At 47.1% G+C, this 51854-nt stretch overlaps 2 protein-coding genes across 3 annotated transcripts in view; both read left to right on the top strand.

Moving 5' to 3' along the window:
• Positions 1-11620, top strand: part of LOC119163188 (dermonecrotic toxin SPH) — a 25515-nt gene extending 13895 nt beyond the window's left edge. For both annotated transcript variants that reach the window (XM_037415134.2, XM_075873917.1), the window contains 4 exons: positions 940-1068; positions 5753-5884; positions 8792-9032; positions 11417-11620. In XM_037415134.2, the coding sequence (XP_037271031.2) occupies positions 940-1068; positions 5753-5884; positions 8792-9032; positions 11417-11543 (629 nt within the window). In that variant the 3' untranslated portion in view covers positions 11544-11620. The remainder of the gene's footprint in view (positions 1-939; positions 1069-5752; positions 5885-8791; positions 9033-11416) is intronic.
• An 11370-nt stretch (positions 11621-22990) lies between these two features.
• LOC119165567 (dermonecrotic toxin SPH) lies at positions 22991-51590 on the top strand. Its single transcript, XM_037417703.2, has 7 exons — positions 22991-23101; positions 29439-29538; positions 33599-33839; positions 35130-35258; positions 40789-40920; positions 47485-47725; positions 51397-51590. The coding sequence occupies exons 2-7, from the start codon at positions 29479-29481 to the stop codon at positions 51521-51523; spliced, it is 930 nt and encodes a 309-aa protein (XP_037273600.2). The 5' UTR covers positions 22991-23101; positions 29439-29478; the 3' UTR covers positions 51524-51590.
• Positions 51591-51854: the final 264 nt, after the last annotated feature.

The raw sequence follows: 51854 nt of genomic DNA, 5'->3' as shown, positions 1-51854 counted from the left end.
GACGACTTGCTTCACTGAGGGAGAAACGGGATTAGAAATGGAAAGTCATATATATATGCGTGTGTGTGTGTGTTCATTAAGAGGCCTTTGTGAAGGGCTACAAAAATACCACTGAAAAAAAAACAGTTGTTTTTTCTTTTCGTCTACAGAAGATAAAGGTCCTAATCTCTTTAACCATTCTAAAAACGCAGCTAACTTCTTTTGCGCTCATTTCGCGATATGAATGTTTTGATAAGAGTTGAATATCCTGCCAATAACTTTGATCAGCAACAATATTTTTAAAGTATGGTTTGTTTGTTTTGTTATATTGATTTCTCTTCATGTATTTGCTTGCCGGCATTTTAAGTTGCAGTATTTTGTGTTTTTATTATATTATACTGTTTACAATGTTTAACATGCAGTAAGTACTCTGCAAGACAGATCTCTTACCTTTTTTTTTTCCTTTTCCCACAAGATAAATTCACTGTTCGTTACTTTTCTCTTTTATCGCTTTGTAAAACCAACTCCTGCTTATGGCTTCCAAAGCAAGCTAGCAGTAAAAAGTGAATAAATAAATATACCAGCTTGTCAGCTTATTGTTTCTATGTGGTGATTCAGGGCCACAAATACGCGATGAAAGACGTAGAATGCTGAGTTATTTATTACTGAAACACAATTGATCTTCTTTCAGTATGCGTGAACTATAAGGCTCCGACACACCTGCAATATTAACTTTTTTACAAACTACACAGTAAACAGTGCCTTGTGAATAGATGTATCTGCAAAGGCATACAAGAAATAAAAGTATTGAAGGCTATAAATATTTTTTCCTTATCTACGAGGAATCTCAATCATGCGATTTAGTGCGAATGCTCGGGAAAATATGCTAAACTAATTATTAAGGTTGCAGAAGAATCTTTTTTTTTACGTCTTATCTTGGGATGGCCCTGTTTTCGTTAGGTGGCAAGTTCACTGGCAAGCTCCAGCTTCTCTACGTTGACAGCAAGACAGGAAGCCTTTCCACTGACACGAAGTACCAGGCTGGCATCAACCTCGCCAACAGCTTGATAAACCACCTTTGGAACAATGGTTCGTAGTTATATTTTTTATCTGTTTTGAACAACTCACTAGAACTCATCCCAATGCTTTGTAAAAACGTTCGCCCTTGCATTTGTACCAGAATGACTGGAAATGAACATGATTAGGGGTGTTTTTGTGACCCATGTGTAGATATTTTCGGTAAATAATGTTTATTGCTAATTTGCTTTTTAGCACCGAAAAAACATAACGCAGCAAATACTGCCTAATTCAGGTATCAGACCGGAAACACTCTAGAATCAAGCGAATAACCGAAAATTTTATGAAAAATTTAGGGAAAGGTCTATTACGTCAACGCACGTTTATTTACTGAAAGTGTACGTAAATTCTGTTCGTACTTCGCATGGTTTTCATTCTTCGCTACTTTACTCACTATGTCAACGTGGCTAAAGACCTCTCTCTATTAAGAAATCCAAAACCCGCTCGCCCCAAGCTGTAGCTAGGAGAAACATTCTTAAAGATAGAGGGCGTGCAAACACGGACCCAAGAACCTAGTCAGGATACCACAAACACCTAGTAACAACTGAAGAAGCCCAAAACGACCGAAAAGGTAGGAGAGCCAAGTGAGTTTTCAAAGATGGAGGACGTGTGTTTTTGCACTCTCGTCCTATCGTCAGTGGTCGCTCCACGCTCTTTTGCGCACAGCCCTTTCAAGGACTTGAGATGCCACCGAGAGGCAGGCGCAAGAAGGGGACCCAGCACGAAGCCGTCACGGCAGCCTCTACATCGTCATCGGTGTCCACGCTGCAGCAGCAGGCACAGCTGAAGACTGGGAGATGACGTCTGTAAACATTCGACATCTGTAGCATGCATAAATTCAAGCTGAAGACTGCACGCACCGATCGAAAACCCCGGCCTCAGGAGAACGGCAGCCATGGCGCAGCCACCTTCTCCTAGACTCCGAGTGAAAGGAAGGTGACCATAAGTTCTTCCTCCTCCCCTGCTATGACCATGGCTTCCTGCGAGGTACAAATTTCTCGCGACAACACAGAGACGATAATATCTTCCTCCTTCAGTTGCTCAAGGAAACATTAAACACCAGCCTTGTCGACTTTCAACAACATGGTATACGACGTGGGAAGAAGTCGGTGGCCCAGTTTTGGCTTCCACGCCTAAGCTACACTCTCTCCCACTGGGCGCTGCCACACCAGTGGTGCCCGTACCACATCCCCCATCCCCTTCTGCAGCAGTAGAAGGTAGCGGCGACACCACGCCTCAGCCGGGCGTGGTGCCACCAGTGGTGCCCGTGCCACAGCCCCCTGCCCTTTCTGCAGCCGTGGCAGAGGGCGGTGGCAACATCTTGCTTGGCCCTGTTAGAAAGAGGGCCAACTTTCTGACAGCAACCCGCGATGCCATCACGGACTTTCTGTCCGGCCTCCCACCCGCTCGGCCTGTGCGCGTCCATTTTCGACGCAACGTCGTGTGAGTGGACATTCATCATTTCATGCACCCTACACCCCTTCTTCAGGTGGGTCAGCTCTGCGAGATCCACGTGTGGGGCAAACTTCTCATGAGTAACACCAGCGTGGGCACCATCTACGGCATCAACACAAACCTTGACATGGACGACATCGCGACCATCTTGGTTTCTGCCGTCCCTGTCATCTCTGTTGTCTGCCGAGGCAGGTCCCTGACAGTAACCTCTGAGGGCACCAGAGTTCTACCGGAGGTGTCCCTATTCAAACTCCAGAGGCCCGTTCGTCCTTGTCAGCAGCGGCCTCTTCAGTGCAACCAGTTCCGTTGATTCGGCCGTACCATGGCGACCTGCTCGTGGGATGAACGCTGCTTCAGTTGCAGTGGCAGGCACACCAAGGGTTCGTGCTGCACGAGATCCCCATGCTGACTCAACTGCAGAAGAAAGCACCTTAGGGACGGGCCACGCTGTCCTTCTTGGCAGATTCAACGCAAGGCTGCCGTTATAAATGCCTCTTCGGACGGCCCCGTGACGCGCCGCCAAGCATGGGAGAAATCCAGAACCACAGTCAACAACAACAAAAAGTGGGGAGCGCGGTGGTCGTGACAGGTCACTGCTTTCGTGACACTGTCGCCATTGATGATCTATCAACGTCGGCAACCGCCCCTCGCCCTTCTACGAGTGCACCTCCTGCCTCGTCGAGCATGACCCCATCATGCCCTTTTCTAGATATGTAGGCCCCAAGGTCAACCGCGGAAGGACGCAGTGATTGCCGCGGCAATTTGTGCAGTGATTGTGCTTCTGCCGGCTGACTCTCCTGTGCGTGGATTTTGTGCCGGGGCTCTAACTGCGCATGAAGCTATCATCCTGGTGAGTTAGATGGCTGGATTACCACATCAAGACCCCCTGGGCTCCAACCCGTGTGCTGATTGGAACTCTTCATTTTTTTCGTGCCGATGCCCCACGCCCAGGCGAGCGCTAATAAACATGGAGTCATCTACGTGGATTTGGCTGGTCCTGACAGTGCGGGGTGGTAGACGGCAGCGGTAATTCACGAGGAAAAGGAAGTAGATGTATTCCCTTTCAGAGCTCCTGGCAGAACGCAAGCGGAAGATGTAGCTATTGCCCTAGCTGCCTCCGACCATCGATCTCAATGTATAATATAAGGTTTGCGTGGGGCATGTCGAAATTATGAATCTGGTTGGATCACACCACTAGCGGAAAGAATTTTGCAGAACTACAGGAACCGGGAAGTCGAGCCGACCTCTCGTTGTCTAGTCTGGACTCCAGGCTACCAGGGCCTAATGGGGAATGAATCCGTGAACATGGCAGCCCGAGCACTCGTTCACCGGGCATCCCGCTTAGATCCTGAGGGCCTGCAACCCGAAAGCGGTTATCTGCTGACATTTAAAGATATTACGACCTATTACAGAGATCAGCATAGTCAATACCCACCTCCTGCAAAGGGGCTGGGGAAAGCTAATGAGCGCATCTTGCTGAGACTTTTCACAAATACTTTATTGTGCCCGGCAATCGTGCGAGATTTCGATTCCTCCTTCACTGGCAAGTGCCAATACGCTGTGGCAGGTGGCTGACAGCTACCACATCGTTTGGGCTTGCGAGCTCAGCTCAGCTCTTCCCCCCAACCCTAACCCGACCAGAGAGAAGTGGGAGGCGACCTTGCCAGGTTGCTCGGACCTTCAAGGCCAAAGGGCCCTGGTCGAAAGGGCTAGGTTAGCAAGTGTCACCAATGGGGTCCCGAAACGAGGATTCCACTTACTACGAAGCCTCCAAAAGGCTGAACCTCTCCTCCTTTTTTTTTCAATAAATGTTTTCACTCACTCACTCGTGCACTCCCATCTTTTAAAGCGCCTCTTCGGCTCAACGACCTCTTTTTCGGCGATTGTTTCTCCCCGGCCTTTTCGGCAACTTTTTAAGATGGTTGCGGGTTTTCGCGGTGGTTAAGGTACGAGCTGTGAGAGGCAGAGCGAACGTGTACTACTTTTCTTTCTCTTCCTTTTCTCCTCTACCCTTTTCATTACCGATACCTTTCATTCCCAGTACTCCATCTTGGTTTCGACCTGTTGATGTGTCGTCGTAAAAAATACACTCTCAAACGGCCTTTTTCTCTTCTTCTTTTCATAACCTCTTAAATAGAGAAACCGTAGGAGGCACGAAAGCTTATCTGCACGTACCCTCGCAATATTTGAACCATGCAACCTGACCTGCGTATACGTCTATATAATATATAACAGTTAAGGCCCTTGGGTATTTTTGTAAAAAAAAAGCACTGATCCCGCTCTCTTTGCCTGTCAGTGTGTTAATTCGCGCTATAACTTTTTCCTGAGTAAACTACCACAAGAAAACATTTCGTTGAGAACTTTGGGATTTCGTCGTACAGTAAACACACCTTCATCAGTTACCGCCGTTAGTTCGGGCTCGCGAACGCCCAGGCGTAAAGATACTGTGCTGCGGGGGGTAAATGTGACAGGTCGCGTCTTCGGGATGCTTAACGCGGTGTTCGTCGAAGTCATCCCTATGATGCAGCGTGATAGCTGGCAAAATCCTGTGGCCGTTCGCCTCACTGAGAACGTTGTGCGTTGATAGTAAAGCCACCCAGGCTCATTTCGCTGGAGAGGGTTGCGCAAGCCGCCAGTCTTCCGTGTAGCGTACACTATTAGAAAAAGGTAGTAGTACTCGCTAACTTTGGGTAGTAATGATTTGTCACACATGTTACAACCCTGGTAGTAAGCGCAGTTAGTAACGGTGAGAATGATAATAGTACAAATCAGCCATCATATACGCGACTTTACGCGTTAACACAATGCCATCCAGGAAACAGACTCAACCACATCCTAATGCACACGTTCATCGATACCGCCAATTTTACGTCGACCAATCTTCCGGTAGAGTTGCGTGCGGGACCTATGAGATTACAGTAAATCAATTGGAAATTGTGTGCGTATGTGAGCAATCACGTGTTATCTACTGATGGTAGAGTTCACAAATAATTTTTTACAGGTTGCTATAGTACTAAAGAAAATATGAATTCGTTGACACTCGAAACGTTGAAATAAAATGGCCACATCATTTCTATTTGGCAACTTGCACAAACAAAATTTGTCCTTACTCGAACGTCACGTTTTTATACGCTTGCCTGCAAACTCAGAATTTTAGCTGCCTTTTGTTACTGTATATTGTTCATTGTTTCCGAATCTTTTTTTGTACTAAATCTTCATTATGTCCATTTCGTTTTACTAGGTACAATACCCTCCGAGTACATGCTGAACGTCATCGTGTCCGCATTCTCAACGGACGATAAAGACATACTCGCGGGAGCACTCGACACATTCAAGAAGGCTGGAAGTTCATCGCTCTTTTTGGACCACGTGGGTAAGGCTGGCACATTGATTATTCAAGAAGCATAGCTAAGCTGGGGAATGTAAACGGCTTTTGATGTGACTGAGGGCCAAATGATGTGCTGAAGAGCATCATGTGGCGCGTCTTCAGAGCATCAAATGATACGCTGAAGAGCTGCGCATACGTGTTAGACTGTGATTGTTCGTTTTCATGCACCGGAAACGCACATCATTTACCTTTCAGCTCCAACCAAAATCATATTTATTGCCGTCGAAGGACGTGGGCTTCTCCCAATGATCAGGCCAACTTGTCGTATTAGATAAATATGTGGAGTTCAACGTCCCAAAACCACCATATGATTATGAGAGATGCCGTAGTGGAGGGCACCAGAAGCTTTGACCACCTGGGGTTCTTTAACGTGCACCCAAATCCTAGAACACAGGCCTACATCATTTCCACCTTCATCTAAAATGCAGCCGCCGAAGCCGGTATTCGATCTTGTGACCTGCGGATCAGCAGCCGAGTACCTTAGCCACAAGGCCACCGTGCATGGTGGGGCACAACAAGCTACGCTATAATAATTGACAGAAGGCGAAAAAATCAGGAGACCGTAGAAGCTTCAAGAGATGAAGCTCCTATCGCATGTCAACAGCGCATGTCATGATTTTATGACCACTTCACTTCTCTTCTCCCAGTGCATTCGTTGTCTTGAAGAAGCCAAGTCTGGTTGTCATACTTTCGGCTCCAGTGACACCCCATGCCCACGCATTAGGTATGAAGCCTACTTACTTCACGCATTGGTACGGCTAGCGGCAATGACGCCAGGTACCAAAACGTTGAAATGGCCGCTCGTGCATAACTGATGGAGAGGTGGAGGGGAGCGGCCGAGAAACCGTCACGATATTTTGCGTGAGTACGTCACGAGGAAGCCATAACTCGCTGTGAAATCTAGCTCTTGTACGATCAGGAATTAGATTTTAAAAAAGGTAATATTTTCAGGCAGCAATAAGGCGTCCGAGTGCATTTTATGATTACACGATGAATTATTATTCTATTTTGTGCAAGACAAAAACAGCTGGCAATTATGCAGTCAGTCACCCGTTCACTTCTGCACTTACTTAATTTCCAAGCTTGACTATGACTTGTTCAGTGAATTGACCAAGTATCACAACTTCAGCTCCAAGGACGGTACTAAAGAGCCAGCATTTCTAGTGCCCTAATGTTTCGTCTTGCATCCGCGTTTTCTCTGCTTTTTTACGAATATACAATGCTCCATGGTGGTCTTGTGGCAATGACAATCGACATTAACTTGTTACGGGACCAAAACCTGGCGGCGGCGGCCGCATTTTGATGGAAGTGAAAATGTTTGAGGCCCGTGTATTGAGATTTAGGGGCACGGTAAAGAACCCCGGGTCGTCGAAAGTTCCGGAGCCCTACACTACGGCGTCACTCATAATCATATGGTGGTTTTGGGACGTTAAATCCCAAATATTACTAATATTACTTTTTACAATGAAGAGCAAGCTACTTCTAAAATCTTATTACTGTTTCTATCGATTAAACTAATATTGGTTCATTAGTGTAATTATTAGGGATCATAATCACCACTGATATTGACAATAATTTGTTATTCTTGTTGAGAACTGTGGGAGTGTTATTGATGAAATACACAGGTGCATATGAGTGGATGGTTGCAGAAGCACGCATGATTTGACGGTTTTAACCTTCAAGCTGATTAACGACGAGGGGCACCATGCTAAATATAGCAAGGTAATCTTGAAGCCTGGTTACTGATACTGATGTACCATGAAATACAGAATAGAAGCACATAAACCATGTTTTCCCATCTGTAGTTAGATATATGACAATGTTTTTATAATGGTTACTTTAACCAGCCAAAGCAAATTCAAGCTGTCCTATGTAGCGAGTGTGTGGATATCCATATTTCACTCAATTCACACGCTTTAGGTGAACTGCGATAATGTTGTTTTTATTTAAAGTGCCGCCTAATGCAAATGTCTTGGGACGTTATTACACAAATCGCTACAAACAGGTATCGCTTCTTTAGTTAACTTATTGGTTTAAGCGATGAACGTATCTCTCCCTCACGAAGTCGGCTTACTGCTCCAATGCACTAAGTTATCCTTGTCGGTAGGTCTTACCGTTTGTGGACAAACAGCACGACAGCTCAAGGACACGCATTAAAATAGAGGTGGTACATTTGTAAAACTCTCACTTACTACCTACCTCTGTCTATGGCGGTGTCCTTTAGGTGCGGCACTCTAAAAAAAAAACACTTTGTAGTCCATCTACGCATCTTATTTGGCGTTAACACACTCAAAGTAAAGCGATCAATACAGGTCATAACAAGGTCTACTACGCTTAAAACGCAGTTAAAACGGAAGAACAAAGTTTCATGTAATATAACCACAAGAAATAACTAAGAGGTAACAGTAATGCTACTTAGAATCGCCAAAAATGTTTCGAACACCTGCAACTGACATCGGGGTCGCTCAAAAAAGAACGTGACCGCCTTGCAAGTCCCTCCTATGCGCTTCGCTGGCGCTGCATGGGTCGCTACATCTGATGAATAAACAACCTGACAGAACTCGCTGTAGATGGCGCGTATTTCAACTTCTGTAACAAATGTAAAGCCGATGAATGGCAGCAAAACGTGGCGCACATGTCGTACACCGAGATTTTTTTTATTTCGCTAACAAGATTCTACTCATGCAGTGGAAGTCCTCCATGCTGATTTTGCACGTTAATGTTATCGGTGCTCTGGTAGACGGTATATCTCGTTGAACTCTACGAACGGGAGTCGTCATGCACGCTCATGATGCGCACTGTTTTAGGTTTCGCAGTAGCGGAGGTGCCCCACGCTCAGAAAGGGCGTGAGCGTGGCTGCAACCTGCAGTCTCAAAGAAATTTAGTTCGCAGGTTTCGACATCAGTGGATACGAGTTGCTCAATGTAATCGCCGATACATACGAAGAGCTCGGTATCAGGGAACATCGCTGGCAGGGAGATGGGACTACTAACTGCCTGATCGGCATTTACTGGGACGTGCGTACCAATGCGGCGACTTCACGGCGAACAGCTGCGAATACGACCCATGACTATGTGGACAAGGTGTACGTCTGGACTGTGGATATGCCAGTCACCATACGTCGATTCCTGAGGTATGCGCTACAAGTGGTGTCCAGGGGCAGTTACACTGTCGTTTGCAAAAGCACTTTCTTTTGTGAAACAAGCTGGTGCATCACAGCTGTTCAGAACATAGCTGGTATAAGCAGGCGTGAACTAGCTCAGATTCAAGGCATTGTGGAAATGAATCTTATGTGACGCAGTTGCGAAGCGAGAAACTTGGCAGCCTATGCCGAGTTTTCCGGCTTTGCGCGAGTCGTTAGAATTTAGATCGATATCACTGTATTAAAGTCCATAGTTGTGTGCATCTTCTGGGCTTTCCATACATGTCAACTACACTGGCATGTAAACGGTAACCAGTTGTCAAACGTAAAGTTGATATCATTAGGAAGATATGCATGTTTTTGTGGAATGAAGTTCACGGAACAGTCACATTTTTTTCATACGATAGATATCGTTTGTCGGCGTATTCAAGCGACGCTTGACTATGACTTGTTTAGTGTATACTTGTAGCACTTTTAAAATAGCAGGATACCAACGCTGCTTTGAGCAGCGTTGCAAAGCATGGGACAAATAGAAGGCAAAAATGAGGCTGTACGAATCGCTGATTTGTAGTTACCGCTTGGCAGTGATGAGACAAGAGTACAACAATTAAAGCGTATACCGCATGAGTATTCCACATCTAGTTCCCCATGTTTTCCTTTTTTTTGCACCTGCAGAGTGACGCTGAACCCGTTTCGTACAGATAGTGTTTTGCTGTTTATCCTCCATTGTCTATGTTTTTCATGTTACCTTTTAGCGAGAATAGCCACCATCACCCCCTGAGTGTACTGGGAAAACGATAGCTTCAATCATCTACCCAAATTTGCCCTACAGAATAGTTTAGATAAGTAAAAAATTGCTCTAATCTCTTCTTAGTTGAATTTGAAATTCAACCATTTGCTTCAAAGATGAGAACATTACATTTTTTGCGTGCCAGCTAGAAAAAGCAAGACTCCTTCATGGGCATAAAAAAACGACCAATATTCGACCCCCTTCCTATGTAAGACACGCTATTTGGTGCATAATAAAAGGTAGAAGGCCTGCCACGCAGGGACCCCGATGCTGCATGCCAGGTTTTTGAGAACTTGTTAAGCTGAGGTTGAACACCAAAACGTTCTTTTTATTCTGTGATGGCGTAATGCGCTAGCCTAGATAAAAGGGATCCTAGCTTTTAGAAAATGACAATCGAGCATAATTGAAGACCGTTTCGATGCTATGAATGCATTCATCCTGATACGATGGACAAATATGTTTCGTTCCTTTTCTAGTTAGGTTGCAAGATAATAAGTCCTAGCTTTGCCGCAAAGGCAAAGCAATGAACGCAATAGCAACAAATTAGAAGGTCACGCGCAGAATGGCAAGCAAATCGAAACGTGCTCAGCGTTTCTCACGCACAAACGGCGCACGAAACGTACTCGCAGGTACAAATGAACGCTAAAAAGCGTGTCAGTTGCTAGTAAAGCGTCCTCTTTTCGCAAACGAAAACTATGTAACGATTTCAGTGACGTTTGTGCGCTTCTTAACTTCAACACAATCGTTCCAGTGGAAGCCCAACGCCAGCCAAATTGTATGATCCTCCCCACCGGGAGTAAGGGCACGCTAGAGATAAGAGCCACCACGCGCACATTGCGTGATCTTACTGATAATGCTGAAAACACAATAGTTTCCCCCCGAGATGCTCGCCAAAAGGGGCAAGTGTTAGATATAAATAGCATGCCATTTGAACGTTCAAGGAGGTACCCCTCTTTGGCTCAGTGGTTAACGCCTCGCATTCACGACGCGGAGGACCCACGTTTGATTCCGTGCGCTAGATACGGTGCATGACGTCGCCGACGGTGGCAGCGATATCCAGCCGAGAGGGTCCATATAGTGCTATCGCAATAATAACATCAAGGCTCACGCGCATGAGTATTGTAATGCCTCATGCAGATTTGTTGCGGCAAATATAAATTAGGAACTCAAATATACTGTGATGTGAATATCATTTCTTGTTAAGCAATATACAAATCTGGCCAGTCTGATTTTCAGGTGTCTTAATTGGACTTGTTACGTTAACTTTACAAGGTGGAAGCCACAATATGTCAGTAGTTTCGAAGTGTTGTTTCAAATTATACTGTAGACCTGACGAGATGCTATGGCGTGTTGTCGACATATCCAACAGAAAGATAAATTACTGTTCTTAGTTTTACCCGCACATCGTAGCAACCACTACCTCCATTATTCTGGTGTCAGTTATACAGGACACGCTCTAGTTACCAAGCTGAAAAAATTAATAAAACATCAAAATAAATGTCACAGTCATAATTTCAGTTAGGCTATGTTGCGTGCTTGTGAATGTTGAAATCTGCATCAGCTTTACTTGTTTTGACTCTTTCAGGCTGAATATAGATGGCATGCTCACAAACAAGCCGACAACTCTTCTAAATGTCCTCCAAGAATCTCAGTTCTCGAAGATGTACCGTCTTGCAACTGCCCAGGATAGCCCATGGACGCGTATTGTTTGAATTGACAGTTTTGATTGACGCTAAAAGAAAGTGCATGGAAGCCATAGCCCAATCGTAATAAAAACTTTGCCCGTTTAGATTTTGTTCGTAAGTATTACTCAACTACGTTGCGATATAGTTGGTAATGGTAACATCAAGATGAAATAGATTTAAAAATATAAAAAATGAACAAATATCTTGTATTGATATTGAAGTGAGAGATAATGGAGCTAGTCGGTAAGTATTCATTTTGCAAAAAACAGCATGCCAAGCACAGACCCAAGAAATATGACATCACAAATGCCGACAAGCAGCTGAAGGAACACACAGTGGCAATAAATATTGAAGGCACAAAACCTATATGCAAATGGCCACGCAATGTGTGAACCTATCAATCTGGCTCGTATGGCGGCCACGTGAAAAACAACTGGTGAGGCGTGTGGTTTCATCCTCCTGCAAGCCGATCGATGCTTCCCTCACGCAAGCGATGCCATAGTTATCTAAATGCCATGCCCCAATCGCCAGACGCCTTTCTTCAAATCTGTGCCGGTACAAAACTTGGTACTCAGCGAATTTCGGCGTGGCCTTACACTATCGCCAATATAAAGGCAGATCAAAGGGTGAGCCTCCGGTCATTGATCTGTTATTCTTCAATAACAAGCATTTGACATTGTGCACGTTCGAGCGGCCCGAGCTCAAAAGAATTTTGTTCACCTCACCTGTACGGAAATCTGCTGATTTGGTGTTGTGCAATGCGAGGCTAATATAGGTGCACTCATAGTCGCCAATCACTCGCTCGTTATTTCTCTGCGTAGAACAACAAATCTTACCCAGATTATTGACAGCCATTAAATAACAATAATGCCTTATTTACTTTCTACTTTGTTTAACCTATGATACACCCAAATAAAGCACTGTATACCTACGGCACATCTGCTCATACCACTTTCCGCAACCATGTGCGGACTTACCGGACTCCTTTAAAGATCAAGCGAAAGTGGCCTTTGCAACACGGGGATCATCAACGTCGGAGTCTCGTCTCGACCGCCGAAGAGAGCAGACGTGTTTTTCGGTCGGTCCCCGACCGGTTTTCCTGGAGGAGCACGCGAGCGTCTAGTGAGGCGCCGTACCTTACGGGCGCTTCCATGCTTCCATTTTTTTTTCTCCCCCAGTTTTTTATTTTGATAGCTTTTGCGCACACCCGTGCGCCGTTTTAAAATTTTTTCTTCCCTCCCTTGTCCTATTGAGCCATTTTTTGTCTCAAGCCCTGTTCAGGGCTATCAAGATATTGAGGAAATGTAGAGCCCTCTCATCTCCCCTTAGTTCTTTTTTTTTTTTAATCTGTAATGACCTCGCCTAGTACGGCCCATCGCCTCTACCAGTAATGACGGACACCCCTTCTAAGGACGCTCCTGACGAGATCACCCTCTGCGCGAGCCTGCATGCTACCGCAACGAGCCGCCCCAGCTCACCCAAACAATCGCCTGCGGCCCCGATGATTACCCGGGCTCGTAAACTGAAGGCTGCTGCCAATCGTCTTCAAAAGCACTCATCTACCAGCACCCCAACTTCTCGGCCCCATGTACGAAGGATCGGGAAACTGTTGCCACCACGCCGGCGTCAGGCACCAACAATCAAGGCCGCCACCACGAAAAGCGCGAAGCTAACGGCCGCAGCCGAGGAGGCCGCCGCCGCCATTTCCTTAGTACCACAGCCTTTCCAACTCCATCTTGTACCCACACTACAAGAGGGAAGCAAGGCTGAGCTGCAGGACTACCAAGAATCGGTCGCATCAACACCGCCAGACAGCGAGGAACAGGCCAGTACCGATTCCTCCTCGCCCACATCATCCTCCTCTTGGGAGCACAACACGCCTCCGTCCTCCTCTCCGTCCCTGTCGCCCTCCCCAAAGGGTCTGGCCCTTTTCAGAACCGGAATCTGCGCTGACGGACCAGGCCGCCAACGAGCAACACAACAGGCGTCGTTTGCAGCTCCCCCCAAGCGAGCGCGCGCTCACTCTGCGCCGCCGGCAACCACTTTCTGCCCTTGCCTGCTGGCTGGGCAAGCCTGCCGCGCCGGGCGTCAAGAAGACCTGTTCGGAGAGGGGTGTGCACGTAGTGCTGTCTCTCCCCTTTTTCCAGGCGAAGGAACGCGCATGACCTCTACTGGAAGGGCAACCGAGGCAACATTGGAGTCTCTTGCGCAAGCGGGAGCCTCCCAGACCGCCACAGGAAATCCCACCCTCCTCGAGCCTTCCCCACCTTCTTCCGGTCACGCAACCGGTCCGACCCGTCCTCCAGAGAGAGCGGCCTCTCCGGTGTCTGATGGGGTGGTTTGTTTACCTCCCACCTCCTCGCCACAACAACAGCACTCTCCTCCACTCTCCCGCTCAAAGGAGAGCACGGGCGCGTCGTCTGCTACGGCCGCAGCTCCTCCGAACTCTGCCGCTAGCACCGCGCCACACCCTCCTTCTGCTTTCGGCCCCATGCGCCCACTGACGGTGGACGCCTCTACCGAAGCAGATTATGAAGAGGCCCGACGCAAGCATCAGCAGAAAAACGGATTTCCGTGCCAGGCATCAACAGCTACAAATGCCCCTTCCAGTAGGCAGCCAGCCAGTGCAGCTCCCCCAAGCAAGGGAAAGGGGCCCCGCCAGAAACCAGGTCGCCGCCAGCACCAACTCGATATTATCGAACACCTGGTCGCGAATGAGCCCCGCCGCACCTCTGCCACCATCCTCTACCGCCCCAAGGGCAGGAAGAACAACTTCCTCTCCCTCAGCCGCGACGCAATTGCAGCACAGCTCTCGAAGGTGCCCGGCACGAAGCGTGTGCGCATTAACTTCAGCGGCAACGTTGTTGCGGTTGACACCACACCCGGAGCTGACACCTCCGCTCTCCTGGCAGTGGAAAGCATCGGGAATGTGGCTGTCAACGCCAAGACCGCCAACAAAGGAACCTGTACCGGCGTACTTCACGGCGTTGACGCGGCTTTTGACGAGGAGGTCCTCAAAAACAACATAGAGAGCTCTGCTCCCATCCTCTCTTGTGCCCGTACCGGACGCAATGTCCTTCTCCGATTTGTGGGTAACACACCGCCACCTGAGGTGGCGTTATTTAAGCAGACCCGCCCTGTACGTTGTCGTCGTCGCCGCCCTCTCCAGTGCGCTGGCTGTGGCGCTTTCGGACACACTCATGCGACGTGCACCAGCTCCCCACGCTGTTCGCGCTGTGGCGGCGACCACACCCGCGCCGACTGCGTTGCACCCGGCCCCAAGTGCCTACACTGCGGCGGCCCACATCCCGCCACCGAGCCCCGATGCCCTCGCTGGCAACACGAGAGGAAGGTGCTAGAAATCATGGCCTCTGCGGACCCGCCCCTCTCTCGTCGTGAGGCCGAGAGGAACCTTAAGAGCGAGGGAAAAGCCGTGCCTGCTCGAGCACCGTGCACTGGTATTTCCTCGGTAGTGCAACCGGGCCGGACGTACAGCGCGGTTGTTTCGCCCCCGGCCGCCGAACCCTCGGCCCCCGACTGCGAGGTGCAAAAGGACATGGTGATTAGTGCCCTGGCCGCTGCCGTGCAGGCCCTCATCGGGACAATACCGCAATCCGGCCCTGTGTTCGAGCTGTGCAACGCGGCCCTGGCCGCCCACGCTGCCCTCAATCAACATGGCTAGCGGCAAGGTGTTTCGGCCGCGGATTCTTCAATGGAACGTTCATTCCCTCCGCTGCCGTCACGCCGAGCTGTCTACCCAACTCCTCCGACGCGAGTACGACGTCTTGCTGCTGCAGGAAACCTACGCTCGCGTCGGAACACTCAACCTACCTGGCTTTGTCGGCTATCACAGCACCACGCAGTGCGAACTTGAAGAGTGTAGCGCAGTCCGGTGCAGCACTCCCTCGCATCCTCCCGGCACGTCGCGGGCTTCGGTTTATGTGCGCGCCGACCTCCCTCACGCTGCAGTGGACATCGAGGACATTCTCTGTGACACCCTCGAGGCCGTCGCCCTGACTGTGCGCATCGGGAGCACGGACACCAGTGTCGCTAGCGTGTACGTGCGCACATCGAACTACTCGGCACGCTGGGACACCCAATTCGTGTGCCGCCTCGCAGACCGCCTAAATCGCGACGCGGTCATCGGTGGCGACTTTAACTCTCACCACACCTCGTGGGGCAGTGGCGTGACGAACCACCGTGGGCGCGACCTTCTCGATGCCGTGCAAAAGGCCGGACTGCTCGTTATAAACACGGGTAGCTGTACTCTCGCGCGCCGTGGTGTGTCCGACAGTGCCATCGACCTGACTCTCGTGGGTGGTACGTGTAAATATGAGTGGCAACGTGCACCGGACTCTCAGGGCTCCGACCACTACCCCATCGTGGTCACACCCCCCTCAGCTTACATCAGGTACACTCGGACCTACAGTGTTGTGAAGTGGACTCGCTTCAGAGAACTGTGTGCTAGAGTGCCAGTCTCTGCAGACTTCTTCACCGCGCTGGCCGAGTGTCACGACGCAGCTACCACCCACTGCACCGTGCCTGCGGGCACCCCCGCACCAGACATCAGCCTCCTCAACCTTCGCGCCGCGCGTCGCAGGGCGCAGATTGTTGCGGTGCGCTCGCAGAAGGCGGAACATTGGCGTGCCTATAACTGTATTGACGCGGTGTGCCGCAGGCACGCCAGACGCCGTCGCAACCAGAGCTGGGGGAGCCTCTGCTCGTCACTAGATGACCCTCAGAACCACGCCCAAGCCTGGCGCATTTTCGCTGCCGTTCTTCGCACCAGAGAGCCTCGCTGCCCGGTTCTCTGTGTTGCTGTTGCAATGAAGATCGCCACGCAGGAATTGGCTGAGCTGCTGGCAGACAAGTTTGCCCCTCCTGCTTGCCCACAGCCTCCACAGGGACTACCACCTGTGCCTGCACTCAACAGGCCTGAGCTCTTCGCTCCCGAGCGGTACTTTCCCACCGAGGGCATTCTGCTGGAGATCCGCGCATTGTGCACGGAGGAGTTTACTCTCAGCGAGCTGACCGCAGTGCTCAACAACCGCACGAAGCGGTCTGCCCCGGGAGTGGACGGCCTCACCTACCAGGTGCTGCGCAACATTGACCCCTCCACGCGGCCCCGGTTGCTGGAGGCCTACAACGAAGTGTGGCGCACAAGTCAGGTGCCTCCTGGCTGGAAAGAGGCGCTCGTGGTGCCCATCCTGAAGCCACGGAAGCCGGCCACGGAGCTTTCATCCTACCGGCCAGTGTCACTTACCTCGGCCGCAGGGAAAGTCATGGAAGCCATGGCATTGCGACGCCTTCGCTGGATTGCCACCGCAACCAACGCATTCCCTCCCGAACAGAGCGGATTTCGCCCAAGGCGCTGTACGTTCGACTCACTGGCCGACGTGATCGCCACCCTCGAGGAGGCCAAGTACCGCGGCGATTACGGCATCCTCGTGCTGCTCGACGTGAGAAGTGCGTTTGACTGTTTGCCCCACGCATCGATTTTGGACGCACTTCGTGACCTCGGTGTGTGCGGGCGGATGTTTGACTACCTGGAGAGCTTCTTGGGCGACCGCACTCTTCGCGTTCGTGTTGGCTCCACAATCAGCGGTCCCCACTCCGTCACCGCAGGCGTACCCCAGGGCAGCATACTGAGCCCTTTTCTGTTCAATCTGGCTCTTGCCAGGCTGCCCGACTACATCCCGTGCAACACGGCGTGTGAAGTGCATGTGGCGATTTACGCCGATGACATTGCGCTGTTTGCCTGCGGCCCCGGTCGCCACCGGGCAGCCCTTCTCGAGTCCCTCCAGGTGGCCATCGACGCGGTTGACGCATTCCTGAACGGGGTCGGACTGGCGCTCGCCGCCTCCAAGACGGAGGCACTGCTCGTCCACCCGCGAGCGTCGACACGCCGCTCCACGCCTCGGCTCTCACTCCGGGGCCTCCCCATCGAGTGGAGCACGAAGGTGCGCTACTTGGGGGTGACCATAGACCACCGGCTCAGCTGGCGACCGGCCGTCACCGATCTGCGGACGAGCAACCGCAAGGTACTCGGCGCCGCACGCAGTCTCCTCGCGCGAGGGCACGGCTGCACCCCTGCCCTTGCCCTGCGAGTCTACAACGCAGTCGCATCGGCACGCGTGATCTACACTGCAGCAGTGGCTTCGTTGAGTGCTTGCCAGCTAGCTGCCTTGGACGCGGACCATCGCAACGCCGTGCGGGAGTACTACGGACTTCCCCAAACCTCCCAGGTGGGCCCCACGCTCGCCGAAGCGGGGGAAACTCCCATCTCCCTGCGGGTGACCCAGCGGACACTAAATCATGTACTGCGGCTGAAAACCACAAGGCAGGGGCAGCTCCTTGTGAACAGGCTATATGCTCTACCTCACTCATCCATGGGGCAGCGGGCGAGTGAGCTCTTGACGGTTGTGCCAGACATGCAGTACCCCAGCTGGCTGGCTATCCCACCCTACCGCCACACCCCTCTGGTGATCACCAAGACCATTGGCGGCATCAAAGCGAAGGCGCGCACCCCGCTGGCAGCGATGCAGCAGGAGTGGTCCGCCCTCCTTCACGAACAGCTGAACGGCCGGCTGCTTGTTTACGTCGACGGGTCAGTGCTTCGCGACGGCTCCGCGGCCGCCGCCTGCGTTGTGCCATCAGTCGGCGCGGTTCTCAAGTGCCGCCTCCCCTCCCTCGCCTCCTTCACTGTGGCGGAACTCGCCGCTATAAATTTGGCAGCCGATTTCCTCAGTGAGCGGGCACCCATGAGCGCTGCAGCCATCATCTGCGACTCCCGGGCGGCCTTGGCCGCGATCTCGCGCGAGGAAGACGGCAGCCTCCTTGCGCAGAGAGTTGCCCGGAAGCTGCACGCCGTGCAGCAAACGGGGTGCGACCTTTCGCTGCACTGGGTGCCTTCGCACATCGGAATACCCGGCAACGAGGCGGCCGACTGTGCCGCGAGGGATGCGCACGACCCCGACACCGGCGTCACCAACTTCGTGTGCTCCGCGGATGCCGGCCGTCTCCTCACCGCCCGCTACGTGCGCGAGCGTCATCCCGACCCTCGCGTAGCAGCTGGAAAGCCGCCGCGGCGGCTCCCTCTCAAGGGACTCCCAAGACGAGACCGCGGTCTCCTTCTCCGTCTCCGCACCGGAGACAACTACACCGCCGAGCGAAAACATCGGCACTCCGGGCGTGGCAGTCCATACTGCATGGACTGCGGCGACCTGGAGACTCTGGACCACCTTTTGCTTCATTGCCCGGCTGGCGACGCGAGCAGACAGGTGATGCTCGCAACGTACGGAGCTCTCGGCCTGCCTCGGACAACAACTGAGCACCTCTTGTTCCCGAACAGTGGCCGCGCGCATATCAAGCGTGCCCTTTCAGCGCTGCTCGACTTTGTAGACGGAAGCGGACTGCGTGAGCGAATTTAGAGAATTCGCGCCCCGTGATTTTGGTTGACGATCTGTGCGTCCCCCCCTTCCTTTGCTCTCTCTCTCCTTTCTCTTTCCCCTCTTCGCTCAAGTCTATTATCCCCCATTCCCCTTCCCATGTGAACCACTGCTGAGGTGTCGCACTTAGCTGCAGACAGTTGCGGGGTTCACTTTTCTTTTCTTTTCCAATTTTAAGAACCACTTCCCCCCCCCATCAACGTCTGAAAGGCGTGTAGCCTATGCATTAAAGCTATAATTTGGTGATTACATGCCTTTGTGAGGACAGACTTGGGGAAAGACACAGAGCAAGAACATTCTTCCTGGCTCCGTGGGGTGGGGGGGGGGCGGGGGAAGACATGGCTATAAATTTTGCACAACCTTTGCGCACTTCAACAAAAAAGGCTGAGCGGTTTTGAAAATTCATAAGAATACTGCCAGAATACGTGGCTCCTCCGAAGCCTTTAAGAAATGTCCAGAGAAGTCTAGCCCCGCTCCTTTTATTTCAAATTGTTCGCTAATGGTGGTTCGCACAGTTTAACGGTACGCAACACTACAAAAATATCAGGTAATAATTCACTTAACGAAGAGCCTTAAAAATGGCATTCGGCTACCTAAGACGTCACTTAAACGTTTGTCAATCTTGCTTAGTCTTGGTGCCACCGTTTTCCAACGGCTGCGCCTAATATGCCAGGCCTGCGCGCAAAGCGCAGCACAGTCTCAGTGACAGCTGGAAGAAAGGCATTTGTAGAACCCATTATGAGCTCGCTTAGGCCTGCTAATACAAGCACGTTACAAGGGTACCCACTACCGCATAAAATATAATACTTCCCAAGTTAGGAACTACCACTAACACCATTATTCATAATTCTGCAGAAAAGCGCGGTTACCGCTACATATATTCAAGATAATAATGCGCACTTTAATAATGCGCTGGCTGACGACGACGATGAAGACTTTTGGCTGAGACGTTTCGAAATGAAGGAGATGCATTCAACGAAGCTCTAGTTACACGATTCCTGTTGCGTGACAGCTGGTTAGAAGGTTCGCATTGTCTGACGACTGGTTGTTATTTACCTGGTACCATGCCATATTACAAAAGTTAACGTGGTTCCTACGCAACATAACGCCTGTGTAGAGTCTTTTCGCAACGAAGTTTCGAGCACAGGCGTAGCCCTGTGGTAAATTACTGAACTACCACGGAGAGTAGCGACCTTCGAAGCTCGCTCTATCCTGGATAACTTTTATTTAGTTTTTTTTCTTACTTCGCACATAGCGATTACCGAACCGGTGGTGGAACCCTACGGTGCCCAAAAGCCGCCAGACCTGCGCAAAACGCACAGCACAGTCACAGCGAAAACTTAGAGAGTGGCCACTTCAAAGCTCTTTTTAAACACTCTTGGGAAAACACTACAAACACACTTGCATGGTGCCCCCTACACCATAAATCATCGCAATAGCGTAATGATGAAGTACCCGCTATACCATTATTCGTCATTTTCGGGAAACCGTGATACTCGCTACATACTTCTGAGGCATTTGAGCCCTTTTTTGGATGAAGAATTACGCCTGAAGCTTTTGTAATGGCTTGGAGCATTCACCAACTCACTCGTTACGCAATTCACGATGTCTGACGCCTGGTTTGTACTTTACTGTTCTAAAACGCTTTATTACGCATAGCAACATAATTACTTGCTGACATGAAGTCTACATAGGATTCGTTTGTCAATGAGCTTTAGACGAACAAGACACTATTTTAAAATAAGTATATCCAGGTTCGCCGAGCTAGAGAGAAGAAATGATTGTGTTCCTTCACGGTTACAAAAAGGTCTACCCTGCTTACTATGAGGTAATTTTAAGGAGTGATGCCTTTGAGCAGTGCTTGAGAGCCGTAGTATTGCCTTTGTTCTGTATGTTTATTGTGCATCGTAATTTATTCATCTTGTATCCTTGTATGCAACGTCCAACCGAAAATAAATGGGAAAAAAAGCTTTGAGCACCATCGTTGAGTACGTAGCTGCCACGCAGATGGCTTGTGTTGGATTTCCATCCTGTCTTTGGTATTTCTTTATTTCGTTAGTCTCTTTTTTATTGCGATAGTAAATATGTAGACACTCTCGGCTGCATTTTGCCGCCGGCGTCGCTGTCACTCCCCGTAAATGTATACGTATCTATATATATGAAAAAGCAAGAAAAACAACTAGACGCTAGAAAGAAAACTAATGCAGAAAAAAATCACAGCATATCCACGAAGTGAATGATCAGTGGGGTGAAGCGTCCATCCGTCTATGCATGTGTCCATGCGTCCCATCGCGTTCGAGAATGCAGACGGCGTGGGGATAACACCGAAGAGACGCGAGCCAAGAAAGCCGAGCGCAAACGTCTTCAGCACAGCCGCTGCTAAGCTCCGTCCATGCTCCACCAATGATCCGCCACGTACGGCGACTATCCAGAAGACTGAGAGGTGCCCTCTTTGGCAAAGCGCATGAAGCATCCAATCGGATAGTAGCGGCACTTCGGAGAGTAGCAGCAGAGCAATACCATCTAAGAAATGAGACGAGAAATAGTCATCTATTTCTGTTGCCTTCTTTTCTTTCTCGTCTCTTCTCTCGGTTACGCGTTACTAACCACAATGTTAGACTATAAGGAGCCCCTAAAGGGCTCCGGCGTGCGGAATCGAACGTCAGACCTCTGAATTGTGAGTGCTACGCGTTAGCCACTGAGCCACTAAGGAGCAGCTCGATCAACGTTCAAACGGCAAGCTATTTATATCTACCACTTACACTTTTGATGGACACATCGTGTTTTCAACATCACCAGCAGGATTGCGCAATGAGCGTGCGTCCCCTAAAGCCCCTGAATAGTGTGGCCACATTGTCACTACGTGGCGGCACGCGCTCTTATCTCCCATGCGCACTTTGCCCCGCGGATAGGGGGCATGGCGACGCTGACATATACGCTTCGTTATCTCGCGGTGGGGACAATCGTACGCCTTGAGCTTTCTCCGAAACGATTCTGATGTAGTTGCCAGCTGCACAAAGCTCAGTGCAACCCTTGCACAGTCTTTGTTTGCGGAAGGGACAAACTCTTCAGACACGGTGAAGTAACAACTTAGACGCTTATTCGCGTTCTTCTGCACCTGTGAGTACGTTTTGTGCGTCATTTGTGCGTGAGAAACGAGGGGCACGTTCCGAGCTGCCTACCATTCTGCGCCTGATCTTCCAATTTATTGCGTTCAGGTTCATTGCTTCACCTTTGCGCAAAGCTGTGACTTTATTATTTCGCGAGATAGTTGTTATGGAAATTGGCGGTGGCGGCGGACAACTACGGTGCCAGAATCGGCCCTTGTGGGGATCTTATAAAATATTCCACTGAACTATTGTGGTCATAAACGGGTGCACGTGCCACAAAAATTAGGCAAATTTCACTGAACAGTAGTTTTCCCCAAAAAATGAGACAGCTTCGCACTATTGAGGAGGCAAGCCTGAAACAGTACCAATTGTTCATTTTTTTTTGGTCTTTCTCCCTTTCCGTTTTTTATTCACTCGTTTATTCTCTCTCGTCATTTCTACTAATTTCCACCCGTGTCTTTCTTATATAACCTGGGAGATGTAAAAGAGAATGTGTTGGGGTGGTGGACTTAATCTTACAGACCTTGGCCTTGGCCATATCATTAAAATTTTCCTAGACCTCGTATCATATAGTTGATTCGGAACGAAAAGGTCTATTTTATTACTGACTGAAGCTTGCAGGAGATTTCAATGGCTTAAGCAAGAATATTTCACTATTACTGCGTCATTCTAGGCACTGACGCTCACACCGGATTTCCATGGATAAAACACGAATATTTCAATATTTGTTGAGGAAGAACGAAGCAAGCGTGCTTTAAATTATGGCATCAACATATGAGGCACTAATTTGAATACAGACGTGGCAACAGCCTGTTTGCTCACTGCACACGTGCGGGTGCTTTTTCAGTGACTTTTGCTCTATGACCTGAAGCGGATGTCGTGCACGTCATGTGCATTGTTGCCAGCTGTGCAACACGGCTCCAACCGCTATATCAGCGCCAAAGGGTCGTCCTGCTGAGTGGTTGCCGCCTGACCGCGTCTCCAACAGGTACTAACGCTGGAACGTTACCTCCAGGTCACGGTACAGGTGAGAGTAGGAGTTCTTATAACAGAAAGCTGCGTAGGGAGGGCTGTGCTGATTAGTAGTCTGACAAATAGAAATCGTAGAACACATAGGCAAGTTGCATCACGAGTGAGCGACAAATGCAGCAAAGAACTTTCATTAGTGTAGAGCCAAATTTAAAATAATGGCCCCTTGCCTACTTGCTTCACCGCAACGGTCGAATTGCCTTCTGCCAGCCAAGGGGCATTTTGTGTTTTGCCTTGCCTCTGGCAGCTACTTCTCTGTGTTGAATCAGCCGCATCTGGCTGGCAATAATAAAATAGAGGAGGTGCTGCATGAGATATAGGCGCCGTCTAGCACTGCTCTCGGGAAACATGAGCTTGTGTGGAACACAAGGCCACTGGCAGGTGGCAGCACCATATCTTCAGCAGAGCTCGTTGTCTTTCATACCACCTTGTTTTCACCATAGCGTAATAAACAGCTGCTTTTGCGTGCTTAGCATGACATTTCCAGTGGAGCTTAAGGCACGCCAGCGTCTTTGGAATTACGTATCTATGTATTTTCTACTGAAGCGAGCAACACCTATTACATAAGTATTAATATTGTGCCTCGTATATGCGTAATGTTTAATTTTTGATCGACAATGTTCACGAGTATGACTGCAGCCACCAGTTAAACATGGCTGGGCGTTCAGCGAGTGCTTGAACCTTGCTCGGGTGACTGAATTGTGACAGACAGACAGAAATACAGACAAAAAGACAGAGACAGACAGACAGACAGACAGACAGACAGACAGACAGACAGACAGACAGGCAGACAGACAGACGAAACCTTCTTCGCTCAAGTATCCTCTCGAAATGATGTTTATAGCCTAGCCAATGCCTCAAAGGTTTCCAAGAATTAGCCACACCACGAAAGCGTGAAAGCCGAACTGTTTATTGCTAATTATTGAGTACACAATAGCAGGAGTAGCCGCCAATGTTAGGACACGGCCGCTGGATGACAACGCACCGCACGCGGTGCGTAGTCATCGAGTGGTCCTGGTTAGGAGGACAACCGCCAAGCATGCGCGGACACTTTCCGCGCAGTTGCTGCAAAACATGAAACAGCGACCTTCACGGAACACGTTGCCCACTTCTTTAGGGCCACTACTGCAAGTATAGTTCCGCGGTGCCCACTACCGTCCATACTCTACATTTTACAAAGAATGAAAAACCCATAACGCAGACACACACGTGTGGAGCAGCACACGTTTATCTTTATGTGGCTGGCTCTGTTCATTGTAATTAGGCAGTGCGGCGAATCAATTTATAAGTTGTGGGAAACTTGAAACCCCCCGAAACGAGACTCCGAAGTTTGTCTTCCAATTCTTCATGGTTAGGGAGTCGCTGTGGCTGGTGTGATTCGTTCAGGCTGTATGCCAGGGCTTGCTAGTCAGATGTCCATACATTAAAAAAAGAAACCGTCAGGCCTGCACCTAAGGCGCAGCACAGTCACAGTAAAAGCTAGAAGAGCCGCCTTTCAGAGCGTTTGCTAAACACTCATTGGGTAACTACTGCAAGAACATTTGCTTGATATTTAGTAGGGCATTAATAATAAACTTTTTGGGGTAGTAGGCTGGCATTCGCTGTGCGATTTTTCATCATTCTTCGGAGAAGCGTGGTATTCGCTAAATTCTCGCAAGAAATTTTGTGCCAACTGTTCATGCAGTGGCTGACGACAATGAGAAATCATGGCTGAAGCACGTCTGTGCCACAGTTAATAGGGGAACAAGAACTACCTTTTGTAACAGGTTGGAGCATTGGACGGCCCACTCGTTACGCTGTTTGCATTGCGTGACGACTGGTTGTTCTTTCGTTGTTTTAAGGGGCTTTATAAGTCGTATTAACGCGATTGTTTTGACGACATCAAGCTTGTCTAAGGCAACTTTACCAATCAGTCGCAAGCACCGACCTAGCTCAGTGGTAGAATACTAGGCTGACACCCAGCAGAGCAGGTTCGAGCACCTATGTGTAAAAATTGCTAAGTTTTTTTTTCTAATTTTGCGCGATGTGGTTACCAACACCGGAGGCGACGGCGGTGGCAGACAACTGCGCGTGACCCGATTTGGGATCCCCTAACAGCTTTCGCTGAAAAAAAGTTGATGTGGTACATTACGCCATAGAGTTTCCTAAAATTAACGACAGGGGACTCTGTCACTGCGATCGTTCAGCGACCATGGGAATGATGTGTAGTACCCACATTTGCCAAGTCTTCGTACTTGCGGGCGGCGAATAGTATACTTACGGCTTCATTTATTGCTGTATTTCGGTTTTGTTTTAAACAAAGATTCAACCCTTTTGAACTTCGTGACTCGATTTGGAAAGGTAAGTATAAATGATTAAGGTGGTGAAGGGCAGCCGCTGAACATTTGCTTTTGTTTGTTTTGTGAGAAAACAGCTCCAAGCCGCACGAACACACACGGAGCCAAAAGCAGGCCAGAAGTACGAATATTAGACAAATGTGTGTACTACCCATCATTCCCATGCCAGCTGAAGTGCCGTGCGTTGCAGCTCCCTTAGACACTATCGCCAGAGTTGCCTCTAGCGTATGTCAGGAAACTCTACGCGTGACGCCAGCTGGCCAACAAAAGAGTGTTTCACACTAGGCGCCAAGAATACGAGCGATGCTGACTATCAGGTTTCCGTAGCAATGAATTCCCGATAAGGTGTACCAGGGGTGACTTCCACCGTAGCTCGATTGGGAAGCGAGCACAACCACCGTCATAGAAGTATTCGCCTGGGGTTCTTTTTAGGGGCGAAGCTCCTTAACGCGTGGGTCAGTCCATCCCTTGTATGTATGTAGTAGTACGTAACCACCAGTGGCACATAGAGCGGGTATGTGCCACAGGGGATGCGAGATGGCAGACGGTGGTACTTGGGAATGTTCAATAGGTGGACGCGTGGACGTGCGGGCGGAAGGACGCACGAACAGACAGACAGACAGACAGATGGATGGACGTACTCACGGACGGACGCATGGAAAGACGGACGGACGCATGAATCGACGCACGGATGGTCGCTTGGTCGGACGGCAGCAAGAATGAACGGACGGACGAAAGCATGGATGGGCTGACGGACACTTCGCCCCACTCAACATCATTCACTCCGTGGATATGCTGTGATTTTTTTCACATGCTTACGGTTCCCAGAACATTCTCTGTGCTCACTTCTATATCATTAATTTAATGGACTTCAGGGTAGCCCAGTTGCTACTCAAGTGTGCAAAGCTGGAATGTTTTCATTGTTGGTAATTAATCATTCTTTCATTTATGAATGTCTGATGTGGAGTGACCTAATTAAAAGTTTCATTAAATGAATAAGAATATTAAACTTATTTTCATCTGTGAGCGCTGGACAAGCAACAAAGTATGTAAGCGCTATGAATGAAATTTACTGCTTCGTCTGATATGTATATAATGAGTATTGGTCTTGAAAAAAAAAAACGTAAACTTAGCAAACAGCCTTGTTGTACTACTGCTCAAAATAGCCTACCAAAGAGTAAAACGTAGGCTGCACGGATGAATCGCCTATGTTATTTAGGTGTATTTGAGCACAAGAGATTTCGGTAAACATTTGTTGCGGACCAGGCTTTTGGGTAAAAAAGTTTGCAGCATATCCACGGAGTGAATGATGGAAAGGGGGGCGAAGCATTCGTCCGTCCATGCGTCCATCTGTGTGACCGTCAATGCGTCTGTTCGTGCGCCCGTCCCTGCGTTCGTTCATGCATCCATCCCTGCGTCCGTTCATGCGTCCATCCATGCATCTGTCTGTGTGTCCGTTCGTCCATCTATTCAACACTCCAAGTCCCACCATCTCGCATCATTTTATCATATATTCCCCATATAGAAGCACCGCCATTCAGTGGACATTCCAAGGACTAAACGAGAGGTGGCACACGCACACTTTCTTACGGCTTGCGCTTCGGGTCTACTTCCCACCTTCAACCACATTGAGTTCATGGTATATACTAGTTCACTGTATTCATGGCCCTGCGGCCCAATGCTCGCTAAACCTTTCTAAAACCAAGGAGGTTACGCCCAGCGAGTATAGCGTAGCAACCTTTTCATGTCAGATAGTGCTCAATGTACATGCCAGTGGCTGCTAATGTGAAATGAGAGACAGGAGGATTCAGTTTTTAATTTCTTACGGCTTGCGCTTCGTATCTGCTTGCCCCCTTTAACCACCTCAAATTCATTCATGGTATATACTAGTTCATTGTATTCATGGCCCTGCGGCTCAACGCTCGCTAAACCTATCTAAAGCTAAGGAGGTTACACCCAGCGAGTATAATGTAGCAACCCTTTCTTGTCAGATAGTGCTCCATGTACATGCCAATGGCTGATAATGAGGATGGCCGCGTGCGCGTTAACTAAAAGCCGAATGTTCCTGTCTCTCATTCCCCATTAGCAGCCATTGACATGTACATTGAGCACTATTTTTTATTGTTAAACAACGCACAGAAGAAATCTCTCACCGGCACCACCTTGGAGTTCAAATGTTATACCTTGCCGGTCAAAGCGTAAGACTGGTTACATAATACGACGGGACGCGAGACGAACGGGTGCCGCTATAAGGAGCTTCGCCCCTAATATTTATTTCTTATACGTTCCCGTCATGGAAATGAATAGACCTAATTTCTGAGAGTCCACATATTCTATATTTCCTGAACCTTTTGATTCGGAGTCTTGTGGGATTTACTAGCTTGATGCAGAGCCCCCCACTCCGCGATGAAGTCACGACGATGGGACGAATGGCGAGCTTTGAACTGCTGGGATGCTAATGTACGCGACGAGTAGGGCAGACTAGAGAGATCATAAGAGCAAAAGTTTTTGAAACGTCGAAGTCTAAGTACACAGGTTTGAAAGTGTGCACGCAAACCGTTTCTTCACACCCAGCGATGATTATGAAGAAATATTTAAATGAGTGATTCTGTGCCCTAAACGGGCGGACAAAACAGAGCTGCAGTGTAGGCCACACAACATCGTGTCGCACATAAATGTGCGTGCAGCTTTGTAGGACATGACTGAAATAAACACGCCGCAATTTTTTTCATTGTCAGTAGCGAACTACGGTATGCTTCACGCTGTGTAGACACTATTTGTTGTCGGAAACGTCTGCTGGGATTGTGGTGGAGATGCTGAAGAACAATGAAAGAAAGCTGGAAGGCGTAAGTAATGCGTTTATTTGTGATAAAAACAGTTGATGATTTTGTTGGCAACAGGGGGGAGGGGGAGGGTAAATGGACACGTGATTGCCACCGCGGAGCCGAAATAGATTGGAGAACATGGTTGGCTGAATCGACAACCAGGGTCAGTCGTAATGGTGGAGGGGACACCGTAGCGGCTAATCTTCGAAGTCACGTGTACTGGAGCTATCGACTCCACAGTTTAAGCTTGTGAACCTGTGAATACAGGTTAGCAAAGTGAAGATGGTAGCCCCAAGGAGTAAGAGGGACCAACGATATCGAAGTGTAGATGTCTGAAACGAGCGTCACGAGGAAGGAATGTCGCAAGAGGGGTCGCAGTTTGTAGGGGGGGGGGGCACTTTAGGCTGTTCGCACTTGAGGGACAGCGTGACCAAAGACGAGCGCCTATATTAACACTCAGCCACAGAAGGAAAAATGATGAGCCGCTTGTGGCGCGGTATCTAAGGTGAGCTAAAGATTGTAAGACACTAGAGCCTGATCAATGGACTGGGGCCGACATGGAGGGATCAAGACGTTTAGTCGACGTACAATGAACGAGACACACGAAGGCATCAGCCAATATGACAGGGTGCTTGAGTCTGGTAAATACATCACGACGTATCGGTCCTCGCCACCAATTCCTCTCACAACGTGGTGTGTCACCTTGGTGTTCCTCGCTCTTCTTATGTAACTCACCAGTGATGTCCATGTACATATTGTGATCTGCTCGCACGAAGCAGCTTCTGAGGTAGGCCAAGAATATCTCTATTCAAATCAATTCAACGCAGTAAACAAAACCAAAGAATTATACAGAGTTTGCTTGTACATTCCTTCCTTGCCCGATTTTGAACAGTGCACTTTATTTAGCGTCGAACAGGCACAATCACCACCCAACGCGACCAAATAAGTCCTGCTGCTTGCCGACAATTATTGCCTTAATTGCACGGTATCAAAATACAATAACATACATCTATTTGCTACATTCTGTCCATTGACTACTGCGAAAACCGAGTCGTGTGATTTTATTAAGGTGTGCACGTTCTTTTGTGGCGAAACTTCTGCTAAATTACCTTGCTCGGTATTGAATATGGAAGTACTTGAACAGTTTGCTTTTTCATCATTCTTACATTTACAGATTAGGTCCGGGTGCGACTTCGACAAAGGGAATCTGCACGATGTTTGTGGAAGTTACATGCCTCTTCGTCTTTGCCAGCTTTGGCACGAACATTTGCCATGCAAGTATCTTCCCAATACACCGCAGGTGTTGCTAATTGTGCTTAAGAGACCACAGACCCCAAGAGAGAATGCGGCGGTCGTTTTTATTTTGTAATTTACGACGTCTTTTTTTTAGTGTGCCTTTACGTGGAACCGGCTAACAAAGAGAGAGATAGAGAGAATAGAGAGAGTGAAACAACTTAATTAGGTCCACAATAGACGCGAGTTAACTCATCGTCACCTGGCTAGGTCCACTCGAGGACGATCAGGTGAAACCTGACCGCCCTCGCACGGGCTTTCTGGACGGCCAGGTAATGAGAGGTGAGGTCCTGGGTCCTAATCAGCTTTTTTATTTCTTCTTGATGGAAAGGGGGACTGGCAAAAGCCCAACGAGAGTGCTACAGTTTTCAATCAGTAACACTGAGAGACCTGGCATGCCTTCCATACCCGATCTCCTGCCGTATGGCCACGCAGTGGTCAATCCAAGCCTGAAATAAGACTAATAAATGGTAAAAAGCAGAAAAAAAGAACTAACAAGGTCAAACCTAATACAAACTGTATAAATACCATGTGAGAAGTCCCAATAACTAACCTAATATCGCCAGAAATGCTTCAGAAATGTTCGGCTGATACGCGCTTCGTGTAAGAGAGGGCGCCACCCCGTCGGCAAGAGTGCGATTGGCAAAGGAACCGCTCGGCTGCCCGTGCTACCCACTGCCTCAGGTTTCACGGTAGTCAAAGCGCAGGATTAAGCGCAGGATTTAGAACTATACACCAAGGCGTACACAACAACGGCGTTACCCAGCAGGCTTTCGTTCGGTCATCTCAAGTCCCACAGTTATGAACTCTGAATACGGTACTTTCAGTCCGCCTCGGAGCATCAGCGGCTAGGGTGCTTGGCTGCTGTCCTGAAGGTCACGCGATCGATCCCTGCCCCAGCGATAACATTTCAGTGTCGGCGAAATGTTAGAAGCTCGTGCACTCCTCGATGTCAGTGCGCGTTAAAACACGCCACATGGTAAAAATTTCTAGAGCTCTCGACAACGGCACCCCTCGTAATCATATCATAGCTTTGAGAGTCAAAACCCCACATAATAATAATAATAATAATAATAATAATAATAATAATAATAATAATAATAATAATAATAATAATAATAATAATAATAATAATAATAATAATAATAATAATAATAATAATAATAATAATAATAATAATAATAATAATAACAATAATAATAATAATAATAACGTACAGAATCTTCCCTTTTCCGTCTTTTAAGAAGATTTTCATATAGTTGTGTATACTCCCTTTCATTTTTCACTTCCTTCCCATTATTATCTTGTCTTTTTATTCTTCCCATTTTGCGCTGATTTTTTTCGTGCGTTTTCACTCTAAATGTATCTGCTTTTTCTGAAGAGTGTCTGTATTGTGTTGTTATTCGTACTGTTTTATTTTGGTATGTGTCTGCACAAAATCCGCACTGTTGTTCTAGGGCACGTTAAATTATTATTTATTAATCGATTGATTAAGGCACCTTTAAAATATTGGACGTTATCAAAAGTATTGCACCATCTCCCGCTAAAACAAACAATGTATAGATGCAAAGCAATGGGTGCTAACGCTCACACTGGCGACGGCGTTGACGCTTGCGCTAATCGCAGAGTTGCGCAGGAGAAGAACCTAGTGAGGTGACAAGCATTGAGTGTTGGACCGGTGTTTCCTACTAACGCATGTAAATCGCTGCTAATGCACAATGAAAAACAGGAGGCTCCAATCGGACGCAGAGACCCGCTATCCACTTTTAGTTAACGCGCACGCTGCGATTTTTTAATTCTTCAAGAAGGAAATGAAAATCTCCCACTGGCACCACCTTGGAAGTCAAAATGTAGCGCCTATACAAAAGGGGTAACCAGTGCAAGGTAGTGCAGCGCGAGCAGTGGGTTTTGTCATCAAAACCAGTGCAAGAGGCCTACGGCACGGCTTGATGCTCTCCCATAATAGAGTACCTAGTACTCTAAATCGTTCACAACTTTTTCTATGTGCCTCTAGTTGTGTATGCGGTCACATGAAGTATGAGGCACACGAGATGGCTTTCTACTCTCCCATAGTAGAGTACCGACAAGTCTAAGTCATTAAACAGTTTCTCTAAACACACAAACCCGCTTGCAGACACTGTCTGCGTCAATGTTTTGAAGTGAGAGATGGCATCATAGGAGAGGAGGGGGTGCGCTTGCGCGAAGAGGGTGGAAGTGTCGCGGTGGTGTTCCTTAGAGGAGAGAGAGGGGGAGCCAGCGTAAACTAGCAGACGCTCCCTACCTCGGCGTCGCGAGGCGAGGGAGGGTGTCGTAGCAAAGGAGGTGGACGGGACGCGCATGCGCAGTAATGGTGAATTTACACTTGAGAAGTGAAGAGAAACGAAAACGCCACAGTGGCCTGGAAACCACGACCGCGTGCGTTGGAGATGTTCACATTCGTCTGCCCCATCCCGCCGCCACTGCCATCGATACCTTGACAACTAATTAGATTTTGCCTGCTTTCTGAGAACTAATGTTCGTACCGATTTTTACTTATTCACGCAAAGTAGTGAAAAGAAACGGCTCGCACCTTTTCAAACGTTAATTTGGGAGATAAGCCTGCAGAAACTGCACGAGCGAACGCACCGGCAGCGGCGGCGGCGGATGCAGCTGGCTGTACACAAACGCGAGACACGTTGGGGCATGCGGACTCGCTCCTGCTGCACCGTCTGATTCCAGAGTTCTCTACGATCGTATTCCGAACCAGGCTTTCGATGAACGCATCCTTATTGAGGCCATGAAGCTTCGTCGTGCTGCACGGGTAGTTTACGATTTGAGCCGATGCGAGCCACCGCCGACGCCTGTGCCGCCATGTTGAATCGGCGGCCGGCTGCTTAGGTCACGTGGTTTGATTTAGCGCAGCCAAGGCTATGAAGCGGAAACCGGATTTGGTTTCGCGTAGCGGGAAAATTTGTGTCGGAGCGATTCTTGCGCGCCGGCCGCGCGGCGTGGTTTTCCGGGCGCTTGGGCGGCAAAACGAGCCAGTTTCCTTAAAGTTTCACCGGTTTCGCTCTCTTCAAAGTTCGAGGCCAAGTGTGAACGCGCCCTGAAGGTGGACAAGCCGCACAGCGGGTTGAGCTCGACAATAGGACAGAGAGGAAAAGGAAGGCCGGGAGGTCAACTAGATAATGGCATCTGGTTTGCTACCTAGTACTGGCGGTGGGAAAATAGGGGCAAGAAGAAGGGGGTAGATAGAGAGAGAGAAAAGAAACGCACGTGCACTCAGGAGAAAACGGAAACACACACGGGAAGGGCATTCTGGCTACAGCCGTTTAGAAATCGACAACAATATACCTTGCATTTAAGAATGCAACCAAGACCAGCAGAGAAGACCAAAAAGAGGACTTCGAGCCCCTTACCGACTACTGTGGGATCCTGGCAGCTTACAGAGAAGTAAAGAAAGCCCTGCGGCACCCGCACCGAGAACTTTCGCGTGCGGAAGCAGTAAAGTTCCGACAGTTGCAAACCGAGTACGTGCTGACACCGGCTCCGGCCCTGCACGTGTGACCCGACATGTTCGTGGACTAAAGTGCAGTGTGTGCGAACGTGAACTAGCTACTCTCCGCCACATCATGTGGGGAGGGTGTAGCAGTGCTATGCACAGTGGGAACGGGCAGTGTCAGGACGCCCCGAAGAGGTGAGAGCGTGGATACGCACCGAAGACCTCAAGACGCAACGAAGGGCCATTCAGCGGCTTGAGGAGGTTTTGGCGAAGCGACAGAGACAAGGAGCCGACGACCCATCTAACGGGTGCGGAGGTACCCGAGTAACTGTCGCCTAGTCGTAGCACAACACCCTCGAGGTCTAGGCTCTGAGATTATCCGACTCTAATAGCTGTAATCTTCAGATAAGGAGCATCCACGCCCTGCAAGGCCGGGGACTTTCTACACGCCGGATGTATAAATAGGTGATATTTCTCCCTCTCTCTTGCTCTCTCGACTAATGCTGGACAGAAAGTGGAGGAGTTTAAATTATTTATGACACTCTTCTGGGAAATTGCAGGCCTCTGCTTCCACTGGGCTGCGTCCTTTCTATGTGTTCGGTCCCATGGTGAACAGTTTGGAAGACGTGGACAACTTCATGGGCCTTGGCGTGAATGCTATAGAGGCTGACCTCAATTTTGCCTCAGATGGAACGCCACAAAAGTTCTATCATGGATGGCCGTGTGGCTGCCACCGCGACTGCGAGAAGTCCGCGGGAGTGATTACCTACCTCTCCTATTTAAGAGATGCCGTCAGTCAAAGTGAGTGGATCGCGATGAAAGCGAATATAAGTAGGTCGCGAGAAATCTAACGTCACTTTACCAATTTTACTGGTAATCTAATGGAGTGGCAAAAAAAACAACAAAACTTCCGTTGACGACGCGACATTTCAAAACGTAGTAGGTATTCACCATGTAAAATAGCTAGAAGCTGGGCTAGGATTAACGTTGTCCTCCCTCTTCAACCTAATGCAATAACGCATAAGAGCTCACTTTGCAGAAACTGTGGTGTGGGGGGAATTGGGTGTGAGCGAAAAAATGGCTTTGTCCATAACCAAAAAATTGTGGGGAAAGCAATAAAAAATAAGAATAAGGATCCCTTGCCCTCAAGGAGTCACGACAGCGGCAAGTCCAGTGCTTGCACGTATTTCAGAAAAAAAAATTGAATAGAGTCATCGCACTGCACAAGGACACAGGTTAACGGATGTGATATGGCATGACAGAAGCGCGCAACCACACAAGGCGTCACACTGTGGTTGGCGCAACTTCTGAAGAGGGGAGAGGAGTGGGTTAAACAACGGGTAAAGTGGGCGGCAGCTACGAAAGAAAGTCTCTCTTTCGGACAGATAACGATGCAGCTGCGTTCATTTTTTTTCACTGGGATTTGTTCCAGTCTTTACCTTTCTAGTCTCTTATACTCTTGTTCTATATGTCTGTGTGCGTTCTAGTGTCACTTTTCTTAATGCCATGTGAGCTATTTAAATAACAGTTATTGCAGATGTTTCATATGCTTCGCTTGTTGCATTTCACATGAATGCTGGAGTTTCAACCATTTCGATCCTCGCTTTGTAAGATATTGCTTTTCTGTGAAAAGAAATTTGTGCTAATATTCCTCTGAAGTAAAACATAATAGAAACTTCCCAGTTCATCCGTGAGATATTTTCTACAGCCCATATTCATCCTTAAAACGTTATATAAGGAATACTTTATTGTTCTAATAAATCTATCTTACCTAAGCATGAGTTATCCATAGTTTCTTTGTGTTCTGTAAACCTGTAATATTGATTCCTTTTATTTTATTAATCCGGCTATAGTGAGTATGTTTTAAATGTAGTCCTGAATGTGTACCGTGAGGAACAAACGACTATTCTTAAATACACCTATTTAACTTTCACATGAAAAAAATCACCAAGCTACTTCAAGCACTGCACATACAAGTACCCTAAAACGAGTGCACAAACATTTATTAGGAGGTGTGCTTTTTAATGACATTTATATAATTGTTGAAAAATTTTGCTTGTATTTTGCACTGCATGGACTCGTGCACGCTAGGTGGCAAGTTTGCAGGTAAGCTGCAGCTGCTTTACGTCGACACCAAAACTGGAAGCCTTTCTTCTGGCACGAAATACCAGGCCGGCATCAACCTCGCCAACAGCTTGATCAACACTCTTTGGAACAATGGTTGGTTGTTACATTTATTTGTACCTCGGGGCACTCATGCTATTTCGTTAATGTATTTTCTAAAAGGGAAGCTGCATATGGTACATGTTTTGAAATGAAGGCGAATAAATCACGATCAATAAGTAATAACTATTGCTAGTCACACATAGCCTCTGACTACAAATATTATCATTGCGATTCTTTAACGGGTATTCCTGTGAGCCAGAGGGAGGGGACTCATAAGTGAGTTCGCCGACCTATAAGGCACGCTCAGGAGAACACATTTCTTCAACGCCTGTGATCTGCCCGATGGCAAGGCTTTCATTGTCAGAGTATTGCTTATATATTTTAAAAAGCGGCGCCGGATAGAATCGATAACACACCATAAAAACGTTTCCGAGTCGATTAAACATTCATAGAAGTGCATCAATGTGTATCAGTGATTCCTTTAGAAGAGAGAACGCAGTATTGTACGATTGCTAAACACAGTGAATGCGGCTACGGTTTAGCCGAATCATGAATGAATAGCATCATACTCTTCTATTTAGAACAAAGGTATGCATATATCTTTTCGTCCGTTATTAAGACTATTTCTATTTAAAATCCGGGGTTGGTGGACGCTGAAATCATTGGTGAATCTAGTGGACAGAATAGTGGATATGGTGGAAATAAGAGTGTATATGCTGGAAGCTGTAGTGGTCATAATGGTTGATTTTGGCGAGAGTGAAAAAAAAAAGGACCGAAGATGGTGTTGGTGGCGGCGAGCCTATGGTGGCGATACTAGAAAATGCCCGGTGATGGTAGCGATGGAAAACGTATTTAGCGTATGGCTTGGTAAGAAGCTCGAATACGGCGGCGTGATGGAAGCTTGGTGGATGACGCTGGCATGATGTGAGAGCACATGGCAGTATGTGAAAGTAGATACTTGTACAGTTTCACTCTGGATTGCGCAGATAAATATATTTACGGTTGAAAAAAAAAACTAAAGCTGGTCCTGACACTTTCTAGAACAGTTTTTTTTCTGCCTTTGAGGTGTCAACAACGCCTTCATTTTTGTGCAGCGTAGAATGCGGCCATGAATGTTTACATTTCGTGCACATACTTATATCAGTTTGGCGTGTGCATTGTGTTGCTTTGCTGTGATGTTTAGAAGACTAGTGGTGTTGTGATGAACAGCGACAGTGAATGTGTTACATCGCTACGCAGTGTGGAGAACTAAATGAGCTCTGGTTCGCAATTGCCCCTTCTATTGGTAGATCTGAATACAGCTACCACATGATGTCGCCATGCTAGGAATGCCAATCTGGCAATTCTCGCAGAATTAATTACCCAAGCCTAACTAAATTTAAGTTAAGGGCGTGTGGGGCTAAAATCCACAAAATTTTACCTTCGACATGCGTCGAGACGAGCCCCAGCGAGTGTGACTTCCACCATTCTGTTCTACCACCATGATTTCCACCGAAGGTTAGGGGCCAAACGACTGAGCCCGTCCAAGTTTCATCGGCGCTTCTGTGTTTCAGATTTTTGGCGCTTCTGTGTTTCAGGGCGCCCGTGGCATTAGTAAACCTAAATGAAGCATTTTTTTATTATCTACGGTGTCCACGCAAAAAGTGACGAACATCGATGCGACGCGGTTCCAGCACATGTAAATTTGTATGCTTACTTGACCATTATGAAGGAATAAATTTTCCGGCAACTACACTTGTTTTCGCCATGCCGTTATGTAGTTGTTGCTAAAGCGATAGAGCTACAAGTCAGTGCACTGGCACTAGTGCGTTATATGTTGCGCAAAAAAAACATCACAATTCTCAACCAGTTGTGTGCGCGTATTTATCGAGTCAGACTGGAGACGTCATAAAGCCTGTGCAGATGTCGCCCATTAGAACGAGCGAGAAACACGCACAAAATTTCACAGTAATTGCCAGTATTTCTATCTGCTCCTCAGTTCAACTGATTATCTTTTTGCAGTTAGGAATTTTTATAAAAACATAGCGGTGTTGCGGTATCGCAGTGGCAATTGTTACAAGCAGAAGTTGTTTGTGTTTAATAAATGCAAAAATATTGGTAGTAAGCGTCAATGCCGCCTGTCTCCTGTACGCAACATACAGAACTGAAGTTGAACGGTCAATTATTAAGCTGACTAGTCATTTTACAGTGAAAAATGCACATGTCTGCATGGCGCTGTTAAAACTTCACCTCTCTTGTTTTAGTGACTGTTAGCATTGCAGCGATCCCCAGAATCACATACACAGTGAAATATTAGCACAGTGAAATGTTCACCGTTAACTAGACTGCACATATTTTCAAATAATTGAACCCGCTTTTAAGCCTCATTTAATGCATACAGGTTGATAATTTGCGACGGCACGCCACGCAACACGAAATTGCAGGATATGTACATGCCTTCAGTTTGAACATTGGTACTAATTTACTAATTCCTAAATAGGGTAGACTCTTTCTAAAAAAAAAAACAACGACCCGCAGAACGGCCTATTGCTTGTGAAACGCAAGCGCTATAGTCGGACAGGAAGGGCCGTAGGGCCTTCTCAGTGTGTTGGTCACTCTTGATCTTTGTCGCCTGAATAGCGACAAACTCAATTAATTTTCTTTTAAAATGTCGGCGTAGTTACGCTGGCTTCCAGAGAGACCTAAGACCAAAAACATTCAATGTTGTGAAGATAGGTTGCTCTGAGTGCACCATTATGACTATTTACAATATGTTTACTGTCTCTTGTGATTACCTCTTGTGGTCACTGTTCGTGGTGAGGCTTCTCTTGTAGCCTTCATTGGAGGTTTCACAACGCCAATAGCGTTGTCAGATGTTTACTACAAAATTTTTGCTAAGGTGTAAGTTAATTGGTTAGAGTGTTTGAAATCAGTACTGATTTTCAAACCAGACACGTGTAAACAGGGCTCGGTTCATACAAACAGGCAATGACATCCCTCCAACACTTGTTAAGTATTGCTACAGTTATCAAATACAGCTTGCTATACTGCAGGTAGACCTTGCCAATGCTTTTGACCATGTCTATCATTCCTTTCTCTTTTCCCTTCAGAAGCATGCAAATGTAATCTGTTTTGTGCTGGAAGGCGTTAAACTTTGTTGCAATGATTGTTCAACTCCGCTAATTATTAATGGCCATCTGTCAAACCCGTTACCTATTCGCTCCTCAGTAAAACAAGGCTGCCCAATGTCCCCACAGCTATTTGCACTTGACCTTGATTTTCTGTGCTTTAGCGCAATACAATCAAATCGTATTGACCCCATCAATATAACAGGGAATGCAATTAAGGTATTGGCTTATGCAGACAACGTAGCCTCTTTTGTTACGACAAACGAAGTGCTGAGAATGTATTATCATCATTATGTAAATTGGGCATTGTATCGGGAGCTCATTTAAACTCATCTGAAAGTTTAGGACTATGGTTTGAATTATGGGGTAGTACGCCCGACCAGTTCGCAGGACTCATTTGGACTTGTATTGTAACAACGTACTTTATAGTGTGCCACTATATGGGTACAGATTCAGTGCGCGGAACTAGAAAAAGCACGTTACTAAGCTTCAATGACAGGCCCAGGCTTATCTTTCAGATCACCTTTCCATCCGTGGGAGAGCTGAACCTTGCAATAATTATTTAGCTAGAAATCTTTTCTATGTATTGCAACTCATTCACTGCCCGCGATCTTACATACAGCATTTTCACCAGACTTTCGCACTTTTCGTGTGGTCTTCGACTTTTGAACTAATGAGATGAGGCAACCTATTCAGGCAAGTAATAGATGGAGGGCAGCGGATTAGTTAATTTATACCGATGGCAAACAGTTTTATTGTTCTGTTTTTTTTTGTGACAACTTCTATTCCATAATTTGACCATTCTTGCGGATTACATTTGTTATTGTTTTACCTGACTTGATTGTTTCTTCATATTTCTCTGCACGCCTGCATTTGTTGGCATTTATACATTAAATTAAATTGTTCGGTTTTTTAAGTCTACGTTTCCATAAAATACTTAAGCAGGAAACTCTATAGAAATTTCTTATCCATGCTTTTTTTCACCTCCGCTTTAGCGCTCATTATATTCCGACCTTCTAGGGCATGATTTACTAAAACGAGTGCAGAAAACGTATATTATTAAACTTCATACAGATAGGCTGCAGGTAAAACCACGATTGCAAAAGAAGAGCATATTTATTTTTCCGTTATTTGTCATTTCTGCGCCGTACTAGAGATAAAAGAAGACTGCTTTATTAGCTGCAGAGATGCCCTTCTGTATTGATGTACTCTTTAACACATCATTGAAAAGATTTTAGCATTGATTAACTTACTATACGTTATCTTCTCCGAACATGTCTTGATGAAGTGCCCTTTGATATGTTATTTCTTATCGGACTGCGTAGTCTGAGGAAAACGTGCGTGCAAGACCGTAATGCAGAGCCAACGACTGCTTCAAGCATGCATTTCACGCGCATGGCTCTTCATCTGAAAGACATCTAAGAACAACTTTATTTCAGACCAGACTGGCACTTCATCCTAAGAGGTGTTCATCCTTACCAAGCCCTTGAAGAACATTTTCTCTTTTTTGGACTTGCTTAATATATGTGTTTGTAAGCCTTTGAATGCTTGTGCAGTAGTTATGGGATTATTGTCGCTGAGTGAATGCATTCTTATATGCCGAAGTAAATGTTACGTTTTCGAACATGCGTTATAACAAATACCTCGAAAGAAAAGAAAAAGTCAGCATGGCGCAGTGATTAGAGTGTCAGGCTGGATATCCGAAGGTTCACGTTTGAATCTCCGTGGTTGCATTTTCCTTTTTTTTTTCGCGCCAACTCGAGCATTGATATCTGTGCAATTATTTTTTATGGCTCCTTGTCACGGCGTGTTTAACGCTACAGAGCCATTTTGCACTCCGCCATTGCTGACACTCCAGCATCTCCAGCATACACCGTGAGCCATCAATATTTCCTTCACCATAATCCACCACAACGGATGGCGGAATCCACTATTCGTATGGTGGGCATATTTTACGTAGGGTGTAGATGTGTCATGTTACATAAAATTGATTATAATAATTATGGCTGGAGATTTTTCGCGATAAGTCTATGATTTTATTATGAGGAACATTGTCGTGAAGGGCGCGAGAGATTAGGACGCCGCATAAATAAATATCCAACGTAATGACAAAAGGACGTGGTCACCTGCGTGATCGACTATTTTCTCGCTCCTCACCAGAAAGGGAAGATTGTACCTACAAGTAAATTATAAACAAACTGGGACTTGTCTTGTAAAAGTGAATTTTGTTTTTGTGAAATTTGCTTTGTGACCTTTGTTGGCTCTGGAAATCATGAAAGGAACATGACCACTTTTTCTTGACTTGGTCATCTCACCAAATACAGTCTCTGGGGTCTTCAGCGTGAGATTTTTAAAATTATTTACTATTGATAAACTTATTTCTTTTTATTTTCTTTCTTTTTCTTCTCGAAATATGTTTCTTTCAATAATAAAATTTGTGAGTAGTTTACATCAACAAGCACATTTCGTTTTCCAAGGCACAATACCATCCGAGAACATGCTGAACGTCATCCTGTCGGTGTCCTCTACGCTGGACAAGGAGATCCTCTCGGGAGCATTCGACACAATCAAGCGAGCCGGGAATTCATCATTATTTCTCGACCACGTGGGTAAGTCAGGCAAATTTTAGGATTCAAAAAAACATGGTAACGCCAATGTCACACGGGTAAATTTGATAGCGATCCGTATCGGACATCTCAATGCCGTTGGTGTGGCATTTACCAGTGTGTATACTTATCTAATTGCAATTTCCAGCCTTGTAGCACACAAGTATTGTTGCTGAGAGCAGACGACTCTAGGTCACTGGCACTCACTGCACATGCTACCCGACTCATCGATGCGCTCTAGAAGTCAAACTAAATCTTTTTGATTCAGTACCCCTGTCAGAAAAAAAAAAAGATCCTTGATCCTTTGAATAGCCTTATACTGCTACCCGAAGACGGCTTTAAGCTTCTGTTCTACCCATGAGAGTTCATGTTGTTTGTGTGCAAACTAACTCTCACTTCTTCTTTATCATATTCGTGTTTTTCACCTCTCCATGCTTTCTGTAATTTCCGCTTTTCCCACCACACATGCATGGTAGATAACCAAGCTAAAGCTTGAACAACATCCCCGTATTTTGTCCTAGTGTCTCTCTGTCTCTCTCTCGGTCGTGATCAATACCTTGTTCACTGCTCCATTATTATCATCATCAGCGTAAGTATGCCCAGTGCAGGGTAAAGGACTGTCCCATGATTCGCCAATCAATTCGTGCTTTTTGCTGCCACGTTATACTAGCGAACGTTTTCATCTCATCGGCCCGCCAAACTTGCTATCTTCTTTCGTGTGTTTGCCTTGTCTGGGATCCAGTAAGTTCCCCTAATAACCAGCGGTTATTCTGCCTACGCGCTACTTTCCTGGTCCATGTCCATTTCTTCTTCTCGATTTCCGCTATGATATCCTTATCCCTGGTTTGTTCCCTGACGCACTCTGCTTTCTCCTTGTCTTGAGGTTCATCATCTTTTTCCTTTCCATCGCACGCTACGCCGTCCTCAATTTAAGCTGAACCCTCTTTGTAAGTCTCCAGGTCTCTGCTCTGTAGCTAAGTACCGGCAAGATGCAGCTGTTATACACCTTCCTCTTGAGGGATAGTGGCAAACTGCCTGTCATGATTTCAGAGTGCTAGCCAAATGGGCTCCACTCCATCTTATTCTTCTAGTTACTTCAATGTCGTGGTTCGGCTCCATGGTTACTACCTATTCTAAGCAGACATGGTCTTTTACAACTTAGTGCACTACTACCTATCTCGAAGCGCTGTTATCTTCCGAGGCTGTTGTACGTTACTTTCATTTTCTGCAGATTATTTTAAGACCTGCTTTTCTGCTCTCTTTGCCTAAATCCATAATCTTTAGTTGCTATCCGTAATCATTAGTTGCAATTCGTCGCCTGAGTGACTGAGCAATGCAATGTCATCGGCGAAGCGCAGACTATTACTCTCCATCAACTCTTATCCCTAACTCTTCTCCATATCACAGCCTAACTCGGATGAAACTTTAGCCCAGGCGTCAGTCTAATCAGGATTCAAGATTTATATAGCGATGCGAAGATCATGGTTGGCTTAATCACGGTCGTCTGTGCCCACAATCATAAGTGCCCTCGTGATATCGGTAGCAGTAGGGGAAATCCCATAAGTATTTCGTGAAGTGAATGAATAGTTATTCATGCACATATGTGGTACAAACCAATATGGTATGTTGCAATCGTTCTTTTCTATGCACAGCAGCCACCGACTATCTGACTTCAGCCATCATCAAAAGAATACAATTTTGTGTCCACCGAAGAACGAAGGCTTATCTAAATAATCCACCCACATTCTTCTACTTGAGTTGATTCCATGTTACTCCCCCAAAGTCAAGTTGGTCGCACTACTTCCCGAATCCTCGCTCTTGAGCTCCCTTCACACCTCATACTGCTAGTTCCGTGGCTATAGCTTACCATCAGTAACTTGTCGTAAACAGGACACCACTTGCCCAGGTTAATTGTTTCCTAGTATGGTTACTATAATATCAGGTACCCCATATTTTTTCTGCTCCACTCGTATATGTATTACTATCTTTCGCAGTGGCGCTTGCCAATTTTTGTTCCTTTGCACGCCGTTTCATACTTAACTTCTACTCCAGTTTCGTAAGCCCCGCCATGGAGGTATAGTGCCTAAGGCACTCGGCTGCTGACCCGCAGGTTGTGGGATTGAATCCCGGATTCAGCGGCCACATTTTCGATGGAGGCGAAAATGCTGTAGGCCCGTGTGCTCAGATTTGGGTGCACGTTAATGCACCCAAAGTATTCAAAATTTCTAGAGCCCTCCGGTACGGCGTCTATCGTAATCACATAGTGGTTTTGGGACATTAAACTCTGGATATTAAGAATAGTATTATCAAGTTTCTTATGCTCCTCGCTTCGTTGCCATATGTTAGCAGAGACGAGATACAACGGTCGTATACACTGTCAGCTTTAGTGACGGCTGTTTGCACGCTTGCTTTTTACTGCCATAGTACCTATATGAACACTCATTTGAATTTCGCCATAGCCATCACCATAATTTTCCGGGTATGTGGGCATTTTTAGGTATCTGTATATATAAAGAAGCATGAAGAAGAAATAAATCACGAGAAAAAACAATACAAGACATCCGATGGGGATTCGAGCCAGCGAACCCTCACTCCGCAGCGCATTTCTGAAGAGACCTGAGCCAGGGAGCAATTTTTAACGCGATAGCGTGAAAAAGCTCGTTTCACTGAAATTCCGGCGTCGACTTTGTTTGCTGTAAAAAAAAGTTATCATTTTTGCGTCAACAAAAATTTTAGAATTATAAAAGTACAATAAATAATAAAACATTGTGGGTCTACGTGGGGATCAAACCGGGGCTGTTTGCATAGCAAGCGGGTGTTGTACCACGCAGCCACGTCTGCGCTTGTGATTCTAGTGAAAATAACTTCCCCTGCTTGGAAATGCATTGAAAGTAACTTTCATGCTTCACAAACATATGTGTCTCTTATACATGATTTACAATACAACAGCAATTGTTGCCGTAACAATGCGTGGTAAAAGCGTGCAGTGCCATTGGGCATCAAAAGATGGAATTGTAGGTGACGTGACGGTGTCCGATGTAAACAGGCTGTCGTCACAGGTTACATGAAAGAGCAAGAAGTACAGGGAGCGAGGTGCCGAAGTAGAGCAGCGGCCGTGGCGTGTACCAACATTCTACGTGCGTCTAGCCACGAGCCACGATCGCTCGTCATCTTTTTCTTTAGCCACCTGGCCACACAGAAAAAGAAGTGAGCCACGTGGCTCGTGAAGCGCGAGCCACGAGATAGTGAACGGCTCAGCTCCTGGCCTGGTTGGACGCTCCAGTGGCGGCTCCAGCTTCGCCTGCGTCCTGAATAAAAGCTGTGACCTAGGCATAGGCTCATCGACGCCTTCTCACCTCTTCTTCCTTCACATATGATGACCCTGGACCAAGGGGCAAGCGACCGGCGCTGCACCGCGGTCACTGAGCTTTGTGACCATGTTCCAGTCAGCTCAATCCATGTAGCCACATATTGACCAGCCTCTACCACTGTTCCGCCCCACCGACGTCGAGTGATGGTTCCAAGTGTTCGAAGCTGCCCTGGAGCTCAACAGCATGTGGCTTCAAGAATTCATGTTCGAGGTCCAGGAGTATGTTCTTCCACCAGACATCAAACTACGCCTCACCTATTTTCTTGCAGCTACCGCCAATATCACGGACTACGGGACGCCGTTTTGCAGTTTTGTGGTCCTGAACAACACCTCCAACAGTGTACTGACCGAGAAAAGGCGCTTCTCTATCAATCGCGATCGAACCTTTTTCCGGAGTTCGCAGTTCCCAAAAGCAACACCACGCCGTCGACTATGCCTCCCACACTATGGCCAGTCCAGATTATTGTCCTGCCAACAACCACCGGCTGCACAGGTGACGGATATCACCTAGCCACTTCAAGCAGCCCATCGACCGAAAGGCCCACCACCCCAGTGTCTCCGCTTCCTGTCTCCGAGGTGTTGTTTCTGCCGCCAGAGCCACTTCCACCTCTCTCTTTGGCATATTGGACACCGGTTACAGCTTCGCGCTCCATCGAATTCCTAGCAAAGACTTGTCCTGCTGCACTGACTCCCGAATCGCCGATGACAGATTAGCCAGCTGATCCACCTGGTGACTTCTCGGGCACAACTCTTCTATGTTTTCACCCGCTTTAGGGCGAGGAATTTTAAGGCCCTTATACAGCTGGTAATTACAATCATTGTCACATCTCTTGTTCCATGAACTGGCGCTCTTTCGCCATTAAATGGCCCTTGCGCCACAAAGCACCAAACATCATTATCATTCTCGGGCACAACTGCCAAGCCTCCCACTAGGATGGGGATGACAGCGTACAACGCACCGGGCCAGACAGGCTTGGAAGCACCCGCGCATGCCCCAACAGACACGCAAGCAGTAAATAAGCATGCTCCCCTGCCCGCGTGCTGCTCGTCACCAGACTCTCAAGGGAATACCACAAAAACTGGTTCAAAGTCGAGTCTTACCGCGGCGTCTGCACCTCCTCTGCGTGACATCCTCTTAGATAAGGCCCGGACATGCCAGTGGCCAGGCCCCGGAAATGCAAGCGCCTTGGCTCCTAATGTGCCAACACCCGGCCACGACCTCGCACGTCGTCGAGTTGTGACTCGGTGACATAATCGTACCTAAAGCCAAACGCCCGGGCAGCTTTGCACCCGCCCTTTCAAAGTACCCGAGAATGCAGGCATCCACCGCAAGAAGGCCGAAGTATGGCGAAGGCACCTTTTTAGACGTCGTGAAATGCGGAAAAAGGCTCCACACATTAGCAGTCGGCATTGCGGCGACGACGTCGTGCGCAGCACCAGCAACATGAACGCCACATTTCTAGCGCCACCTCGACATTTGAGGTGCAGCCGACCACCTACGCTAGGCATCAAGGTAACATTACTACGCCACGCTGCAGCAAATGTCGGCTGGTGTCCGCATGCATTCAGCATGAATGTCACGCAACGCGCCATTTGGCGTCAGGTCATCGCCAACAGTCACGCGTGCGTTGTAGGCACGTTACTTGCGTCCCGCGCCCATACGGACGACCACCCTTGCTTCCAGCAGTCTCCGTCCCTCGCAACCCTCACCCGCTCCGCTGCTTCCAGTGCTTGTCGCCGGAACTGTTAAAGATCCGACGTTTTTTTTTTCACAATAACCACTCGGATTTCCCCACGGGCAATCCATGGACTGTCGCTCATGTAATAGTATCTGTCTCTATTGGTTCTCATTTTGTACACGCTTTTGAAATCGCGCAAAGCGCTATAGAGATACAGCCTATGACACCACGCCTGTTTTGGCCAGCTGCCCGCGCATAAAAAGAAGTGAGCCACGTGGCACGTGAAGCGCGAGCCACGAGATACAGAACGGCTGAGCTCCTGGCCTGGCTGGACGCTGCACCTGCGACTCCGTCTACGCCTGCGTCCCGAATAAAAGCTGTGGCCTCGACAAGGGCTCATCGCCACCGTCTAGTCTCTCCTTCCTCTACAGAATGACCATAATGACTTCTTAGCTTCAAGCCAGTCACCCACTACATGAAGCACACATGCTACCACACCCTAAGACCACGTAGTGGGTGCATAGCAAGTTCGAAAAGATTTGTCGCACTAATTGTTTCAAGTACACACTGGGAAAGGAATATTCCTATCGCGCTCAACTCCTGAAGGCGAAGCATAAGGGTCCCCCACTTTTTTTATTACCTGAAGTTTACAATTTCCTGCCGTAGCAAACACACGTATTCGACACACAAATTGCATGGCAAGAAAACAAGCGTAACAAATGTGATGTGATTTAGAAAAGTATACTTGTCGCAGACTCAAAACTGTTTCAGTGAAACCAGGGCCTCTAACATAGAGGCTATATTGGATGCACAGGGGCTGCTCCACGCTCCACACTTTAAAAGAAGATGTAATGTGTAACAGCATCGGGGTCGGAATTGCCAACACTTTCAGCGCGTTTCTCAAAGACAAAGTCGTTACAACTGTGACGGTTGCTAGTTCACGCTTGTTTTGTGTACACATGTGTGTTCTCTTCGAGTGTCATTTGTGCTTCAGCGACACTTATCGAGCTGTTTGACGCAACTCGTGTGACATTTCAATTTCTCGCTATAGCATTTTGCACTACATGTAGGTACACAGATGCAGATAGTTTGAAGAACACGCAGTAATCTGATCTTTCACTTCGAGTAGGTGTTTCAGCTGAACTGTATAAGGGTGCACTTCATTTTAAACACCATGAAATGAGAATGTTATCATATATAAAAAGTTTAGGGATGGTTCATTTTTTTTCAATAATTCACAGATGGTAGCAATACACATATGACTTGTGCGACTCTTGTTTAGTGCTTGACATTTATTGGCGTTGATAGATCGCAATTACTGTTATTGCACGCAAAAGGCTTGAAGAAACATGGTATAAGGAACGTGGTACACAAGGAACAGTACTATGTGCAATATATGCCAATGGATGTTATTTTTCTCCTTTTTGAATTGTTTCTTTCTGTAGTGAAAAATGCTACAACTGCCGTAGGCAAAAGCTTAAGCAATTGCTGCACATCTCAAAATTGTTTGGTTCACAGGTTTTGACATCAGTGGATACCAATTGCTAAGTGTGATCGCCGATATATACGAAGAGCTGGGTATCCAGCAACATCGTTGGCAAGGTGATGGCACGACTAACTGCTTGATTGACATTTACTGGGAAGTACCTACTAAAGCTGCGATATCACGACGAACTGCGGCCAACACGACGGATGATTACGTGGACAAGGTGTACGTCTGGACTGTCGACAATGCGTCGACCATGCGTCGGTTCCTCAGGTATGCGCAATAAGTGGTGTTCAGGAGGTTACAGTGCAATTCATATGAGTTCTTTCTTGCGAAGCTGGTTGGCGTAATATCAGCGTAACGTATCTATTTATATTAGGGGAGATATCGGCGAAAGTAAGTTCACGAGCGCAAGTTCTAGTTCGTTTATTAGTCCACCACAACATGGCCAAGGTGCTCCACAAAATACAAAAAGATATTGGCGCAACTGAGCCACATACAAAGACACCTTTGACGAAAATGGAAAATAATATCTTGTGGCCGCTTTGACTTTCTGGCTAAAACACTTCAGCCCACTAGTACGTGAACGCGAAATGGCAGATGCCATGTACTGTGCGATGAGGATGTATTTATAGAACACAATATGATGTAAATATTCGGAGCCCTTTAAAAGGTGTTCTTCCTAATCATCGGCTGTTAATTTATGCGAGTTCACACCCCAAAACCACTGAGGCTATGAAAGGCGCCGTAGTGTGCTAGTGCAGATAACATTGACCACCTGGGCTCTTTCGTAGCATGCACTGACAATGAAGAGTATACAGAACTATAGCACTCAGCCCACATCAAAATGCATCAATGCACCAATGACAATATGTTAAATTTTCTTCAATTTACTAACGAAGAGCCATCAATGTACACTTACATGAAGAATTCCGTGCCTCAGATAGAGTGTCTGTTACAAATGCAAGAGGGAAATTTCACTGAAAAAGGTGCCTTGATAAGATGTCAATGCATCAAGCACCAACCATTATAACTAACTGAGTGTGTTAGGAAACAGCGTTGAGGTTTCAGCCACATAGTTTCATAAGTTAAAAAGTGCTTTTGCAACTATATTTTAGCTAAAGAGAGCTAAGCAAGCCTAGTCAATTAGGTGGCTGTTTGCTTGCCAAGATGACCACGCCAGTTGAGTCGCTGTTGGAAAAAAAATGGAACTGGTTTCATGCCTGAAAAATACAACTTAACAGCGCAGCTAGCAAGGAAGCGCCACCGCCTGGCAAACGCGCATTGACTTTTGTCTGCATCTTGTTTATTTACATGTTTTCTTGTTTATTGCAATAGCATAGTCGATGGTATTACCTCTCACATTATGTTATTCGCAGATGATTGTGTAGTGTTCAGAGTGATGAAATCGCACAAGGATGCTGAAATTCTGCAGCATGATCTGTACCGAATATCAACGTGGTGCCAAAAATGGAAAATGAGTCTAAACGTCCGTAAATGTTGCTGTGTATCATTCACCAACCGGATTAGTAAGCTAGACACAACATACGAAATAAATAATTAAATAATTAGCAATGAATCCTATTATAAGTACCTGGGCGTCTATTTTTCCGACGATTTCAAGTGGAATAAACACATTGACATAACTGTGACCAAGGCAGGCCGGATGCTATACTTCATACGCAGAAATTTTAGGCAAGCTTCACAGACCGTGAAACAAACCCTTTATCTCTTGTACGTAAGACCTATTTTAGAGTATGCTTGCGTAATCTGGGATCCCCATCAGCAGTACTTGATTGACGCATTGGAAAAAGTTCAAAACCAAGCAGCCAGATTTGTTAGCAACAACTATAATTCCTTTGCAAGCATCACAGAAATGAAACGAGCATTGAAATGGGGGACACTGATGGTAAGGAGGCAGAAACTCAGGCTTAAATTTCGTCATTGTATATATTATAATGGAAATGCCATTAACCCTCTTGATTATCTGCTCACACCAACGTACGTCTCTAATCGTCAAGGCCATTCACGAAAAATATTAGAATACCGTTACAAAACCCACTCTTTCGGTAGTTCTTTTTTTGTAAAAACAATACAGGAATGGAACCATCTACCGGATGATCTCGTCCATGACTCTGATAATGAATCCTTTTTTTTTCTTCTTTGTAACAACTCCTACAATATCACTGCCACTGAGAATGGTTTGCTGTCTCGAAGCGTGTGCGTGTTTTCAAATGCATGACTGTGACGTTGTTTTGACACACCGATATTTGAGTGTTTTTTTCTCTTAAAATATTTTGAGTGCTGTTTTATTTGTTAAATTTATTGTTTTGATTGAAAACTATGTAGTTAAATTATTATGTGTACCTCCGCTACGTAATGCCTCACTGCGATGTAGGTGAAACGTAAATAAATAAATAAATGTGCTATTTTCGCGCATCGTTCATCATCATTACATCTTTTAAAGACGATAGTCTTTCTTGGGGACCTACGACGCAAAACGTTTTGGCCTGTCTGTCTGTCTGTCTGTCTGTCTGTCTGTCTGTCTGTCTGTCTGTCTGTCTGTCTGTCTGTCTGTCTGTCTGTCTGTCTATTCATCTCTTTTTTCGCCGTTAACGGTACCCTGAACGACACCAAACGATACCCGAAACGGCCGACCACATCCGCAGCGCCCACCAATAATGCTCAAGATTCAGCGTTCATAGTTGAGCGATTGCCAATTAGGAAGCACTAATTGCTCATATCTGAGGCACCATAAGAAGACGTCAATATCGTGTACGTGTACATTTTACTAGAAAATGCATACATGTGTATTTCTAAGGACCATAGCGTTTATCACGCTGCGCTGAACATGCAACGCTTGTACGAAAAGGCAAGTGTTTTCAACGCTTCGCTAAGACAACACAGTGGTGGCACCTACCCATCGCCTTGCGTTCTACACCTTATCACCTCCGAGAGGGGCGCACAGGGCGCACGCACTTCGCTTTCCAAGATAACTACCAGATAGCGCTCATGTCTCACGTGAGACGTGACTTGATGCGCTCGTTCGCCTCCACTGCACGCTTGAGGCACTCTAACGAGGCGTCTCCAGAATATCATTCACCGATTTTCTTGCGCAGAACACCAAAACAACTTTTTGCTCACTCTCTCCAGACGCAATACTATCGTCTTTCGACGACATTTGCAGTGTAACATGCAGATACGGGGCCATTTTTTCCTACCGCTTTCTATGGTATACGTTACATTGTTAAACAGCGCCCTAGCCTTTCTCTCCTGTGTTATCTCTTTCTCAGCAATTTATCAGTCCTGTTGCCCATCAGTAGTTTCATTTCCCATCCTCTTACTACGCTATGCTATACAAGGCTATGTCGTCATAGTTTAGTTGATACTTCAAGTAATTGATTGACTGATTGAATGATATGTGGTGTTCAACTTTCCAAAACTGCCATATGATTATGAGAGACGGCGTAGTGGAGGGCTCCGGACATTTTTATCACTTGGGGTTTTTTAACGTGCACCCAAATCTGAGCACAAGGGCCTACAACATTTTTGCCTCCATCGGAAATATAGCCGCCACAGCCGGGATTTATCCTGTGACCTGCAGGTCGGCAGCCGAGTACCTCAGCCACTAGACCACCGCGGCAGGGCTTGATACTACAAGTGGCTTGAGCGTAACGGCTGTTCAAAAGACGGGAGTGTGCTGTGCATGCTCGCATGATACTCTGTGCGGTGTTATTATCACAATAAAAACAACATATGGGTTTGCCCGGGATGGAATTATCAGCAAACCGTAAGAATCATTACATCGGCGATTTCGCAGTGAGAAATATAGAATGGTCTGTTTTCATTAAAATGGTATTTGGAACATCAACCGATAAACACAGTCATATATTAAGTGATGCTATGTTGACTACCTATGAAAGTTTCGCCTAACTTTATTGCAGGTTGAAGATAGATGGTATGTTTACGAACCAGCCAGCAACTCTTCTGAGTGTCCTCCAAGAAACAGAGTTCTCGACGATGTACCAGCTTGCCACTGCGCAGGATAGCGCATGGAAGCGTATTGTTTGAATAAAAGCTTTTGTTCGACGTAAAACAAATTACATGTGAGCTCAAGCCCCATGATTATAAACAACTTGCCAACTCGAAAAACATGATTTTAAACGATTGTTCGGGTTTGGTGTCCCAAAACCAGGATATCATTGCGAAGGTCGACGTAGCGGAGGGCTCTGGAAATTATTCCCATTCGGGGTTCTGTATACAAGATGCTATCCACGGCAACGCGGGTAGCAATAGTGCCGTGTACCGTATTGCTCGCACTAGGACGTCTTCTGCTCTCCCATAGTACAGTACCATGAACCCTAAATTGTTAAACCAGTTTTTTCTAAACACACCGCACCTC

This window comes from Rhipicephalus microplus, chromosome 9 (assembly GCF_043290135.1).
Source record: "Rhipicephalus microplus isolate Deutch F79 chromosome 9, USDA_Rmic, whole genome shotgun sequence".
Taxonomy (NCBI): Eukaryota; Metazoa; Arthropoda; class Arachnida; order Ixodida; family Ixodidae; genus Rhipicephalus; species Rhipicephalus microplus.
Note: the sequence above shows the minus strand (reverse complement) of the source record. Positions and strands in the feature narration are given on the sequence as shown.

Bases quoted from the DNA above. Each gene is read 5' to 3' on its own strand.
- LOC119165567 (XM_037417703.2), top strand. From the start codon at position 29,479: ATGTTTGTGGAAGTTACATGCCTCTTCGTCTTTGCCAGCTTTGGCACG. The intron at 33,840-35,129 runs GTGAGTGGATCG...CGTGCACGCTAG, and splicing joins AAGAGATGCCGTCAGTCAAA to GTGGCAAGTTTGCAGGTAAG. The intron at 35,259-40,788 runs GTTGGTTGTTAC...TCGTTTTCCAAG, and splicing joins CAACACTCTTTGGAACAATG to GCACAATACCATCCGAGAAC.